Below are 72,089 nucleotides of genomic sequence, written 5' to 3' on the forward strand. Positions count from 1 at the left end.
CCCCTTCCACCACAAAAAAGGGTATATGGTTTAATCTTCCTTTTCTTGTCCTCCTCCTTCTCCATCATATCAACATGCTTATTAGGCTGTCCTCGCTCCTAATGTTTTAGAGAGTCAGCTAAGCAGCAGACCCATAATTTTTTTGATGGTTAGCTCAGCAGCAGGCCCTCAACCATAATTTTTTCCATGGTCAGATCAGCAGCCAGCCCTTTCTTCTAGCTTTTTAGAGAGTCAGCTCACCAGCAGACCTTCAACCATATTTTTTTCGATGGTCAGCTCAGCAGCAGGCCCTCAATCATAATTTTTCGATGGTCAGCTCAGCAGCAGGCACTCGACCCTTTTTAGAGAGTCAGCTCAGCAGCAGACCCTCGCCCATATTTTTTTCATGGTCAGATCAGCAGCAGGCACTCACCCCTAATATTTTAGAGAGTCAGCTCGGCATCAGACCCTCACCCCTAATGTTTTAGATGGTCAGCTCAGCAGCAGGCCCTCGCCCATAATTTTTTCCATGGTCAGATCAGCAGCTGGCCCTCGCCCATAATGTTTTAGATGGTCAGATGAGCAGCAGGCACTCGCCCCTAATATTTTAGAGAGTCAGCGCGGCATCAGACCCTCACCCCTAATGTTTTAGATGGTCTGCTCAGCAGCAGGCACTCGCCCTAATGTTTTAGAGAGTCAGCTCAGCAGCAGACCCTCGCCCATAATTCTTTCCATGGTCAGATCAGCAGCTGGCCCTTGCCCCTAATATTTTAGATGGTCAGATCCGCAGCAGGCACTCGCCCTAATGTTTTAGAGAGTCAGCTCAGCAGCAGACCCTCGCCCATAATGTTTTAGATGGTCAGATCAGCAGTAGGCCCTCACCCCTAATGTTTTAGAGGGTCACCAGCAGGCCCTTGCTCCTAATGTTTTTGAGGGTCACCAGCAGGCCATCAATCATAATTTTTCAAGGGTGTGTATGATGCCCTCCTTTATGTGTAACTAAGGGTGTATTGCAGTGCCGGTTCCTTGTAATTTTCTGGCAGCCCTTTTACTTAGTGCATAGACTTTATGAGTGTAGGAGTCCCACTACCTGAACAATTGTACCACAATGTGAATGAGGCCCTCCTTTATGTGATTTACAGGTTGTATCGGGGTGCCTCTTCCGTGTAATTTTTGGCAGCACTTGCACTTTATATACAAGTAAATATACAGGAAAGAATGTTTCCTAACAATTTTTCCTCTAAAATTGATTTTATCTTCGGTTTTGTGCGTATTATTGTCAGTCTATAAAAGTGGCGTACAACTCGGACAACATCGTTCCCAGCAGCGACCTGGGAGTCCAAGATGCATCCAGACATCCTCCCCATGCTGTTCCCGAACCATTTTGGTGGTTTTTCTATCAATTTATGACCTTTTCTTATAAACCAGACACCCTCCCCTCTTCAGAGCAGGGGGTGCCTGGTTTAATGCTCGGGTTCTCCCATTGACTTCCATTGTGCTTGGGTACTCGGTAGAGCACCTTAGCATCCCGATATGTTCTACTTGAGCACACGAGCTTGAATTGAGCTTAGCCCCGACCAGGTTATTAATATTAGTCGTGACGTCACTGGGCCTGCGGTAAACAGCAAAAAGACCGCGGCACTACTGCCAGCGCCGCTGCCTTCTCAAACAGATGATCGGCAGGGGCCTCAGGTGTCGGACCCCCGCCGATAAGATGCTGATGATCTATGCAGAGGATAGATCAACAGTTTAAAAAACTGTAGAACCCCTTTAATTTATTTATTAATGATATTGAGGATGGGATTAATAGCACCATTTCTATTTTTGCAGTTGACACTGAGCTGTGTAGAACTGTATAGTCTATAGAAGATGTCCATAAACTACAAGCTGACTTGAACACTCTGAGTGATTGGGCATCAACTTGGCAAATGAGGTTCAATGTGGATAAATGTAAAGTTCTGCATCTTGGTAGTAATATTCTCCGTGCTTCATATGTCCTGGGTGATGTAACACTGGGAAAGTCACTTATAGAGAAGGATTTGGGTGTCCTTGTAGATCATATATTAAATTACTGCATACAATGTCAATCAGCTGCTTCTAAGACCACCAGGATAATGTCATGCATTAAATGAGGCATGGACTTGCGGGGCAGGGATGTAATATTACCACTTTACAAAGCGTTGGTGCGGCCTCATCTGGAATATGCAGTTCAGTTCTGGGCACCAGTCAATAGAAAGGACGCCCTGCAGCTGGAAAAAGTACAGAGGAGAGCGACTAAACTGATAAAGGGCATGGAGGGTCTGAGGTATGAAGAAAGATTAAAATAATTGGATTTATTTAGTCTTGAGAAGAGACATCTAAGGGGGGACATGATTAACCTATACAAAAATATAAATGGGCCTTACAAAAAATACGGTGAAAAACTGTTCAATGTAAAATGCCCTAAAAAAAAAGGGGCACTGAATCTGTGGAATAGACATCCTCCGGACATGGTCACAGCAGGAACAGTGGACAGTTTTAAAAAGGGTATAGATGAATTTTTAAAAGTAAACAACATTAATGCTTATGAAAACGCGTAGAAATCTGAGTCTAACTTCCTTCTGGGATTCGCGTCCCCACCGATCCCTTGGTTGAACTTGATGGACGTATATGTTTTTTCAACTGTATTAACTATGTAACTAGGTTCATTGTGCATTAGTTGTGATAGATAGATGATAGATCTATCTATCTATGTAACTATCTCATATCTATCATCTATCTATCTATCTATCTAACATCTATCTATCTATTCCATATCTATCGATCTATCTAATATATATCTATATATCTATCTATCCCATATCTATTTATCTATCTATCTTTTCTTATCTATTATCTGTCAATATTTTTTATCATTGCAGTCACCACCTGAGATTTCATACATTAGGCCTTTATAAGTCTTTAAAACCCCTGTCCCTAATTAGGAAAACCGCTTTCTGAAGACCACCAGTAGTCACAGAAGCAATGAAAGTATTTACGGCCGGGGGGACCTTTTATTTGGAGATGCTTAAAAAATTAACTTTGAAGAAGAATTTACAGGCTTTACAGCTACTGAGTGGAAAATGCATATTTACCACAAGGAAATAATGTTTGCCAAATCTAATGGTTGAGTCCTGACTCATAAATAACAGGTCCCCGGTGACTCGAGTATATGAGCTGCAGAATATTGCCAAATATTTATTACAGAATATAACTAAATCATTAGCCGGGGGCTCTCTTCCAGGAAACCACATCACATTAAGAACAGTCAAGCGCTACTTCCTCACAGAAGAGAGCGGAATAAATATTATAACTTTAATGTAGAGGAAAACTTATGTCACAAATCAAACCTCGTCATATAAGAGTCATAGACATATGAGAAGCTTCCCTGAGCGTTGTATGTGCCACATACTCCGCGTAGTAACTGTTACAATATGTTACCTGGTGTCTCCATACTCCAATAGTTATAGGACTCCTTATGACTTTCATCCTTAGGTTATATCAACTCTCTCTTGAAAACTACACTCCTTTCTGTTCTCTGCATACTTCTTTTCTTGCAGTCCTCCTCTTCCCTCTTATACTCCCCTCCACAGTATCCTCTGCTTCTGTTTTTCCTTCAGTCCTCCTTTTTCTACTTCATTTCTTATATTTTTTTCTTCGAGCCTCATCTGCTAACATAAAAAACCTACAAAAAACCTCTCTGTCTAAACCAGACAGCATTCAAGCCCACCGAAAAAAGAAAATCCAAATGTCATAACAAAAGCAAACGGTGGGACTATATATCAAAAATACAATAGCTTTATTAAATAATACATATATAAGGATCGGGAGAAGAAAAAGGCAAGATGCAAAAAGATACAAAGAAAAGCGAGGGGCAAAACCTCACTGAATAACCATATCCACCATATGTCCCGCAGTATGATATAACAATGCCAGACATATAGCTATATTGAAATCCCCGTATAGATAATGGATGGTACAGAAATATACTAAACCTTTACTGAACAGAGTATAATAAATCCCTACTGAGCAAAATGAATAAACTAGACTGTCAAATAGGGAGTCAAAGTTGATGATTCTTGCAAAAAACAAAGGTAAGCTTGAGGCAAGAAGCAAAGTATACTGACCATACATAAAACAAGGGAATACCATATAGAGTATTTGGAAAATAGAAAACCACCGACCTCAAAGTAAAGCCGAGGTGAATATAGACACTATGGCATACTTAGCTATATCCACAATTAAGTTATACAGTGAACATACTCTGGGACATGGTAACAGTACAGATTTGGATCCCCACGCGCAGAACCTCGACACGCATTTCACCCCGATGGCTTCATCAGGAGGTCCCACCGTTTGTTTTTGTTATGACATTTGGATTTTCTCATCTGCTTACATCTCTTCTTGAGGGCCTCCTCTTCTTATATCTCATTTTGCAGACCTCTTCTTCTTAGATGTCTTCTTGCAGGCCTCTTCTTCTTACATCTCTTCCTTCAGGCCTTATCTTTCTATTCCATTTCCTAATTGTTTTGCAAGCCTCCTCTTCCTCTTATTATTTTTGCTTTTTCAGTCCTTTTGCTCTTGTTCTTACATCTGTTCTTAAAGTCCTCCAATTTTTTCTTTAGTTCTGTTTTTGCAGTCTTCCTTTTCTTATGTCTTTTCTTTCATTCCTTCTCCTCCTCTTCTGACATCTGCTCTTTCAGCTCTTCTCCCCTTCTTACATTATTCTTGTAGTCTTCCACTTTCTCTTCTCTTCTTTCATCCCTTCTTAAATCCTCCTCTTCCTCCACTTGTATCTCATCTTGCAATCCTCCTCTCCTTACATCTCCTTGTCACAGGCCTGCTCTTCTTCTTCTCTTCTCTTTCCTCTCTTCTTGCCATCCTCCTCTTCTTACAACTTTTTGCAGGTGTTCCTGTTTTTGTATCTCTTCTTCAGGCATCTTCATCCTCTTTTTATATATCTTCTTGCAGGCCTCTTCTTCCTGTTTTTACATCTCTCCTTGCTGTCCTCCTCTTCCTCATACATTTCTTTCACTTCTCCTTTTCCCCTCTCACTGCTTTATTATAGTCCACTTATTCCTTATATTCTTGAAGTCTTCCTCTTATGTCTGTTCTTGTAGTCCTCCTTTTGCATCTCATTGCTGTCCTCCTCTTTCTCTTCTTACATCTGTTCGTTTAGTTCTCCCCTTCCTCTTCTTTTCAATTATCAATCAAATTTGAATATCAAAGATAACCTGAGTAAATACAAAAATCAGTTTTTAAATGATTTAATTTATTAAGGGAAAGAAACTATCCCAAACAACCCCGTCCTATGTGAAAAATGAATTGCCCCTTCATGAATTAACTGTGATTAACCACAGTTTTTGGAAAGCTGAGTTAAATTCCACTAGCCACACCCAGGCTTGATTACTGCAAGACCTTTAGAATCAAGAAATCACTTAAATAGAACGTGTCTGACAGTATAAAGTAGGCTAAAAGATCTTAAAAAGCAACACATCATGCCCCAATTTGAAGAAATTCAAGAACAGATGAGAAAGCAAGTTATTAAAAACTATCATTCTGGAAAAGGTTACAAGGGCATTTCTAAGGCTTTGAGACTCCAGCGAACCACATCATACCACACGGTACCACACTATTATCCACAAATGGAGAACAAGGAACAATGGTGAACCATCCTAGGAGTGGTCAGCCTACCAAAATTACTCTAAGAGTGCATTGAAGGTCACAAAAGAACCCAGAACAACATCGAAATTACTACAGGCCTCACTTGCCTCAGGTAAGGTCAATGTTCATGATTCAACAATAAGAAAGAAACTGGGCAAAAATGGCATCCATGGGAGAGTTCCGAGTCAAAAGCCACTTCTGACAAAAACAAAACAAAAAACAAAGGCTTGTCTCACATTTGCCCAAAAACATCTTGATAATCCCCAAGCCTTTTGGGAAAATATTCTGTGGACTGACGAGACAAAAGTGGAGCTTTTTGGAAGGTGTCCGTCACGTTACATCTGGCATAAAATTAACACAGCATTTCAGTAAAACTGCAGAACACTAGGGGCTCTGACTGCTTATACACAGTTTCTGGTTGAACCAGAACCTTCTAGTGGGAGGAATGGAGTAGAGAAACTCAGCACAAACAGATACAATATTACAATTCGGGTCTCTCATAGACTTACATTAGAGCTTCAATGATACTTAATTGCAATGACACAGCAGTTTTTCCAGACATAAAAGTTTTCAGACATAACATCGGAGCTAAACCAGACATTCAAAAGGTCAGACTGTCTAGGTTTGGTGGTAAACAACATCAGTTTTATTTTTTATTTTTACCTCCAAAACATTCTCTTCTTTAACTCTTATGGTAACTGTGAAAAATTACCAGCTTCTCATAATTAGCTAGAAAGTTCCAAAAGTCTCTCAGTATTCATTAACCCTTTCCACCGCTCTGTGCAAATATAGGGGGTCATTTATTAAACAGAAATATGCCTATATTAAGTGTAGATTGTGGATCAAAGGTCCTTTGTATTACAATCTGTGACTTTTCCCTGCTCACGCCAGGTCTAAAACTAAAAAAGTGGGCGTGGTGTGGGTGGGAAAGGGGACGGTCTGGTTTAGGCATAGAAAATGGTCTAAATGTAAGACAGCAAGGAAGCTGTCGAAGTTATGCAAGGCCTGCATCTTTACATAGCTTTGGCAAATCCACCGCCAGCACAGTGTCTTATTAAGACCAGAGTCTAATAATGCCCCATAGTGCAAATGAACAGGATATATATAAATATATATCACAGCAAACATATAAAATGCTGTTACATAGTATTTAACATTATAAATCAGTGCAAGTAAACCCTTTAAAGCCTTTCTGATATTTTGGTCGAGCCACTTACCATTACACATTTTTACAAACCCATTAAAGTGCCTACAACAGAATGCTCCCTTAGTGCCCCCACACAGTAGTTATGCTCCCTTAGTGCCTCTTCACATTATTAATACCCCCCTTTACAGTAAGATTGACCCCTTAATGCCCCCTAACAATAGTGATGCCCCCTTACTGCCCCATAACAATAGTGCTGCTCCCTTAATGCCCCTTTACAAAAGTGTTGCTCCTTTAGTGCCCCTCAGGATGCAGACACAGATAAAATCGTGACATGCCAAAGCCCTCCCAGGACTGCAGGACAGCGGCCAAAATCAAGGACTCTCCTGCTGGATCCATGGATGGTTTTGAGGCATGCATTTGATGACACTCTTAGTACCTGTGAAAAGTACCGCTAGCTAAATGAACCTTCTCCCTCCACTGGCGCCACTGTCAGAGTTAAAGCAAAGTAGAAAAGTTTTACTAAACAATGAGGTATCAAAAATCAAAGCCCGGCCAAGCAGATGTGGGGCCATGGATTCAATTTCAGGTTATAAGGACACTCAAACATCTGTTAATACAGAAACTGGTGCCCTATGAGGATGAACATAAGATTTCACCGCATTCCAAAACTAACTTAATCTAGAGATATGTAACTCTGCCCGGACTGAACTCACAGCTACCCGTCGGTAACTGCTTTAATGTCTGGTGGGGATGTTCCTATGGGAATTAATTAGAGCAATCTCAGCATCGTAGTCAGATTCTTCCACCACCTAGGTTGTTTTCGTGCTACTGTTAGATCCTAGCATGAAAACTTATATTGTTAAGTTGAATCTGGCCTCATTTGCTTCCATAGTCATTTTATGATGTGCAGATTTGTGTCCTGGAGATGAGAAGGTGTTTGAAAAAGGTGTTTGTGCATCACCCAACAGAAGGCATTGGTGGGAATTAGATCTGCATTGATCGGACAGAGGTGGCAAGTCAAAACAATAAGTCACAAACTGTTAATGGTAGGAGAATTTCATTTTCTCCTGAAGGGAGATGTATTAGATGACACATTTGGCACTGTTAAGGTCGAGAACAAAAGAATGCACAAATTTACTCGCAGATCTACGGGACACACATAGAAGTAAATTCCTGAATAGGATGGGAGACTCAGGAATGCTTATTAGTGGAAAACGAGAAGACCTGACCACATTTGTCTGATGTACATGGGTGGCTTATGAATTATTTAAAAAGGTTGTCTCACTAAGATGCCCCCAAGGAGAATCATTTAACTCTTCCCATTCTATGGTATAATAATACATTGTAGCAAGCAGCTAGTTAGCGCAAACTGCCATATTATTACAGGGCAGGGATGGTGCAGGTTCTGGAAATGTGTGGGTGCTGGATCTATCACACCCTGCTCTCCACCAGGACTGGAGATATGTCACCTACCTTAGATGTTGTCCTCAGTGATGACTCTGGCATCTAAATGGTAAGAGACAGGAATGAGGATTCCTTTTTCACCCCACTGCCTCCAAAAATCCGAACATGGGGTTCAGTTAGGCTGCCAGGAGCCTGACACTGATCTCTAGCTACAGAATAATGCAGACATCCTACACGGTAATACAGAAATATAGCTGTTTATTATATGAGTGATCTGAGGATCACAGGTTCAAGCCCCCAAATGGAACCTTAAAATAAGTAAAAATGTAATAAAATATTACAAGTGAAAAAAAATTACAAGTCTCATGTAAAAAAAAAAAAAATGCATTGTTTTAGGAAAAATAAATATCTGGTATTGCCATGACCTCAATGACCCATACAATAAAAATCATCACAATATATCCTACATGGGATTTAAAAAAAATTCTGTTTGGGATTATGCATCCCAAAATTGCAATAAAAAGTGCTCAAAAAGTCACACGTATGTCACCTCTGCAGCAACCCAGAGGGGAGATGCAAGATGAGAGGAATAGTAGTGGCTATGATGGTGGTAGTAGTACAGTTTATAGTGGCAATCCTCACTGTTGCTTTCACTGGGCCATTCACAGTGATTGAAGGGTGTCCCCTTTCTTCCCTTGGGGCACAACTTGGTACTGGGGCTCCTGACTGGTGGTAGTTAGGGTCCTCTTGATCATGGATAGTTGGTAGGGTGCTAGGCAGGAGGGCTGGTGCAATGCTCGGTAGAAGGATAAGGGAGCCAATAATCAGGCCAGTTGGTTTCAATAAATAAAGTCTCTCTTCACTGAAGTAGTAGCACACATAGCAGCAACAGGCATCGTTCCAAAGTATATCACAGTATAATCTCCTCCCAATAGCTGTGTATGGCTCGCAACAATGATGGTAGTACTATTGCTCTCTGACTCACCTTCTAAAGACAATTTGCAGCCTCACAGGCATGCTATTATATTCTTGTTAATCTTTCTGCAATTCCCAGGCAGAGGGTTACAGATCTAGATGGTATTGGGCAGGTGATGAGCAATACCTGGTTTCCTCCAAACATAACGCTGAGAGCTGAGGCCAAAAAGTTGAATCTTGTTTCTCACAGTCTAAGTGCTAAGTCATAGATTGGTAATATGCAAAATAATTGTGGGGCCCCAGTTATGGGTCTTCAACACAGTGAAAGCCAAATATCCCTCAAAGGAAGGAAGGAAAACTAAGCAAAGGGGTGTCCCCATTACAGAGATCACCAAATCCACCATATTAAGTGGCCCCTATGTCAAGATCCCACTCTTTTACAAGCTTTAAGGATGTGACAGGGAAGACCTAAGCCAGCTATCCATCCACAGACAGCTGTTTCGGGTGTTGCTCCTCAACAGTGTGGAGTAGGATTCTGGCTAACCGGGAGCAATGCCTTGGAGACTACTCAAACAAAACAATAGCTGATCTTAGGGAGACCAGCTACAGAAAACACTGTGGAGCCTCATTTAAGAGTCTCAACACAGCAATGCAAAGTGCAAAGCTCCCTGGGAAACAGTAATATGCAAAATAACTGTGGAGCCCCAGTTATGGGTCTTCAATACAGTGAAAGCCAGATATCCCTCAAAGGAAGGAAAACCAAGCAAAGGGGTGTCCCCATTACAGAGATGACCAAATCCACCATATTAAGTGGCCCCTATGTCAAGATCCCACTCTTTTGCAAGCTTTAAGGATGTGACAGGGAAGACCTAAGCCAGTTATCCATCCACAGATAGCTGTTTCAGGGTGTTGCCCCTCATCAGTGTGGAGTAGGATTCTGGCTAACCGGGAGCAATGCCTTGGAGACTACTCCTTAGGACAGCGATACAGATGCCTGTGCTGCGGCAGAGCAGGGGAGGGAGAGGTGGCTTGTCATCATGACGTCATCATCGCGCCGCCTGAGCCGGGCAGCACACAGCTGGGACAGACACAGGCCGGAAGAGGCCTGCATCGCATCGCTGCTGATGGAGGTAAGTATCAGTGTATTTTTTTTTTGTTTGGAGGTGGGGAGCTGGCACTATGGGGGCACTAAAGGGGAGAAGGGCACTATGGGGCATCTGGGGGTACTTTTTTTTTGGGTGGCACTTCTTACTGGCACATTATGGGAGGGGCACCATGGGGGAGAGGAGCACTATGGGGGCTCTAAAGGGGCTTTTTCTTTCTGTGCCGGCAGCAGGGAGCGCACGGCGTCATAGCAACCAATGACGCCGTGCGCTCCTGCTCTCAGGAGGGATCCAGGCCGCGGTTCCACGGCCCGCACACGGCTGTGAAACACGGCCGTGTGCAGGGGGCCTTAGAGAAAGATTATTTGGGGATCCAAATAGCCATTAGACAGCTCTGTCATTCCAGCTTTTTGTTATTGTGCTGAAAGTGTTATGTTGAAAAGCCCTTAGAGGCTTGTATCTTATATCAGTACTACAAGAAAAATATATACACATTTCACTTCTGTAGTTATTTCTGGTGAAAGCATATTGGGGCATATTTCAGTAACAAAAAAAAATATATACGCACTGTAAAAGGAGCGCGCTTCTTCTTGGCGCTAACATCGACCTGTTCAGTTTTGACCCCGTGACTGCCCAAATAAGTGAAGTGTGCAGTGATTGTAAGAGCGACGTCTGTCATCTGCATGTCATACGGACTCACAGTATTGTTTCACTACCACAGCAGACTCCCTATGCGTGTTACTGCAAGGCACAGTGTTCTATACCGCTATAAAGGCTCTCTGCAGGCAGGAAATAGTCGTTTTTAACGTAATTCGCTGAGAATTCCCAAAAAATTTGTCGAACCGGCGAATCGAATTTTTGAAAAATTCGCTCATCTCTAGTCATCAGTAAAAAAAAAAAATCCTGACAAACCCTTTTAAATGTCACAAACATGATTTTATTTGAAGGTATTGTAAGTTTTATAAAGTTTCACTGGATAAGGAAAGAACACTGGTCCGGTCTGTAAATCTCCAGTAACTGGGAATGTTCACAGCTCCAGCCATTGTTACAAAAAGGGAGTTAATGACGTCTCTCTGGGGCACATCAATTCTAAAGGCCTCAAAAAAATAAAATAAAAAATCTCGGGCAATCTGTTTAACAGCCTCTGTAGCCCTGAACGGATTATATATTATTGAAACAAGGAAAAAGAATTGCCTTTTGTCAAAGTCATAAGCCCAGTGGAATCATAGCCGCTGCTTAGCTTCTGGCCATGAGAAGAATAACAGCAAGTAGATGTTGGCTGCCGAATCAAAAGCTAATTCACAGCTCTGCAGCTTCACTGTAACAAAGGTTCATTATTCATGTTCCTGCTCAGGGTGTGAGAGCTCTGAAGAACATTTTACCCAAAGGACACCATACTAATATACTGCTATGCCAACTTCCCAACAACAATTACCATGTAGAGTCAATGTGCAGGATGGCAAACTTAGAGGTGATAGGTCTTGTTTTGCTTCCTAGAAGTCTACTAACATATACTGTATCTATCTAATATCTATCTATCTATACATATCTATCTACATTAAGGGACATTATTGATTTCTAAGGGTGCATTCGGCATTATTACTTTGTATCTAGCACTCAGGGGGCATTTTTACTTTGAAAAGGGACATACCGGGGCATTATTACTGTTTAGGGAAAAAGGGGTGGTATTTCTTACTAAGGGCCATTATTACTTTAAAGAGTACATAAATACTTTGTAAAGGGTATAACAATGGGCATTATAACCTTATGGACACATTGAGAATCACAATTACGGTGTGTGGTTTACAAAAGATGGCACTATTACTATGTAAAGTATTATAATCATATTGACCACTATATGGGACCCTGTGTATCTGGCACTATCATTTTTGGGGCACTATATGCCACTGTTGTACTATTGTCGCATACAGTAGGTACAATAATGGGGCACATAGAATTGGCAGTTTGTTTAGTTTTGGGAAAGGTAGGGTGGATGCTGGAAAAGTGAAGACCCAAAGATGTCTCTGTTACAAACTCTGCAGACCCAAGTTTTTGTTGGAAGTCATCAAGGAGGTCCGGGCCTAATGGAAAAGACAAGAAAAGTGAACGACCAGTCTGAGAACATGTGCGTCAACTGTAAGTCATTGAGGCTTGGGCCACTGTATGGTGGTAATACTGGCCCTTGTGTAATGTGTTTTGTTCATTAATTCTATGGAGGTAATATTATTCAGTCACTAGTTAGTGGTATTGATAATTGTCATGGAGTGGGCTTGCCGGGATGGGGGCCCACCTAGATGTGTTTCCACACCGTGCTGAACCTCTAGCCATGTCATTGTTTCTACCCAAAACAAAAGGTCCACAGGGTCCAATTACAAGAATCACTGTAACTTGCAGGCAAAATGTTTTTTTTTTTATATTTTTGGATACATTATTGCCAGTAATAACAATGTTACTTATTAAACTTCCTATACACTAAATTTAACAGAACTAAAGCCATGCAGCGACCTCAAATGCACAAGTCATCTATGTGATGAGAATAGCTGCCTTGCCTTTACCTTTTTTCTGAGCTATTCTTTTAAAACTTGAAAAACACCCTAATAGCCTAGCCTTAGGATAGGCCATTGTTATGTATTCAGTGTGAGTCCGAACATATCAATAGATTAGAGCTTTAGTACCTGGCATAACCAAATATATGGACAAGCTGCTGAGCCTGTATAAAAATCATAAATGGGGCTGAGGAGCTGAACGATGGGGTTTTCTGGAGTTGTGACCTTCAATCTGTCTACCAAGAAAACTCCTTTAAGGAATTTTATACTAGTCTTAAATATAATTGTAACATCTTTGAACAATTTTAAAGGGTAACTGTCAAGTTTTCATAAAAAAAAAAATCTATTTTAGCATATGTTACTGCTGCAGGAGCATTATACATAAAGCAATCTTTAGTTTCCTCTCATACCACTGTTTTCCTTGAGTTTTTCCCTTAGTTACGGCTGTTTAACCACTTGCCATCCAGGCCATTTGCCCCCTTCCTGACCAGGCCTAATTTTGCAAAACTGACATATCTCACTTTATGTGGTAATAACTTTGGAACGCCTTTACTTATCCAAGTCATTCAGAGATTGTTTTCTCGTGACACATTGTACTTCATGATAGTCATAAATTTGAGTCAATATATTTCACCTTTATTTATGAAAAAATCCCAAATTTACCAAAAATTTTGAAAAATTCTCAATTTTCTAAATTTTAATTTCTCTGCTTTTAAAACAGAAAGTGATACCTCATAAAATATTTATTACTTAACATTCCCCATATGTCTACTTTATGTTGGCATCATTTTGGAAATGTCATTTTATTTTTTTAGGACGTTAGAAGGCTTAGAAGTTTAGAAGCAATTCTTAAAATTTTTAAGAAAATTGCCAAAACCCACTTTTTAAGGACCAGTTCAGGTCTGAAGTCACTTTGTGGGGCCTACATAGTGGATACCCCCATAAATGACCCCATTGTAGAAACTACACCCCTCAAGTTACTTAAAACCGATTTTACAAACTTTGTTAACCCTTTAGGCGTTCCATAAGAATTAAAGGAAAATGGAGATCAAATTTTTTAATTTCACTTTTTTGGCAGATTTTCCATTTTAATCCAATTTTTTCTTTAACACATTGATGGTTAACAGCCAAACAAAACTCAATATTTATTACCCAGATTCTGCGGTTTACAGAAACACCCCACATGTGGTCATAAACTGCTGTATGGGCACACGGCAGGGCGCAGAAAAAAAGGAACTCCACATGGTTTTTAGATGCCATGTCCCATTTGAAGCCCCCTGATGCACCCTTACAGTAGAAACTCCCAAGAAGTGATCCCATTTTGGAAATTAGGGGATAAGGTGCCAGTTTTATTGCTACTATTTTTGGGTACATATGATTTTTTGATCATTCATTATAACACTTTATGGGGCAAAGTGACCAAAAAATGGGTTGTTTTAGCACAGTTTCTATTTATTTATTTTTACAGCGTTCACCTGAGGGGTTCAGTCAAGTGACATTTTTATAGAGCAGATTGTTACGGACTTGGCGATACCTAATATGTATACTTTTTCTTATTTATTAAAGTTTTACACAATAATAGCATTTTTGAAACAAAAAAATTATTTTAATGTGTCCATGTTCTGAGAGCTATAGTTTTTTTATTTTTTGAGAGATTTTCTTATGTAGGGGCTCATTTTTTGCGGGATGAGGTGACTGTTTTATTGGTACCATTTAGTGGGACATACGCATTTTTTATCACTCTGTGTTGCACTTTTTGTGATGTAAGGGGACAAAAATTGCTTGTTTTGACACCGTTTTTTTTTTGTTTTTTTTACGGTGTTCACCCGAGGGGTTAGGTCATGTGATATTTTTATAGAGCTGGTTTTTACAGACACGGCAATACCTAATATGTATTCTTTTTTTTATTTGTTTCACTTTAACACAATAATAAAACCATAAAAATGATGTTTTAGTGTCTCCATGTTCTAAGAGCTATAGTTTTTTAATTTTTTTAGAGATTTTATTATGTAGGGGCTGATTTTTTGCGGGATGAGGTGACGGTTTTATTGGTACCCTTTTGTGGGACATATGCGTTTTTGATCACTTGGTGTTGCACTTTTTGTGATGTAAGGTGACAAAAATTGCTCGTTTTGTTTTTTACGGTGTTCACCCAAGGGGTTAGGTCATGTGACATTTTTATAGAGCTGGTTTTTATTTTTTTCAATTTTTAACATTTTTTTTTTATTCCTTACTTGGGGATTTTTTTTTTTACATGTGAAACCTTTTTTTTTTTTTTTTTTTTTTCAACACTTTATTTTTTTATTTTACACTTTTCGTCCCCCATAAGGTCATACAAAACCTCTGGGGGACATTTACTTCACTTTTTCTTTTTTTTCACTGTTGATTTCTCCTGTAACTGGGGCTGACATAGTAGCCCCAGTTACAGGAGAAATGCACTCTGAAACCTAATGCAGGCATGCAGTGTAAAGGACCGCCCCTCTGTCTTCTGTTTACATTAAGTTGGGAGACAGATAAGCCCTAGCAACGGTCTTTTAAGGGAGCAATGGAAAGGGACAGAGGACATTAATGAATGCTGTTATTATAAGGTAATTACAGATCTTTTGACAATCACTGACAGACTAACTCAGGTATACATGCCTAGCTCTAATAAACTAGCGAATAAAAAAAAAATGACAGTTATCCTTTAAAGAACCATCTTTTAAGATTCTGTTCAATATTTCAAGATTTTGTCTGAGAAAAACAGTTGGTCTGAAAATGTCTATGAAAAACAGCCTAAGTTTGCCAATTTATCTGGAAAAAAGTGATAATGAGGCACATAGGAAGTATGTTGCCCCTGTCAATGATATCAAACCCCCAACAGCTAGGAATTTCAGGCTATAGATGTTATTGCAGTGAGCCCATAGGAGAGATGAGAGCATGGAGGGCGAGAATGGTTGCAAGGTGTTGAGGATAGGAGTTGTAATATTCATGGTGGCAGTCTTTGCCCTTGCACTCCCCGGGCCATGCAGTGATAGGAGGTATACAACCCTTCTTCCCTTGGTCTCCTGCCTAGTGGTGGCTGAGGTGCCCTTGGATGAGCAATAGGGTGTAAGGCAGGTGGGCAAGCGTAGGGGCTGGTGAATGATGGAGAGAATGACCAGGTCTGTTTCATTAGAATAACTAGAGTATCTATTTTACTGAAAAAATTGTAGGAATTTCAGTATAGTTAACCCCAAAAGGCTGGATAAAGAAGATGGAAATGATGGTAGTAGTATTCCCCGAGCCACTCTCTAGATACACTTTGCAATCTTCCAAAAATCACCACAGGCATGCATTCACTCCCAGTTGCAGGGTCTAGGCCAGTCTGTCTCATAGGTATGGTGCGCATCAGAAGCAGTAAACTGAGACCATGGACAATAAAAGATCTTTCCATAAATCTTTGTTTCCCTTACTGTCTCAATGCAGTACAGCCTTAAACCAGTCCTCAACCATCTGTAAATATTCAGTGCTTTCTTCCCTCACAGAATACTCCTTGATTAAGTTGCTTTCTAGCAGTTTTCCACTCTTGGGAATGATGTTTTCCTGGATATGAATCCAATTAGGCCTACTTTTGCAGCAGTAGACACTGCAAACAGGTCTTCACTCTAGCTTTGCTGGCTAACAACTCTCTCTTCTACAAGCTAGGGCCAGCCTGTCATCGGCAAGAAGCTAAGAACTGCGAATTTAATCTTCTTATCTTATCTTTTACTTATCTCCTCCCTATAATATACATTTAGTGCACAGATCATCTCAGTAAACATTTCAATAGCTTTTAAAGTGTGAAACACAGCCTTTAGCCTTTTTGTAGTATTAACCCTTTAACAGTGACAGGTCAGTGCATTATGACTTGTGAGTTCATTGTCCCGAACCTCTGGCATTTCTCTACAACTGTAGGTCGCCCACAGTTTTGGAGCCCATATAAACTCTTAGTTATACCCTCATTTTTGCAGTTGATCCCTTTAATGCACCTCATACAATATCAAATCATTCTTAGAGTTCCCATTATTACTCCAAAATATGAATGAATCAAATCCTGGTGGTTGTTTCTTGACCCAGCATCTGATATTGATTACCACTAGTCTTCTTATGCCATGAAAACTTCTAAAACTACTTCTTGCACCTTCTGACAAACTGTAAAGAAAATCCCCACTTTTCGTTAAATGTCACCAAGGGAAATTTGTGTAGCTCTATCTATTCATATTATTGGAAAGCCATCAGAGATCACTTCAAAATTTCATAAACCGTACAAACAAGACACCAAGGCGTCTTCCCATATTACTTACTTTATGTTCTTTCAGTTTTTTTTTTGTTTTTTTGGGGGAACTGGAGAAACCTATTCATGTAATTACATTTTCCAATGCATTATGCTGCAGGCTAAAGTCTCCAGAGACACAAAACCCGAGCTAGATGTCAACTGATGAAGTGATGATTGTCTGTTTATTGACAAGTGATCTAGCGAACACAACGAGACTTGGTAAGGAGACACCTTTGGCATTGGCCAGTCTACAGAAGCCATGGTATTTGGCCAGGAAACTAATATACAAAAAATAAACATGGTTATAATATAGCAGCAATACTCCTGAACAAACATGATTTCATTTCATAATGTGAATCAATGTTCTACAGAGTTTTAGAAGAACATGAAGCCTGGTCATATTATGATGGCTTACTTCTAGACATAAATCCATGGACAGCTAGATAATATAACAGTATTATATGAATTTTTATTTGGGAGCCAGAACTGATCCAAAGTATGGTCATTTTCATTGTGCAAGGCACATAGGAGATGAGGATCGCTAATTTAATGACAGCTCGTAAACAGATTGTCCATCATGGTCTCCAAATGGTACAATGGGGAACCAGTTTGAACAAGTCATTAACTCATTTTGCTAAGACTGGTTTGTACGTTATGCTGTATGGGTTGATGATTCACAGGTTCCACAGAGTCTACAAAGCTTGTCACATTTGCTATATTTTCAGTTTTGTTCAGTTTTAGAGGGTGGTATATTTTTGTCCCGTGTACCAAAACCAGGGATTGATCCCAGCAAGGAGACCATGGTCAAAGTTTTTGAAAGTTAAAATAATAAGTCTAAGGTGACTTACATTTATTACAGTGTTAACTATAAAAGCAATAAATAAGTTGCTTTCTTCAGTAAGGGAAGTAGAGATATTTACAGTGTGACAGCAGTCCCATCACATTTGTATGGATATAACTGTTAGAGATGGCCTTGCAGTTCGCCCGGCGGTCGTTTTGTGGCAAACTTTACGCGTTTGCGATTCACGGAACATGCAAACATTTGGCGATGTCCGCCGGTGCCATATTCTTTTGCATTGCGCTAAACATTGACCCATGACACATCCATCAGGTGGAACAGGACAGAAAATTGAGACGTTTCAGCACATGGACCCCCCCCATCAAACAACCTGATCTGGCAGCCATTTTACATTCTGTGTTTTGCAAGTGTAGGGATAGGTTGAGGTCCTTTTTTAGGACTGGTATAGGTGTGCTATCGATAGGTGTGATATACTGAGGGGTGTGATATACTTATAATATACTTTCTAAGGCTACTTGCACACTAGCGTTCGATCGGATCCGTTCTGAGCGGATCCGATCATAATAATGCAGACGGAGGCTCCGTTCAGAACGGATCCGTCTGCATTATATTTGCAAAAAAAAGCTGTGTGTGAAATTAGCCTGAGCGGATCCGTCCAGACTTTTACATTGAAAGTCAATGGGGGACGGATCCGCTTGAAGATTGAGCCATATTGTGGCATCTTCAAACGGATCCGTCCCCATTGACTTACATTGTAAGTCTGGACGGATCCGCACGCCTCCGCACGGCCAGGCGGACACCCGAACGCTGCAAGCAGCGTTCAGGTGTCCGCCTGCTGAGCGGAGCGGAGGCTGAACGCCGCCAGACTGATGCAGTCTGAGCGGATCCGCATCCATTCAGACTGCATCAGGGCTGGACGGAAGCGTTCGGGTCCGCTCGTGAGCCCCTTCAAACGGAGCTCACGAGCGGACAGCCGAACGCTAGTGTGAAACTAGCCTAACATAAAAAGTATATTATAGTGCATTTGTATTGTGCAGCAGTTGTGTGCGGTTCTGCAGCGATACCGCAGCTATATAGAGGGACAAGCGCTATTGGAAAAACTATTTGCAACTGGTGTGATATACCTGTTGCCCCCCAAAAAACTAATTGAGGGGTGTGATATATCTTCTTCCACAAAATACTGATTATGGGGTTCGATATACCTGCTTCCACAAAATACTGATTGAGGGGTGCGATATATCTGCTGCCACAAAATACTGATTAAGGGGTTTGATATACCTGCTGTCACTAAATATTGATTAAGGGCTACGATATACCTGCTTCCACTAAATACTGATTGAGGGCTGTGATATAGCTGCTTCTACAAAATACTGATTAAAGGGTTCGATATACCTGTTTTCATCAAATACCGTATTTTTGCCCAATAAGATGCACTTCCCCCCTTCCAAAGTGGGGGAAAAATGCCCCTGCGTCTTATGGGGTGAATACTGTGGAACCATTATGGAAGCGCTACATTAGTACCAGAGGATCGGGAAGCGGTAAAGGCTCTGTACTCACCGCTTCCTGGTCCTTCGCTCAGCTATCGGCTGTGCAGGGCTGTGCACAGTGTGAGGGCACTCTGTGACATCACACTGTGCACCATGATACACAGCCAACAGCAGTATGAAGAGGATCGCGATGGTGAGGAGCGGTGGCGTCCAGAAGCAGGAGAGGTAAGTGAGTTTTTTTATTTTATTTGCACTGGGGGCTGGTGGCTGACATATAGGGGTTGATATATGGGGCTGATGGCTGAATATATGGGGCTGATGGCTGAATATATGGGGCTGCTGGCTGACATATAGAGGCTAATAGCTGACATATGGGGGTTGATGACTGACATATAGGGGCTAATGGCTGACATATGGGGGCTGATGGCTGAGATATGGGGCTGATAGCTGAAAATATGGGGCTGATGGCTGTCATATAGGGGCTAATGGCTGACATATGGGGGCTGATGGCTGACATATAGGGGCTGATGGATGACATATGGAGACTGCTGGCTGACATATGGGGGCTGATGGCTGACATATGGGGGCTAATAGATGGCTGACATATGGGGGCTGATAGATGGCTGAAGGTTGGGGGGTTGATCTCAGGCATTGGGGGTCTGATCTGAGGTCTGATTGACATTGGGGGTCTGATTGAGGCTGTAAGCTGAGGTCTGATTAACTTTGGGGGTCTGATTGCTGGTCTGACCTGAGGTGTAATAGAAAATATAGGGCATCTTATAGGGCGAAAAATACAGTATTGATTGAGGGCTGCGATATACCTGCTTCCACAAAATACTGATCAAGGGGTTCGATATATCTGTTTCCACCAAATATTGATTGAGGCCTGCAATATACCTGCTTCCACAAAATACTGATTAAGGGGTTTGATATACCTGCTTCCACAAAAGGGGTTTGATATACGCTTGATTAAGGGGTTTGATATACCTTCTTCCACAAAATACTGATTATGGGGTTCGATATACCTGCTTCCACAAAATACTGATTGAGGGGTGCGATATATCTGCTGCCACAAAATACTGATTAAGGGGTTTGATATACCTGCTGTCACTAAATATTGATTAAGGGCTACGATATACCTGCTTCCACTAAATACTGATTGAGGGCTGTGATATAGCTGCTTCTACAAAATACTGATTAAAGGGTTCGATATACCTGTTTTCATCAAATACCTTATTTTTGCCCAATAAGATGCACTTCCCCCCTTCCAAAGTGGGGGAAAAATGCCCCTGCGTCTTATGGGGCGAATACTGTGGAACCATTATGGAAGCGCTCCATTAGTACCAGAGGATCGGGAAGCGGTGAAGGCTCTGTACTCACCGCTTCCTGGTCCTTCGCTCAGCTATCGGCTGTGCAGGGCTGTGCACAGTGTGAGGGCACTCTGTGACATCACACTGTGCACCATTATACACAGCCAACAGCAGTATGAAGAGGATCGCGATGGTGAGGAGCGGTGGCGTCCAGAAGCAGGAGAGGTAAGTGAGTTTTTTTTATTTTATTTGCACTGGGGGCTGGTGGCTGACATATAGGAGTTGATATATGGGGCTGATGGCTGAATATATGGGGCTGCTGGCTGACATATAGAGGCTAATAGCTGACATATGGGGGTTGATGACTGACATATAGGGGCTAATGGCTGACATATGGGGGCTGATGGCTGAGATATGGGGCTGATAGCTGAAAATATGGGGCTGATGGCTGTCATATAGGGGCTAATGGCTGACATATGGGGGCTGATGGCTGACATATAGGGGCTGATGGATGACATATGGAGACTGCTGGCTGACATATGGGGGCTGATGGCTGACATATGGGGGCTAATAGATGGCTGACATATGGGGGTTGATAGATGGCTGAAGGTTGGGGGGTTGATCTCAGGCATTGGGGGTCTGATCTGAGGTCTGATTGACATTGGGGGTCTGATTGAGGCTGTAAGCTGAGGTCTGATTAACTTTGGGGGTCTGATTGCTGGTCTGACCTGAGGTGTAATAGAAAATATAGGGCATCTTATAGGGCGAAAAATACAGTATTGATTGAGGGCTGCGATATACCTGCTTCCACAAAATACTGATCAAGGGGTTCGATATATCTATTTCCACCAAATATTGATTGAGGCCTGCATATACCTGCTTCCACAAAATACTGATTAAGGGGTTTGATATACCTGCTTCCACAAAATACCGATTGAGGGCTGTGATATACCTGCTTCCACAAAAGGGGTTTGATATACGCTTGATTAAGGGGTTTGATATACCTGCTTCCACAAAATACTGATTGAGGCCTGCGATATACCTGCTTCCACAAAATACTAATTAAGGGGTTTGATATACCTGCTTCCACAAAATACTGATTGAGGGTGCGATATACCTGCTTCCACAAAATACTGATTAAGGGGTTTGATGTACCTGTTTCCACCAAAAATTTATTGAGGCCTGCGATATACCTCCTTCCACAAAATACTGATTAAGGGATTCGATATACCTTTTTCCACCAAATATTGATTGAGGCCTGCTATATACCTTCTTCCATAAATACTGCTCTTCTCTAGAGACTTAGGCACAGGGTCATTTTGAAAATAACCGGCAGAGGAAGAGGCAGGCCGTTCCGCAGGGGTTGTAGGGGTCAGGCATGTGCACCAGGCAGGAGCCTAAGTGGGAAGTTGGAGAAGGCACGTGCTATTACTTTAAAGGGCGCACCAGAGTTGGTTGAGTGGCTCACTCAGCCTTCCACTTCTGCACCCTCCTCATCCTCTGTATTTGCACCCTCCTCACTCTCTGCTGTGTGCACCCCCAAAGATACCACAACCACCACCACCACCATAGCCCCTCCACTCGAGTCAGAGAAATTATTTTCTCATCTATTCCCAGACCTTATCGATGTACAGCTTTCTTGGCATCAGTTGAGGAAGAGGAGGTAGCAACGGCCGCCAGCCAGCGGTCTGACGACAGTACCCAGATCAGCCCAAGGAGGGTGGTCCCCGCTGTTACTGCCTACTCCGAGATCTCAAATGTCAGTGGTGGTGAAGGTGACGATGATGACGTGTCGATGGATGTCACATGGGTGCCCACAAGAGAGGAAGAGGAGGGGAGTTGAGAGGGAGAGACGGAGCAGCAGAGAGGAAGGAGAAGGAGGAGAAGCAGGCAGAACTCGCAGGGCACAGGATGCAAAAAGCAGACTGCAAATGTATCTGGAGCGAGCCATCCACCATGCACAGTCACTTCTGGCGCTCCCAGGACGCCGGCACATGCCTCCGCAGTGGGGGCTTTTTTTAACGTGTCAGCTGCTGACAATAGTGTTGCCATCTGCAGCCTGTGCGGTCAACGCATAAGTCGCGGTAAGCCCAACACTCACCTAGGGACGACCGCCTTAAGAAGGCACCTGGCCTTCCATCACCGAGCCCAGTGGGAGCAACGCCGTCAGAACCCACAAAGCCACAACCGGCACTCCACGTCCTACCTCTTCTGCTTCTGCTCTCTCCTCCCATTTGTCCTCCACTCCACCTTCCACTGTGCCATCCATTGTGCCCAAATGTTTGAGCATAAAAAGTTGATGAGATCAGATAACCCTATTGACCAACGGCTGACCGCTGGCTTGTCGGAACTGCTAGCCCGCCAACTACTGCCATATAAACTGGTGAACTCGTAGGCCTTTAGAAAATTTGTGGCCATTGGCCCACTGCAATGGAAGGTCCCCAGAAGAAAATATTTCTCCCAGAAGGGCATCCTAGAGCTATCTGGCCACATTTAGCAGCAAGTGAATATATCTCTGGCACACAGTGTCGATGCCAAGATACATCTGACCACAGACACGTGGTTTAGCAAACACGGGCAGGGAAGGTACATAACTTTTACTGCCCACTGGGTGAACCTTCTGACGGCTCCTGTGTGGATTTGGTGTTACTGCCAAGGATTGCATGCAGGCCTGCCTCTTCTTTTCCTCCTACTTCATCCTCCGTCTCCTTCTCAGCTGACTCCTCCTTTTCCACTGCTACCACCTCTTCCGCTGCGCCACCAAACTCCCCAGAACCTATTCGACGTCCCAGGTGAGACGTTGCCATGCTGTGCTTCGGCTGTTGTGCCGGGAAGCCAAGAGCCACACCGGTCCTGCACTGCTTCCAGCTCTGCGGTCACAGGCCGATCAGTGGCTAACCCCGCTCAATTTGACAGTTGGTAAAGTGGTGTGCGACAACGGTGCCAATCTGCTGAGCATGCTGAAACAGGGCAAAATGACACACGTGCCATGCATGGCACACGTCCTGACCTTAGTCGTGCAGCAATTCGTTGCCAAATACCCAGGGGTCCAGGACATCTTGCGGCAGGCCAGGAAAATCTCTGGCCATTTTAGAAGATCTTACACAGCCTTGGCTCGGGAAAGTGGTGTCGTTCAGCGGCGACACCACTTTCCCGTCAGACGTCTGATTTGTGACAGCCCGATGCGCTGGACCTCCACCTTGTATATGCTTCATAGGCTGCTCCAGCAGAAACGTGCCGTTAACAAACTCTGCAGCAGGACATGTTCTGGGGAGTTTGGTTTCTTTTCACTGAGCCAGTGGCTGCTCTTGCATGACGCATGCAGACTTCTGTGGCCATTTGATGAGATCACCAAACTGGTCAGTCACAGCCAGTGCGCCATCAGTGACATTGTACCTTACGCCTTCTTTCTGGAGCATGCATTGTGTCATGTCATTGATCAAGCCGTCGAGTAGCAGGAGCAGGAAGATGAGGAATTTGCAATGCTGAATGAATTCCCAGAGGGGGCTACTCCATCTGAGACAAGTCAGCAGGAGTCTGAAGAGGAGTCAGAGGAGGATAGTGGCTGGGTGGAGGAGGAGGAGAAAGAAGAGCAGGCTTTGAGGAGGACTTTAAACTTTTCGGGGATCCCTAGTGTTGTCCGTGGCTGGGGGGAGGAGACCGAGGACGACATTCTCCTGGGCGATGAGCAGGAGGCAGCGCGCTCCACCACTTCTAATTTAGTGCAAATGGGGGCCTTCATGCTCCAGTGTTTGAAGAGGGACCCCCGTATAAAAGCATAAAGGACAAGGACTAGTACTGGGTGGCAACGTACTTAGACCCCTGGTACAAACACAAAATGGCGGACATGTTACCAGCATCACAGAGCGCTGGCAGAATGCAACATTTCCAGGCCTTGCTACAAGAGATGCTGCATTCTGCTGTTGCGGGCGCTGGCAGAGGAATTTCCACCCACAGTGAAACAGGTGCGGGTACCAATCCTACCGCGCCTGCAAGAAGAGCGCAGTTTGAAGATGTGTTGGTCACTTCGGATATGAGATCATTCTTTCAGACAACCAATTGACAGCCGCCCTCTGGATCCAGGCTCAGGGAACGCCTAGACCGACAGGTGTCGAACTACATCGGGTTAACAGCCGATGTGGACGCTCTGAGAAGCGAGGAACCCCCTGGACTACTGGGTGTGCAGGTTTGACCTGTGGCCAGAACTGGCACAATTTGCCATGGAACTCTTGGCTTGCCCCTCGTCGAGTGTCCTGTTTGAAAGGACATTCAGTGTAGCAGCAGGGGGGATCTTGACCAATAAGCGCACTCACCTAGCTCACGACAGTGTGGACTACCTCACATTTCTAAAAATGAATGAGGCATTGATCTCGGAAGAATTCAACACCTGTGACGACCACATGTAATAGAATTTCCTCATGACAGCCCACACATATCCGCCACCACCCAGAACAAAGAATGGTCCTTGTCTTATGTATATACAGCTGCATAAAAGGCCTTTTCTGTCAGATGAATGACTTATTTTTGGGGCCTGTACTCCAGTGGCCTACAGTAAAATTGTTATTCAGTGACTGCCTAATGTTCCTCCAGCCACATCATCACAAGCTCTTTTCTGTCAGGTGAATGTCTAATTTTTGGGGCCTGTGCAGGCCTACAGTAAAATTTTTAGCCAGTGACCATCTAATGTACCTCCAGCCACATCATCACAAGTTTTTTTCTGCCAGGTGAATGCCTAATCTTTGGGGCCTGTACTCCCGTGGCCTAAAATAAAAAAATTTATGCTCCAGCAGGGCACATTTTTGAGAGTTTCCCTTTAAGACGCATAAAAATGGCTCCTGATTAAAATACATATTTTCTGGGAATTGTTGCCATTGATCCCCCTCTAGTATGTCACTGTCCATGTTGTGGGACTATTTGTGCACTTCTAGTAAGTATTTGGTTACTGCAAATATGACCTAAAGGTTTTTCAGGTTCGTCTGCCATTAAATTCAATGGGGCCCGCAGCGAACATTTTAACCGTCCCAGCCGATGTTCGTCCATATTTTTGTGAGTTTTTCTTTACCAGCCATGGCTTTGCCTTTCTTCAATACAACAGCCAGCATTTTTTGACCAGAGAATCTTCTATCTACTGCAGAGAAGTCTTGGGTCTCTTGGTGGCTTCTCTCACAATTATTGTCCTGGAACAGTTCCCAAGGTTTTTTTATAACTGCTTTATCACAGAAGGACACATGTTTTTGGAAGAAGGCAGCCATGTTTTTTCTAATCTTGAACAACCTCTTTAAATCTAAAAATGATTTTCGATGATTGAATTTTCTTCACATATCTCCTAATGGGAATTTTCTAATATCTTTCTAAAGACTCGTCTGAACTATTCTTTTTGAGTGTAGAAGGTGACCTGAGTTCCTGGAGGTAACCTAAAAAACATGGGGAGAAACTCCTTTCAGATGTTGCCGTTGGTTGGATCCTAACCCAAGACTGCAAGGCAACCATACTAACCACAATTCAGCTTATCATTACTTGATTTCTTAAACCAGTTGGCTTTTATAATGGTGATTGGGACGGATGGGCCAAAGTAAGGGTGAGTAAGTAGACATCCAGTTATTTTGGATTCAGTGATGTTTTCCTAAAATATATGTATTGATATCCTCTACTTCAGATAGGCCTTTAAAGTGTGATTGGTTAGGGTCTCAAAACTTAGGTCCTCACTGATCAGCAGAATAAAAGTTGTCCCAGTATCTTAATTGCAGCACCAACATGGTAGCACATATCCATGCCAATATGTCTGGTATAGTATGTCAACGGCCATTTACTTGAATAGGCTGCTCAGCAGTACTAGACACAACTGCATGCATCTGGACGTCACTGTGATGGATATTGCAGTGAATTGGACATGGTACTCAAGTGAGGCCATTACTGAAAATTTCTAGTGGCCAAAAAACACAATAAAACACAAAAAGTCATAGTAAGACATCTATATATTATAATAATGCTGAATTTTAAATTTATTGACCATAAAGCCAACATTAATCAGTTGTTTCAGTGCAAATGAAATATGATTGTAGATGTCTTGAGGGAAAAGCAGTAGCCGATGTTTCTCTTGGCTGCACTTTCCATAGAACGTCTCGTATCTCTATAGGTGGTCCCAACACAAGTCTCCACTTTGGTGGCACCAGAATATCAGCCACATGTTCATGTTACAAGGCAAGATCAGGATAATAGCTCATCCTATAATAAAACCGGGGGATGTAGGGAGAAGGCTGCTGGCGCCTGTTCCGGATCACCTGGACCACATTAAAGAGAGGCAGATGATTGTCTTCATGGAAGGTACATCTTAAACGTTTTAAATCGAAGAATGTTATGCATTAAATGATTAAAATAGCACACATTAAGACCATCTGTTTTTCCCATATCTTCCTCATGTCACTACTCCTTTTATGCTCAATAAAGTCAAGGTCAAGAGCTTCACAGTGCTACATTCTCAGTAATGTACTGTATTGGTGCCTCTACCACAGGCACCTGCTTCATAGATATCTTATGATAGTGACAGGGGTTCTTTGGGGCTTTGACTGAATGATAGCTTTCAGAGAACCCGTAGAAGGAAGATCGTTTCACCACTACTTACCATTCCATCGGGGCTGAGGATTTCGCAATCTGGCTTTACCCACGTGACTGCCACGTACATTATGCAGCTGAACAGGAAGACACAGAATCAGATCCAATGAAGACATCAAGAGCCCATAGCCACATGAACACAGCTCAGACTGCAGAATCAGCGGTATGATGTAATGGTAAGTAGTGGTAAAACAATCCTGCTTCCATGGGTTGTCTGAAATCCAGAATTTAGACAAAGCCCCAGAAAACCCCTTTAAGGGGCTTGATTAACGGTTTTGCATTGGAACCCAGATTTCTTAAATTAAGCTTCTGAGATAGAAAATAAGGGAAGGTGACTCACCTTTAGCCCAAATTAAAAGGGAATTTATCACCAGATACTCATCAATGTTATTTTTTATAACATTTTTTTATCCTTTGATGGTAGTTTTTTTTGGTCTGCTTTTTGTAAGGTACATGATCATGGAGGCAGTTTTATTTAAACAGGTCCATAAGAACCTGCAGAATAGAGATGACTCATTGAGTTTGCTTTTAGAGAGTATTGTGGGCATGCTACGTGATCTGTGTAGATTTCATTGTGCAGGGAGGGGAATGATGTGAGCTGTCTTATCACCTATTGTGAACGGTGGATCCAGTGTTATCTTTATATAGGTGTTAACTGTTATTGTAATCCAGCCTTCTATGATTATGTGATGACTACTGATCAGACTATTATGAGGCTCAGTGGATATTTTGGTTTATGTTTTAATTAGACAGTGACGTGGAGAATTAAAAACAAATCCCCCAAAAATTCTTTAAAAACATGTTTAAAGCATGCTTTTGGGGGGTTGGTCAGACCCCTCTCCTGGCCAGACGTGCAAAGAGGACCTTACCCCACTGCTGGATGACAGCTTTTTTGCTGCCCAGCTGCCAAGACCTCGTTCAGGTGCCCCGCTCTTAACATCTGCTTTGACACCTCTGCAGCCAATGACTGGCCACAGTGGTGATCTGGCCCCCTTGCGTCACAGGAGTAATTGACATAACATGTTATGGTCAATGATTGGCTGCAGTGGCAACAAAGGGAATGCTGACTGGGGGGCACTCGAGCGAAGCTGTGGAAGCTAAGCAGTGACGCAGCCAGGACCCAGTGGTAAAGAGCCGGTAGGTGTGCTTCCCTTTGCTCATTAGGCCATGGAAAGGTATCTGTCTAAACCCGACCAAAAGTTGTTGGTATTTTCTCTGGCATTTCCTTTTCATTTAAAAAAATCAGGTACCCATCAGGCATGATGGCTGGACTAAGTCCAGATCAACATACAAGCGTGATAATTCATGGTCAGACGTGGAATCAGGTGTTAGAGTTTCATGTAAATGGACTGAATTAGATATGGCAGTTTTCACCTTGGGTATGGGCTTTGTGCGGGGAATCTCCTGGAGTGGTCCTCAATAGCAACCGTGGAAATCCAGTTGGGGGTATTTACCATCCACCATTCAAGTAAGTGGGATCTGAGCTGCAGTATACAGGCACTGGAAACTATACGGTGTATGGAGCCTTTTACTTCCCGCTAGTACACTTCGGCACTGCCACAACTTGAAACAGCTGATCTTGGTACCAGGTGTATAGTTCATCAATATCTATAGCCCGGGAAACCTTTTTAAGTTGGCACACACTCTCCTACAGGGAAATCAGTGTAGTAGCTGCGTAGCAACAGGGTAGTTCAGCGTTCAGGAGCTCATTTTGTTATGCAGTGTAGTGTGTGCCAGAAGCAGCACCAGAGCTTCTGTAGAACATTTCACCCTGAGAGTACCCTACTTTGGGAATATAGAGGACCACGTAAGACCCATCCAGTGTAGAGACTTTATAAATTGCGGAAATTGGAGCTGCCACTGCACTTGGCAAGGGTCTAATGGTCGCCATAGCTTCAGTTCATAATGGAAGTGAAGCAGTCAGTAAGCTGGAAAAAAACATATTGCCACCTAGAGCTAGGCCAGACAGCTACAAACAAGGTCTTGAGACAGGGAAGGACCCACTGTCTGACTGTTGATTGTTACAACCCCTAGCAAGGAGAAAAGGAACCTCTGTGTGAACCTCTGATATACTGCATCTCAGTAAATAAGTAAGCTGCACCACACCATAATAACACAATTCAGCCAAAGCAGTAGTACAAGGTGAAGAACCACCATCTTAATTTTTATGTGGCAGTGCTCTCAGTAGGAGGAACTTGCATCCAGCAACGGTAAACGGGTGTCTACTGATCACAGCACCTCTGTCCTCCAGGTCCCGCTTACCACACAACTATTGACGGATTACAAAAAGTATTTCTGAACCAAGGTGCCAGAATCAACAAACAGAAGCTTGGTCTGAGTATAGAACAGATCAGGGCAGGTAGATATCCCAAAGCAGAGCAAGGAAATAGCTTGGATACCATCCAAAATAGCAAGAAAACACCTTCACAAATGAACAAGAACTAAAGAACCTTGTTGCTGTGGAACATATCATTTTTTTGTGAAGGACAGCTCATCCAGGTTGTAATCATCTTCCCACATCTCCAGGTGCATGGAGCAAATGCAGGACTAGCTGCCTGCTGAAGTCCAGAAAATAAAGCGCAGGGTTCCAGCACCAGTCCAGCAGAAAACTTCCTTTATTAAACCATGGAGGATGACAGAAATAAAAACATAAGCAAGACCTACACATTTCGAGTGGACACCTCACTCTCCTGTATAACGTTTCCGCATCCCAAATATCAGTGACATTGACTGTAATTTTTTCTTAGCCGCTGTTGACAGCAGCGCCATTACCTGTGGTAACTCTCCTGTATAACGTTTCCGCATCCCAAATATCTGTGACATTAAATTTAATTTATTAGCGCATACAGTACTTGCAAGCATATATACCATTTAAGATGATAAAGGCAAGCAATAAGGGACTGGGAAGTGGCCATGCTGCTGATGGAGAGCGCAGAGGCCACGGCCCTGGGGGCAGTGAAACTGTGCCTGCTGGCAGTGCACAAGAAATACACTCATTCATGATACCTAGCTTCATGTCCCAGTTTGCAGGGCAAACAGGACACCACTCTTGAAGTCAGACCAGTGCAAGCAGGTGGTCGGTTGGATTGCAGAAGATAATGCTTCCAGTCGGTTAAACACCACCCTGTCTTCCACAAAGTCCAGTCTCAGTAGCCCAGAGTCTGGTCAACAGAATCCTCACCCTGATCCTCCTTCCTCCCACCATGGAGAGTCTTTGCAAACAAGTGATCCTACACTCGGATATTCCGAGGAGGTCTTTTCATCGCCATTCCTTAATTTGGGCCTCATGAGGAGATCTTATGCCCTGATTCCCAAACTCTTGAGCATCCACAGTCAGAAGAAGATGGCGGTGGGGAACGGCAATGAGTGTTTCACGAGGTGGATGATGATGAGACACAGTTGCCAATAAGTCAACGGCAATTAGTGTCTCAAGGGGTTGATGATGAGGATGAGAAACAGTTGTCAATAAGTGAGGTTGTTGTTAGGGCAACAAGTCAGGAGGATGACCAGAGTGAGGAAGTGGAAGAGATGGTGGTGGACAGTGAAATCACTGACCCAACCTGGGAAGGTGGCTAGCTGAGCGAGGACAGCAGTACAGAGGGTGAAGGATCTGCAGCACTGCAACAGGCTGGAAGAGACAGTGGGGTGGCAAAAGGGAGAAGGCGGGCCACACCAAACAGGCCCGCAACTGTGCCCCGGAGCACCCCCTTGCACAAATCTCCCTTGCCAAGGGGTAGGTGTTCCGCAGTCTGGCCCTTTTTTGATGAAAGTGGGGACGATAAAAGAATTGTCATTTGCAACCTGTGCCATACCAAAATGAGCAGGGGCGTGAACACTAGAAAACTCACCACCACCAGCATGATCCGCCACATGGCATCAAAGCACCCTAATAGGTGGGCTGATTTTAACTTCTGTTTTGTGCGTATTATTGTCAGTCTGTAAAAGTGCCGTACTACTCAGACAACATTGTTCCCAGCAGCGACTTGGGAATGCAAGATGCATCCAGACATCCTCCCCATGCTGTTCCCGAACCATTTCAGTGGTGTTTTCACCAATTTCTGACCTTTTCCTATGAACCAGAGACCCTACCCTCTTCAGAGCAGGGGGTGCCTGGTTTAATTCTCCGGTTCTCCCATTGACTTCCATTGTGCTTGGGTGCTCGGTAGATCACCCGAGCATCCGAGGTGTTCGACTCGAGTGCTCAATCAACACTAAAGGCATGATTTTTATTTATTTTTTTGTACAACATTTTAGGGAAAATTGATTTGTTACCACGAAGTACAAGGAAATTCGGGATTGTGGCAAATGAATTTTTCCCTGAATTTAGATTGAAGTCTACTTCAGATACTTTAATTCATTCAACACTAATTAAAACGTGGTGTTAACAACTGAAAAACTGACAATCCTGTTACTTTTTCCACTATCTTCTCTAGAGTATAATGAGATCGACAGTATAATCCAAAAATATTTGCTCACATTAAATCAGGACGAAATTATGAGACAGCTGTTACAGTACATTTAGGATACATAGCATAAAAAGGATTATCCCTGGGAAGCGTTGTAGGGCCATCTCATTACATCTTCCATCCTGACCAATGAGATCTGGCTCAGTCTTGCAGGTTTTTCCAGGTGCGGAACACTGAGGTGCAAAACTTTCCAATATGTAGCTAAAGGCAAACAGGTTTTGGCCACCAGCACCAATCAGACCAAAACATTACAAACCTTTATAAACTTTTTTTTACTAAAAACATAAATAGTCCTGATATTGTCTGCAACAATTTATTCTGTTGTATAATTGTATTATGTTTGGTAGTGTTGATTAAATCAAAGCTAAACAAATTGACTTCGATCTGAAGGAAAAACTTAATTGACTGAGAAGTCAAATTTCCTCATGCTTCGTGGTAATGAATCCATTCTTCCTGAAATAGTGGTAAAATAAAACACTCTCCTCTTCAATTTGCTCATGAAGAAGCCGTCGCAGCCATCTTGATTGAGGATCCCCCACAAAATCTTGTGCTGGGTGACATGTGAAGTCACCATGCCAGCCCACTTGCAGGTTGCGATTTCACGCAGTGTCTTCAATCAAGAAGGCAGTGATGGCCTCTCCATGAGCAAATGGATAAGGTGAGAAAGAGACGGGTAAAAAAAGTTATAGATCTTTTATGATGAAATACACTAACATTTAGATTTTTCTATGAGGCCACCTCTGATTTCACCACTGAAATCGAATTACCCCATGTTAATTGTGACTCTAGCATCAGTGTAAAAATAGTGGACCTTACTTTCACAGGTGCAACATTAGTTCTCTTTTGCAATTTACTTGTTGTTTTGTACCATAAGGAAGGAAAATTTGATGAAAATATTGGGGTGATGGTGATCCTTGGATATTGGTGGACTGGGTATGGCCCCTCCCTTTGCTCCTGCTCAGCTGTTAAGGGGAGAAATAACTAAATGTACAAGAGCATCTCCAGATGTTTGAATGCTACCCTCGTTGCTTCTTTATTCTCACTGCTAGGAATTATGTTGTCTTTTTTTTATAGGCGCACTTCACATGAAATGTCAAAGTAATCTGGTCCCCATATGTGATAATCGGAAATACATAAAAAATGTTCCAGTGCCTTAAATTCCAATAAAACTGACTAAACACAACATGTGTAAATAGGTGACACCAGAATGTGACTTGTCATTTGTGAAAAGAAGGTGATGTTAAGGTAAAAAAAAATCCTAATATTCTCTATGTATGTTATAGACATATACCCTCGCATGCATTATACCACAAGACTTGGGGTTCGTGACTTCTGTAGAACATGGTGATAAAACACTTTTGTAATATAAAGATTTCAAATATTTTGGTCACATGACCACGAAAGGTTTAGCTTATAAAGGTAGGTTTCCTTTCTCATATCTTCTCTTCTACGTGGAGTTTTTTAGACTGTCAGAGTATTTGACATGGTCAACCTAGATAGAAACTGTAGTATAAAGTAGGTATTGACATTGCAACTCTTCTAAGTTATTTTAAATTTATTCTTTCTATAACACCCTCTAGATATTGCCTTAATTTGATACCAGGTTGGACCAACACTGAACTTAAGATGGCAGTGACTCCATTCATAAGCATACAGGCTAGGTTTGGTTGAGAGTGCATGCTTTTTGCCAAGAGAATATGCTAAACCATTACATGGGGTTTAATCTGGCAGTGGCATATCTCAAGTCCAACATGCCCAATCCTACTTTACCCATGCTGTTGGAAGAGGGTTGAAGAAACCACTAGAAGCTGGTCATGATGAAATTGGTGGCTTTACCGTGCAGGAATATACTATTCCTTGTTGAGTCTACTTGGACCTGGAATATTCATAACTCTTCCTTCTTTAGGAATGATGGCTCATCCTGGGGTCAGGTGAAGCTCCAGAGAAGTAATAATATTGATTTTCTAACCATGTTGGTCCAATATACTGCACTTCAATGCAACTTTTCTTGTGCAATTTCAAATGTCCTAGATTTAACTCCAAGATGAAAGAAATATATCAATGTATATGACAGTGTAAAACTGTCTGCTCGAGAGGTCCAGTAAAATGCAGGAGAGGATATTGTCTGAATAGTTCACCTGTTCTAGAACAAAGAGGCAGAAGATGGGTTGATTTGAGAGACAATCAGTGACATCTGTGCTCTTAATAAATTTTGTTGTGGGACTGCTGAGCGCCAGTTATTATATTTTTAACCTGGTTCTTGTTTGTACTAGATTGTTCTTTGTATTTTGTGAGTATTCTGGTGTTTTGCTCCAGCTTCTCTACCTGAATACTCTTTTCCTGCCCCTTGCTTGCTACTGTGTTTGACCATGAAATATTTAGCGACCATTCTCCTGCCTTAGTTTATCTGTATCTTTATCTCTTTTGGTTCTGACTTGGCTTGTGATATGTAGCAAGTCTGGACCCACAGATTTGGCTTGGGAATACTCCCAAGGGCGCTATCAAGATGGTCTCCTAGTATTCGCCCTTTAACCTCTATACAGAAATCTGGGCTTCACTGCAGGGCAACCACCAGGCTGCTACCTCTTGGAGTTGTTCAAGTGACTGCTGACTCACGAGGGTCAAGACAATCCAATGAACAGGACAGGAAGGGAAAGGTCAGTACAGCGATCAGGCAGAGGTCAGGGCAGGCAGCAAAGGGTCAATTCTGGGAAATAGGTAGAAGTTGGTACACAGGCAGACAAATGTATAACAACACACCTTTGCAGGACATTAGCAGACTAGAACATATTGCTCAGGCATTCTCCCACAGGGGAAGGTGCCTTAATTATTCCTAGTATTGGATATGAAAGATTACCGTTCATGCACGCTGATCCTTTAAAAGCCAGAGGCCCTATGGGAAGTTATAGGCAATGTCAGCAGAAAACAGGCCACAGTCTGCACAAGGGGGAAGGAAGTTACTCTAGTAGCCAGGCCCACAGAGAAGGGGAACAAGCTTGGAAGGTCTGGGCTGCTGGAATGCAGGTGTAGGAAAGGGGAGTATTGCGGGGCCCATGCTCACCAAGAAGAGTAGGACAAGGGCATACATAGTCCGGCAAACATGGGATCACTTTTAACCTCTTAGTATAGCATATGATACAGTAAGCTTCTTAATTCATACTCACGAACCGTGGGTAGTTCACCTTCATCTTTCTTTGTGCATCTCAGCGTTCCTCATGGTGTATACATTTATTGAACATGTTGCAATTTTAAATACTCAATAAAAGACAGATGAAGGGGAACTACCTGCGGTTCGTGAGTATGAATTAAGAATCTCACTGTATCGTATGTTATACCAAGAGGTTGAAAGCGATCCCATGTTTGCTTATTGAACTTTTTCTGTGGTTTTTGTTGGAGTGGTGAAGCTCCCTATGCAGACTGGGTGATTATACAGATGGTGATTTTTGATTGAATTTGGCCACATAGTCCGGCGTCATTGCAGTTAGTTTCTGTTATTGGTATTAGGCACTGTTTTGGATTTGACGTTTGAATTCTCTGTTCTTGACCCTGACTAGTACAAGTACTAACAAGTTAGGATCCTGAACAGGATCGCCATTATGAGGGTGGCTATTCTGCTGTAGGCAGGGCACCTGTAGTTATAGGGTGGTTCCAGGGCAATTGTGCCAGCTCTTGTGAACGCAGGTAGCTGGCATCAAGTCTGGCAGTGGCTGTTCAGTTTTCTGGACTGTTTACATGTAGCTAATCAGTTCCATCACACAAAGTTAGAGTGGATAGTTAGTTACAAGGAACTGTCACCTTTCCAGATATTTGGAGTAGCTCTCAGATGGACCTATACTTCAGACTGCAGTCATAAGAATAGATGCTCCAGAATTGTAATTACATGCGGAATGCAAGTAGTTACTAAAACAGACATGTTAGGAGAGGTTGCTGTCTTATTTTTAAAGGGTTGTTACTTTTTCACATTAGTCTTATGGGCTCTTAATAGGCCAGTGCCTGTATGTCTTGGTCTTACTCTTCATCAGTCAATGGTTGGCCACCCCGGGGTACTTGAGACACATTCCCCTAGGAAAGGGTGCCTGATCAATATGTATCCTAGTGTGCTAGTCCCTGCTAAGGTGTTCAGTTCTGTTTGTCTACCTATGTACTGACCTCTACCCGATTTCTGACTCTGAACCTCCATTGCTTCACCTGACCTGTGCCTGATTAACGCATTGACTCTTTGCTGCCTGCCCTGACCTCGGACATGTTTTACACATCCGAAAACTTTTCCTGCCCTGACCCGGCCTGTTACTATGAGTTTTGACTGATTGCACGGTTCCTCACATCAGTGTTTCTGACCCTGTGGATCAGCTGTCAACCACACTTGAACTATTCCAGGAAGAAGCAGCCTGGTGGCCTCTTGCAGTGAAGTCCCCATCACTGTATAGATATCTGTAAAGAATAAATCAAGGCAACTGGACTTACTGTAGATTCCTTGAAAACGTTTCTTCCAATGAGCTTTCTCAATTAAGAAATCTACAGTACGTCCAGCTGCCTTGATTTATGCTTTACAGATATACCATGACCTGGATAAATGGGAACCTTCACAGACATCCCTGTATAGAGGTTAAAGAGTTAATAACAGAGGACTGCCAGGATAACTCCCTTAGATTTAGCCCAAGGATAAACCAGTTGACTGAGACAGTAGTTTCAGACATACTGATCGAAACAATCTCAAAGTAAACATTGACTAAATTCAAAATAGTGGACCCACTTCTAGCAAATCGATAATTCTAACCAAAGGACCAATACATCGCCCACTTTTTGTGAAAGCTGCAAAAAAATGTGAACATCTAAACTTTGCAACATATTTGAAAGAGAGAAGCAATAAAAAAAGGTTACCAGATAAAAATGAGATAAAACTAACACAAAGGCAATAGTAAAAGTCAGAATCTATAATGTGACTGCAGGATTTCAGACAGTAATCTCATTATATGCATTCCATATGTTTTCATTAGACTTTAGTATTCCGCCTTCGAACTTCAACGAGGCAAGAAAATTACATCTACAAGCAAGAGCAGATGTAAATATTCCTTTATCCATAAATTTATTAATACACTCAATGTTCTACTTGTTATTCCAATAGAAATACATGGGGCCGGCTTATACGGTTGGATAAAGTCAAACAAACCTCATTAACCTTCAATTTTCTTACACCACTTTAAAATGTAATTGCTTCATAGCCTTAAATCCCAATTTCCTTTCGATTTTTTCATAAGTACCTGTTAATTGCCAGACTCCATCTAGGTTTTGGCAACAAATCTAAAAAATATTTTTTTCCAATTCTCAATTTTTTTTCTTATTCTTCATTTTTTTTTTATAGCGCCTGGGAACAGAGCACAGTTGGAGAAGGGGTATATTTTTCCAAGCATGGGATTACAACTTTTACAAACTCCCCATACATAAAGAGCTGAAAAGGACACAATCTGTTCTCAAAATACTCGCTCCGGCCAGAATGTACGCCCTTCTGATTCCAAGGGTGTTATTTCTAATTAAGAATTTTAATAGTTAAGGTGTTTTTGGAACAAATGTAGTCAGTTCTAGGTAATTTTTTATAGCCAGGATACAGAATATTTGAAAATTTAATTTTAAGTACCGGTTTGATATTCCAAGGTTGGGGTAAAGCAGAGCAGGAAACGGTCAATAAAGCAGAGAATGAAAAAAGAAACAAAACTGAAGGCTGAGATACAGTGGCCAAAAAAATTTCTGGCAATTTCTCCCGGATGAAAATTCTGGAGCCATTTAAAAGTTGAAATATGATTTTTCACTCTTTTTTTTTTTTTGCAAGTGGTCTAATTGAATCATTATATTATTCTCAGGGGGTTAATTCGGTATATATTCTACAGCCTGTGGAATTAAGTTGAAAAAACAAAAAAGTGAACATTTCGAGCAATGATTTCCAAAAAGTTTAATGCCAGTTGATTTGTACGTTGAGAAAAGACTTCCAAATGCCAATATTTTTTTCTTTCGTTAAGTATGGAGAATCTTGGCGACCACTGAAGCCTCAATATGCATGGATAATTAATCCAAAAGTAATTCCATTGAGTGATATCCATATAGAGATTGATGGAACACATTCGTTTTCTGCCATGAACTGTTAACCATTGACTTAAAAGTAAAACGCACGGCTGAATTTTTATTCAGTTTAAATTGGTAAACGCTACATTGTGTTTAGAGATATGGTTCATGCTTTTCTACAAAGCTATTAATTGCACAGTAGCAGAATAGCAAAATATAACAGCATAATATATTACTCTAATTAGCTCTATTGCATAGGTTACATAAAAAAGTTGTTACTTACACTTGTCTTCAGTTCTTCACAATTTACTCACCAACACAATGCGACGTTTCAACCAGTATGGTCTTTCTCAAGCAACAGACAGTGTAAACATAACAAGATATATATACCCTCCCAGAGGGTTGAATGTCCTAATCACATATGCTAATTGCAAATCAAATACATTCCATTCCATTACTCAATCCAAAATTACAAATCACCTTGTATTTAGTGTCTTTCTTGATAAAATATAAAAACCAAAAACTAGTGCTTGCTGAATCTATCTCGATGGAAACCTGGTGGGCGTATCTCAAAAGGAGTCATGCGGATCTCTTCTGTGTAATCGGAAAACGCGCTCATCCCGGCGTCCTCCTGCATGTAGTGCGCAGGCGCGCAGGGTGTACCTCCGCATGTAATGCGCAGGTGCGCCGGACCTATGTATAAACTTAGTATGGCATTCCTCTGATTCCATTGCGCCTGTGCCACTAGTTCTCTGTGTGCGCCATGGGAACCACATAAGCATTCTATCCCCACACATCGCATCCAGTCACTCCTGCACATGCCCTGTACCTATGTCTGTGCTATCGCTATCTCTATTCCATTGTGACAACAGTATCATATCAACAAAAGAGTTCATGACAATCTATATTCCATTGTGTAATAATTAAATGTCCATTCTACACTTAGCGAATATGTATCTCTCCAGTATCCAGTAGTGTTGTTCACGAATATTAAAATTGCAAATTTTTATTGCGAGTATCGGCACTTAGAGAATTTGCGAATATTTAGAATAAAGTGATATATATTTGTAATTTTCAATATTCAAGATTTTTTTTTAAAATCAGTACACATGATCCCTCCCTGCTTCTAACTTGTGGGCCAATGAGAAGGCTGCAATATCTTTGACATTAGGAGAAGTGTTAATTGCGAATTTTCGTAAAGCGAATTTTCGTAATGTGAATTTTCGTAATGAGAATCAAAGAGATCGTGAAAACTTAGATCCAATGGTACTGTATATTCTTAACCCCAGGCGTTCCCATGGTGACGGGGAAGCTTGTCGGGGAGGAGTATGCCAAAGTGGAACAACTGTACAGATAAAAAAAGACGAATATTCTAAAAAATTCAAATATTCATTTTTTTTGAATATTTGTAATATTCGAAAACAAGAATATATACTAATATAGCGAATATTCGAGAAAAAAAAACAAATGTAGAACAATTTAGCTAATATAGTTTTTTTTAATAGTTATCATTATTTTCCAATCTGAACTTGATGAGAAAAAAATTACGACTATTAGACAAAGAAGATTATAGCACTATATTAGCTAAATTGCTCTATATTAGTTTTTTTTTCGAATATTCGCTATATTGCTATATATTTGTTTTTTAGAATATTCATAATATTCTAAAACAAGAATATATAGAAATATAGCAAATATTCAAGATTTTTTTAAATCAGTACACATGATTCCTCCCTGCTTCTAGCTTGTGGGCCAATGAGAAGGCTGCAATATTGTTGACTTAAGGAATAGTGTTGATTGCGAATTTTCGTAATGCGAATTTTCGTAATATAATGATTCGCTATATTGCTATATATTCTTGCTTTAGAATATTACGAATATTAATATATAGCAATATAGCGAATATTCGAAAAAAATGAAATATATAGCACTATATCAAATATATTAGTTTTTTTCGAATATTCGTAATATTCTAAAACAAGAATATATAGCAATGTAGCGAATACATTTCAGTAATCGTCTTGTTAACTCAGGTGAGAATGTTGACGAGCACAAGGCTGGAGATCATTATGTCAGGCTGATTGGGTTAAAATGGCAGACTTGACCTGTTAAAAGGAGGGTGATGCTTGAAATCATTGTTCTTCTATTGTTAACCATGGTGACCTGCAAAGAAACGCGTGCAGCCATCATTGCGTTGCATAAAAATGGCTTCACAGGCAAGGATATTGTGGCTACTAAGATTGCACCTCAATCAACAATTTATAGGATCATCAAGAACTTCAAGGAAAGAGGTTCAATTCTTGTTAAGAAGGCTTCAGGGCGTCTAAGAAAGTCCAGTAAGCTCCAGGATCGTCTCCTAAAGAGGATTCAGCTGCGGGATCGGAGTGCCACCAGTGCAGAGCTTGCTCAGGAATGGCAGCAGGCAGGTGTGAGCGCATCTGCACGCACAGTGAGGCGAAGACTTTTGGAAGATGGCCTGGTGTCAAGAAGGGCAGCAAAGAAGCCATTTCACTCCAATAAAAACATTTAGGGACAGATTGATCTTCTGCAGAAAATATGGTGAATGGACTGCTGAGGACTGGGGCAAAGTCATATTCTCAGATGAAGCCTCTTTCCGATTGTTTGGGGCATCAGGAAAAAGACTTGTCCGGAGAAGAAAAGGTGAGCGCTACCATCAGTCCTGTGTCATGCCAACAGTAAAGCATCCTGAGACCATTCATGTGTGGGGTTGCTTCTCATCCAAGGGAGTGGGCTCACTCACAATTCTGCCCCAAAACACAGCCATGAATAAAGAATGATACCAAAACACCCTCCAACAGCAACTTCTTCCAACAATCCAACAACAGTTTGGTGAAGAACAATGCATTTTCCAGCACGATGGAGCACCGTGCCATAAGGCAAAAGTGATAACTAAGTGGCTCGGGGACCAAAACATTGACATTTTGGGTCCATGGCCTGGAAACTCCCCAGATCTTAATCCCATTGAGAACTTGTGGTCAATCCTCAAGAGGCGGGTGGACAAACAAAAACCCACTAATTCTGACAAACTCCAAGAAGTGATTATGAAAGAATGGGTTGCTATCAGTCAGGAATTGGCCCAGAAGTTGATTCAGAGCATGCCCAGTCGAATTGCAGAGGTCCTGAAAAAGAAGGCCCAACACTGCAAATACTGACTCTGCATAAATGTCATGTAATTGTCGATAAAAGCCTTTGAAACGTATGAAGTGCGAGTAATTATATTTCACTACATCACAGAAACAACTGAAACAAAGATCTAAAAGCAGTTTAGCAGCAAACTTTGTGAAAACTAATATTTGTGTCATTCTCAAAACTTTTGGCCACGACTGTACATCACATTACTTATCATGTACTGATTCTGAGTTACATCTTGTATTATACACTAGAGCTGCACTCATTATTCTGCTGGTGGAGTCACTGTGTACATACATTACTTATCCTGTACTGATCCTGAGTTACACCCTGTATTAAACTCCAGAGCTGCACTCACTATTCTGCTGGTGGAGTCACTGTGTACATACATTACTTATCCTGTACTGATCCTGAGTTACATCCTGTATTATACTCCAGAGCTGCACTCACTATTCTGCTGGTGCAGTCACTGTGTACATACATACATTACTTATCCTGTACTGATCCTGAGTTACATCCTGTATTATACTCCAGAGCTGCACTCACTATTCTGCTTGGCAAGTCACTGTGTACATACATTACTTATCCTGTACTGATCCTGAGTTACATCCTGTATTATACTCCAGAGCTGCACTCACTATTCTGCTGGTGCAGTCACTGTGTACATACATTACTTATCCTGTACTGATCCTGAGTTACATCCTGTATTATACTCCAGAGCTGCACTCACTATTCTGCTGGTGCAGTCACTGTGTACATACATTACTTATCCTGTACTGATCCTGAGTTACATCCTGTATTATACTCCAGAGCTGCACTCACTATTCTGCTGGTGCAGTCACTGTGTACATACATTACTTATCCTGTACTGATCCTGAGTTAAATCCTGTATTATACTCCAGAGCTGCACTCACTATTCTGCTGTTGCAGTCACTGTGTACATACATTAAATTACTTATCCTGTACTGATCCTGAGTTACATCCTGTATTATACTCCAGAGCTCTACTCGCTATTCTGCTGGTGCAGTCACTGTGTACATACATTACTCATCCTGTACTGATCCTGAGTTACATCCTGTATTATACTGCAGAGCTGTACTCACTATTCTGCTAGTGCAGTCACTGTGTACATATATTACTTATCCTGTACTGATCCTGAGTTACATCCTGTATAATACTCCAGAGCTGCACTCACAATTCTGCTAGTGCAGTCACTGTGTACATACATTACTTATCCTGTACTGATCCTGAGTTACATCCTGTATTATACTCCAGAGCAGCACTCACTATTTTGCTGGTGCAGTCACTGTGTACATACATTACTTATCCTGTACTGATCCTGAGTTACATCCTGTATTATACTCCAGAGCTGCACTCACTATTCTGCTGGTGCAGTCACTGACTTATCCTGTACTGATCCTGAGTTTTACAGCAAGACACGGAGGCTTCGTATTGCTTTCTCCTTCTTTACTGTCCACCAATAGCAGCAAAGAGCAAAAAATGTACATACAGGAAACCATAGCAACCAAGGTCCCTCCCTTATGGCCCCTATAATAGGCCGCTCTTCCTCTGGACCTTCCTCTTTCTTTGCTGCTGCCAACAGATAAGTACACTTGTGAAATTTCTTTATCAATGTTTTTGTGTATTTGCGCTTTTAACCCAGGGTGACTAACCCTGTTTGCTAGCAGCGCTACCTTTTACTTTGTCTGCCCGTTTTTTGCCTCTTCTGTATTCATTGGGGCCTCTGCGCTTATTCCCTGCACTTTATTTTGCTTCATTTGCGCTTCACTGCGCCCCCCCTTTACTACTGGCAGCCGCTCACTGCGGCTATCCGGCTCGCTGGTGCGGCGCTCCCCCCTTTACTCACCGGAGCAGTCTCCTCTCCCAGGCTTCAGTGGCACCTCTCCTGAGCAATATAACAAAATAGCAAAAGACAGGTGCACTCTGTGGTATTACTAAATCCTCAAACTGGTTTTAAAATTGAGAGATTAGTCAACATGTCCTACGGAGTAGGACATGTCTAAGCCCGGGCACCGCGACAAGGTTTCTCAAGTAGCCCGGGACCTAACACTCTCCTACCTGTGCCAGTGGGCAAATACCAGGAGCCAGTGGGCAAATTACAGGAGCATAAGGCCGACTCACAAACAACTCACCAGTTACCTCCAGCATGTAACCATGCTTGCAATGGGAGGAGGGAGGAGTCTGCAAGTCCCACTCAAGACTGTCTGGTATGGCCCAGGCCTCACAGGTGCACCTAAATGTGGCCTGTAGATGGAAAACAGGCACATTTAAATTGGAGTTTATATACCTCCAGGAATCTCTATATATACAAACTGAATGGAATGACGTGGTATAGCAGGAGGTGCTCAAACCCACATGCAGTCGTGCATATATATAGGGGAGCAAATCCTGCACTTGTGGCCCGTTGCTAATGGCAATCCCCAGCAAACATGCATACGGTGGAGGATGCCCGCAGCGAACCACAAGTACCACAATAGACATCCTACACAAGGTAACAATTGTGTGGATGTGATAATCAATATAACAATATAACAAAATAGCAAAAAGCCTTCGGTAGTCAGTCCGGTGTTACACCGCAGCCTACCTTTACTGACCACAATCACCTGAGATGTCTGACTCAGATAGAGCATCAGACGAGGAGGCTAACGCGGACTTTGATTATGGGTCAGAGGAGGATGTCGTTCCCCCAGTTCAGGGTCCCCCTATATCCGCTACTGCGGCCTCCTCTGCCAAAGATGTGGCATCCTCATCTAACGTTAATCGTTCAGAGGCTTTGCTAGATGCATCAGGCGAACCGATGTTTGACCCTGAGACTCTGCATCACCCGCGCTCGGCTGATTGGCTTCCCACTGACCATGTGGGGTCCTATCTAGAACATTGGGTACGTCACCCCCTTAGCCGTGAGACACGTAACAAGCTTAGGGCCGAGTGCCCCAGACCATTAGTGCCCAACAAAGTTTGTGACACCCCCGTAGTGGACCCCAAGATGTCAAAAATTTTAGCCAAAACTGGCTGGAACCCTAAGAAGGGCCTGGATTCAGCTCTCCGCAGCTGCCAGGACAAGGTCTTGGATATCCTTGGCCCGCTGGCAAAGATTTTTGAATTAGCTGAGGCAGCTAGAAATGAGGCCTCCCCAATAGACCCCGAGGAACTACGGGGTTGGACCCAGAGGGCAATTTGCATTGCCGGTAACGCCAATACCTCCTTGGCAATCGAGAGGCGCAAAGCCATTTTGTTCAAAATCGACCCCAAGTTGGCCAATTTGGCTCTCACTGAGGCGGGTAAGGACGCCCAGGGTCTCCTCTTTGGGGATTCTTTTATTAAAGATATGAGCCGATTTGTGGGTACCTTTACTGTGCTTGACAAGGCCCAGGCCTCCATGCGCAGGGTATTCCAGGGACGGGTCTCTCATCGGGCCGGCAGTAGTAGGGGCTGTCTGGCCGTGCAAACTTTCAGGCCCGTGGCGCGAGCAGAGGTTCCGGTGGACAACGACCTCCCTTCCCAGACCAGCGCAACCCGTCACCTTTCTTCTCTACCAGAGGGAACCAATGGCGATCTCGCTCCTTCAGAGGCAATCCAAGTTATCGCAGACCCTTGGGTAAGTTCTCCCCAGATTGGGGATTCTATGGTACCTTGTGTAGGGGGCAGACTCCATCTTTTTTCGCATGCTTGGAGTCTCACCACATCAGATCCGTGGGTACTTACCACGGTCAGGGGATTTCACATAGAACTCATGGGTTCTCCCTCCCTAATCCCCTCCCCTCCACCCATACCTTTGTCGCGCCCAGATTGCGCTCTGGTGGACGCGGAACTGATCTCTCTCAGGCAAAAACAAGCTATAGAGCGAGCACCCCCTTATGGGGGGGGGGGGGGGTCAGCAACATCTTCCTCGTCCAGAAAAAAGGGGGACAGATGAGACCTGTCATCAACCTTCGCGCTCTGAATTCGGTAGTACACTACCGGCATTTCAAGATGGAAGGGATCCACCTCCTTCGGGACTTGTTAGTTCCCGGGGACTGGATGGTAAAGCTGGATCTGAAGGATGCTTACCTGACGGTCCCAGTGGCCATTCATTCCAGGGATCTACTCCGATTCCGGTGGAGAGGAGAGATCTGGAGGTTCACCTGTCTACCATTCGGACTGTCTTCAGCCCCTTGGTGTTTCACCAAGTTGCTGCGTCCGGTCGTGTAATGGTTGAGGACGCGGGGCGTGGCCTCATCATCTACCTGGACGACATCTTGCTGATGCACGAGTCCAGGGCGGGACTACTGGAACATGTTCAGTGGACAGAGAACCTACTGTCGGATCTCGGTTTCCTCCTCAACAAGGAGAAGTCTTCCCTCATCCCTTCCCAGAGGGTGGAGTTCCTAGGATTCATGGTGGATTCGCTCTCAGAGTCCCTCAGTCTGCCGGCGGCGAAGTTGCGGGTGATCCGCAAGGAGTTGAGGCATGCTCTTCTCATTCCCCACCTCTCATTATGTCACCTAGCTCGCATCATCGGTTTGTTGGCCTCATCGATTCAGGCTGTGTTTCCGGCCCCTTTGCACTACCGGGCTCTACAGCGGCTGAAGATCGCCTATCTTCGGACCAGTGCCTCCTTTGCGGACGCGGTGGTTCTGGACTTGGAGGCCCGAGAGGAGTTGAGTTGGTGGATCGCCAATCTGGAGGCGTGGAACGGCAGAGCGATCTTCGGATTTCTGCCGGAATTGACCATCGAATCGGATGCGAGCCTCCAGGGCTGGGGCGCCCATTGCAATGGGGTCTCCACGGGGGAGCCTGGTCGGCGGAGGAGTCCCTCCTCCATATCAATGCCTTGGAACTACTAGCCGGTTCATTTGCAGTGAGGAGTTTCTCCAACGGGATCGCCAATGTGTGCATCAGGCTACGGATGGACAATATATCGGCGGTCCGGTATGTCAACCGTTTGGGAGGTACTCACTCGGCAACCTTGGCTCGGTTAGCCAAGGATTTTTGGTAGTTTTGCCTGTCCAGGGACATCATGGTACAGGCGGAATACTTACCGGGGCTGAGCAACGTTCGCGCGGACTGGAACTCACGCTACCTATCGGATGGCAGCGATTGGCAGTTGGATCCACAGGTCTTCTCAGCAATCTCGGAGATATGGGGTCCGATGTCTGTCGATCTCTTTGCTTCTCGGCTCAACAGGCAACTCGTCCGGTTTTTCAGCTGGCGTCCAGATCCGGAAGCAGTGGCGGTGGATGCGTTTCTCCAAGATTGGTCGGTATCCCGCCTTTACGCTTTTCCTCCTTTCTCGATGATTCCGAGGACTCTCCTCCAGGTCCAACGTCACCTGGCGGATTTGGTGTTGGTGGTTCCGTTCTGGGGGTCTTAAGTCTGGTTCCCTTCGTTGATGAGGATCCTAGTGGAGGTACCTCTTCTCCTCCCAAACCGACCGGATCTCCTGCGCAACCCTCAGGGTCTACACCATCCACTTCTCCTCGACAGATCCCTACGGCTATTGGCGTGCCGGATCTCCGGACACCTGGAGCTGTCGAGGGCATTTCGGCAGCGACTCGACAGTTACTGGATAACGCATGGGCTCCCGGTACCAGGAAGTCTTACCGGGCAGCCTGGAGAACTTGGGCTAACTGGTGCGTGGAACGGGACTTGGATCCCGTTTCGGCACCTGTAACCCACCTGCTGGAGTTTCTCACCTCTCTCTTCGAGGCGGGGAAGGCGTATCGGACCATCAACCTTTTCAGGTCCGCTATTTCTTCTTCCCATGATGGGTACGAGGGTGTCCCGGCTGGTCGACATCCTTCTGTGTCTCGCCTTTTGCGTGGATCACGGTTGACTCGCCCCCCTCGGCCTCGTTTTTCCACCACATGGGACGTCTCCCTGGTCCTTTCCTTTTTATCCTCTTGGCCCGAGAATTCAGCCCTTACGCTTAGGCAATTGTCCGCTAAATTGTTGGCATTGTTTTGCCTTGTTTCATGCAAGAGAGTTTCGGATGTGAGGGCCCTTGACTACGACGCTCGTTCTTTTACCCCGGATGGGGTCACCTTTAACATTTCGCGTCGAACCAAGACTAACATCCGGTCTGTCTCCTATCCCAGTTTTCCTTCCTCTCCTATTTTGTGTCCTGTGGCGTGCCTTAAGGAGTACGAATCCAGAACTTTGGCACATCGGTCTTCCGCCGTTTCTCAGCTGTTCCTTTCGATCCGACATCCTTTTGGTCCAGTTTCTAGCCCTACGCTGGCACGATGGCTTAAATGGGTTATGTCTCTAGCAGGTATTGACACTTCTATCTTCACGGCCCATTCTGCGCGTGCTGCCTCTGCCACCGTCTTGGCGGTTTCGGGGGCCAGATTGGAGGATGTCATGCGTTTGGCTGATTGGTCGAATGTTACAACGTTCAGAGAATTCTATTTTCGCCCTCCGTCTGATTTGTTTGCTTCTATTATAGACAGGCTTTGAACTTGCAATACGAAGCCTCCGTGTCTTGCTGTAAAACTAAATGATTTTCCTATTTCATGACTTAAAGTCATAGTTTTATTAAAGACACGGAGGCGAGTATTGCCCGCCCTGTTCCCTCCCTTGGGTATCCTCGCGTTTTTTTGTTACAGGGGTCATTTAGTATTACCTCAATGTATTATTAACATTTTTAGTTGTTTTATTTTAGGTATTTATTGTACTAATGTTTGTTTTATTGCCATTATATTTCATGTTATTTATTGCAATTTAGATTGTTCTTTAGTCACTTGACACCTTTTGAGTCAGTTGAGTAGATGGCTTCCGGACATTCTGTCCTGACATGATTGTTTCAACTAGGCCTATGGTCTGTTTTCTTTTTCAGGATGAAACTCTTTCCATTCTAAGATGCCGTGTTCCCGGTTGAGATCTCTTACAGTTTAGCCAGGTTGGCTAGTTGGATGCGCTTCGCTGGCGTTGGACTTTCCGTTCCAGTTCCAGTTCGGAGTTATCGTTGGGATGTTCGTGATGTCAGCGCCAGATTTTCAAAGAAAGAGGAAGGTCCAGAGGAAGAGCGGCCTATTATAGGGGCCATAAGGGAGGGACCTTGGTTGCTATGGTTTCCTGTATGTACATTTTTTGCTCTTTGCTACTATTGGTGGACAGTAAAGAGGGAGATAGCAATACTCGCCTCCGTGTCTTTAATAAAACTATGACTTTACGTCATGAAATAGGAAAATCATTTAGTTACATCCTGTATTATACTCCAGAGCTGCACTCACTACTCTGCTGGTGCAGTCACTGTGTACACACATTACTTATCCTGTACTGATCCTGAGTTACATCCTGTATTATACTCCAGAGCTGCACTCACTATTCTGCTGGTGCAGTCACTGTGTACATACATTACTTATCCTGTACTGAACCTGAGTTACATCCTGTATTATACTCCAGAGCTGCACTCACTATTCTGCTGGTGCAGTCACTGTGTACATACATTACTCATCCTATACTGATCCTGAGTTACATCCTGTATTACACCCCAGAGCTGCACTCACTATTCTGCTGGTGCAGTCACTGTGTAAATACATTACTTATCCTGTACTGACCCTGAGTTACAGCCTGTATTATATTCCAGAGCTGCACTCACTATTCTGCTGGTGCAGTCACTGTGTACATACATTACTTATCCTGTACTGATCCTGAGTTACATCCTGTATTATACTCCAGAGCTGCACTCACTATTCTGCTGGTGCAGTAACTGTGTACATACATTACTTATCCTGTACTGATCCTGAGTTACATCCTGTATTATACTCCAGAGCTGCACTCACTATTCTGCTGGTGCAGTAACTGTGTACTACATTACATTACTTATCCTGTACTGATGCTTAGCTACATCCTAAATTATACCCCAAAGCTGCACTCACTATTCTGCTGGTGGAATTAGTGTACATACATTACATTACTTATCCTGCACTGATCCTGAGTTACATCCTGTATAATACTCCAGAGCTGCACTCACTATTCTGCTGGTGCAGACACTGTGCACATACATTACTTATCCTGAACTGACCCTGAGTTACATCCTGTATTATACTCCAGAGCTGCACTCACTATTCTGCTGGTGCAGTCACTGTGTACATACATTACTTATCCTGTACTGATCCTGAGTTACATCCTGTATTACACTCCAGAGCTGCACTCACTATTCTGCTGGTGAAGTCACTGTGTACATACATTACTAATCCTGTACTGATCCTGAGTTACATCCTGTATTATACTCCAGAGCCGCACTCACTATTCTGCTAGTGCAGTCACTGTGTACATACATTACTTATCCTGTACTGATCCCGAGTTACATCCTGTATTATACTCCAGAGCTGCACTCACTATTCTGCTGGTGCAGTAACTGTGTACTACATTACATTACTTATCCTGTACTGATCCTGAGTTACATCCTGTATTATACTCCAGAGCTGCACTCACTATTCTGCTGGTGGAGTCACTGTGTACATACATTACTATTCCTGTACTGATCCTGAGTTACATCCTGTATTATACTCCAGAGCTGCACTCACTATTCTGCTGGTGCAGTCACTGTGTACATACATTACTTATCCTGTACTGATCCTGAGTTACATCCTGTATTATACTCCAGAGCTGCAATCACTATTCTGCTGGTGCAGTTACTGTGTACATACATTACTTATCCTGTACTGATCCTGAGTTACATCCTGTATTATACTCCAGAGCTGCACTCACTATTCTGCTGGTGAAGTCACTGTGTACATACATTACTTATCCTGCACTGATCCTGAGTTACATTCTGTATTATACCCCAGAGCTGCACTCACTATTCTGCTGGTGCAGTCACTGTGTACATACATTACTTATCCTGTACTGATCCTGAGTTACATCCTGTATTATACTCCAGAGCTGCACTCACTATTCTGCTGGTGCAGTCACTGTGTACATACATTACTTATCCTGTACTGATCCTGAGTTACATCCTGTATTATACTCCAGAGCTGCACTCACTATTCTGCTGGTGCAGTCACTGTGTACATACATTACATTACTTATCCTGTACTGATCCTGAGTTACATCCTGTATTATACTCCAGAGCTGCACTCACTATTCTGCTGGTCATTACTGAAAACAATCAACAACATTGCTGACAGACACACAAGTGTACAGTTGTTACTAAGAAAAAGGAGGACTTGGTTTCTTAAGTGCAGCATGGATTTTCTAAAAACTAGTCATGCGTAGTCACCGACATTCTTCTACAAAGTGCATAGTATGTGTGCATCTGGATGTTGGTTATGTGGATGGATTCTGCAAAACCATTTGATTCAGTGTCACAGAAGAGCCTTGTACTGAAGCTACAGATGAGGGACTAGGGGACTATATTTGCATTTGGGTAAAGAATTGGTTAAGGGACAGAAAACAGTCATTGTAAATGGTACATACAGAAAATAGGATGAAGTAGCTCCAGGTACCACAAGGATCTTGCAGATCCAGTTCTCTGGAATTAAACTGGGGACAACAGAACAAGAAAAGGACTGAGTAAGCTGAGCAGCACTCAATGTCAGGCAGCAGCTCCACAGCAAATTGTATAACAGAGAGATAAAAACTCATTGTAATAATAGCACTTTATATATCTCCATCTTGAACTCAAGTTTGGGCTCCACATTCCAAAAAGCATTTAAACGTTTAAATATACGTCTGGTCAATGCAAACAACTGACTCAGGATTTATTCTATCCAATGACTTGTTAAAAGACCAAGGGGCATTTGACTGCAGAATACGGGTTCTCTCTACCCAGGGCTTACAGTTCTCAAGCTAATGGTTGGTTGCCTGCTGAGTGAAAAGGACACCCAAGACCTGAAAAAGAGGGCTGACTACTGGAACCAAAAGAAAACCACCAGTACCAGCACAACCAGCATAATACTTGTGATGATGGATGGAGGTATACGTATAGAAGACTATTAGCCTGATTAAGTTGAAGTGATCCCTGACTGATCTCCGATTCCCCTACTTTCCCTATTTCACGCTCCCCTCACCCTTCCCTTCCTTCCTTGTTTTGTCTACCTTTTTACTTTTTGTTATTATTTGCATATATGCCACATCATGTATAGGATTTCATGATGTTTTTATCACAACCTTATTTTTCGATCACTTTGAGTGCTGTAGCTCCACTAGATTTTGATTGATGATGCTACTGACTGCTTGCATATACTTAAAATAAACAGAATTTACAAGAAGACTAGACCATGTAGTTGGTATCATCTCATCTATTTGCAATTCTCATCTGTATCAAGGGGATTTCCCCCACTTTGTTAGCAGCTACTAAATTATTTGTTTTTAATTGACGTTTATCATGTAAAATAAAGATATAAAAGTTTTATTATTTGGTTTTGCTTATAGAAAAGTGGACTTACATATTTATGAGCATATTTAGGGGATATTACTTCCGGCTTTCATTAGCTTTCTGCTGTGTTTGCTAACCAATCCCAGCATGCTTTGCTTTGTAATGTTTCTCAAGGCTTACTCTTCCTGCCAAACGGTAACATCACCACCATTCTCCATGTTAGTTAGGTTGACTAGCGAACCCAGCATCTTCCACTGAGCAAGAGTCAGGAGGCCCATGTATAATCTAGCGGCCCAATCCTTTCATCCTTCACTGTAGAAAGTCAGGAGGACCAGTTGAAAACCAACTGCTTGATCCTTATCTACCCCATCTTCCATTGAGGAAGAGTTAGAAGGCTCAGCCAAAATCCAGCTGCCCAGTTCTTAACTTTCCCTACATCTTACACTTGGGAGAGTAAGGTGGACCAGTCAAAATCCAACTATCTGATCATTTTCTACCCTGACATCTTCCATTAGTAGACATTCAGGAGGCCCAGCCTAAATGCAACTGTCCAATCATTAACTTTCTCAACATCTTCAATTGGGGAGAGTGAGGAGGTCCAGCCGCAATCCAACTACCAGATCCTTATCTCCCCCAACATGTTCCATTGGGGGGCAGTCAGAAGGACCAACCAAACCTTGGCTTCAACCTTCATCTACCTAACGTGTATGCTTTAGGCACCATACATTTTCAGCCTACTTTACAATCTTTCGGAATACATCTTCATTCCAGTTAGTTTGTCCTTGCTGCGTGTATTTTATGGTGTCTTAGAAATAAATAAATCCCGTTACGGCCAAGCACGCGTGATAAATGAATGACATTACCCGGAACATGCCTGTGGAGCTCAGGAAACAAACATACAAAGCAATGATAACAAATAGAGATAATGATGAGGAATTCAGAGGAGGACAACGTCGCTATCGGCCGCTCGGTTGTGTCGCCTGTAAACGCCTGCACAAATAAACAGAGGCAAACACAGCTAGAAAGTGATAGGTCTGCTGGCCTCTCCAGCAGTACAGGACTTATGTCTTTCAAGTCTACATCTGGTGGTTTATATGTGGCAGGAATAATCCTCTCACACGCGGATAGGGATTTGATTCAAAACTGAACCTGTTTAAACAAATATAGTGCGAGGAAGGAGCCAGCCAGCGCTTAAAACTTTATCACAGTCTCTTTCCTCCCATCTGGGAACCAGAGACCTGCATGATGGATGGTGCTGGAGCTCTATTCGAATTACACTACATCATTTACCACACTTAAGAAACGGGCAAAGTGCCATAAATGACAGCGCTTGTCATGCGAGGCCGTAAACTGTTGTAAAAAGGATTTTTTTGCTTTTTTTTTCAAGGCGGAGCTCTTTTAAGTTCAAACGTAGTTCACAAGTTCAGATTCAGACAGAGCTAATGATATTAACTGGTGTCAGGAGGGAAGAGCAGCGTGGAACGTTGCACTCTCGTTTTACTCTTTGAGGGGAACTTTTGCTTTGATTGGCCAAAGGAAGCTGAGGCTCGTCTGTTATTTAACTTTAGCACAGGCTGATTTGTTAGTCTTTTTTTTTCTAGATGAGAGAGAGGTAATTTGCGAGCAAAGCCCCCTAGAACCCTATTTACAAGTCCTTCACACACAGGGAAGAGAGGGGGCCCATGAGAGGGACCAAAATGGTTCCCCTGGATGATTCGTTCAGTTATGCTTCACCATCTTGGATGATGATGGCCTGAAAGTTTCTTCCTCTCTATTCTTATTCGATCCAAGTAGGTTCACATAACCCATAGCCATGAGCAATGAATTGGGTTTAGATCATGAGAGCTATAGCAGCTGCAAGGGTTGCCTCTATGGCTCATGTGGCCATGGTGGTTTTCCTTTGTGACCATCGCGATCTCTGTGATATCTTACAGTTGAATCATCTAATGGTGACTACGCTCATTTTCTTGCTTTATGCAAATGTAATGTAGGTCTTCTTTGGTTTGGAAAGGATCTAGCCCAAGCTATAACCTGCTATGAGAGGAGGACCGCTGTTCCATATATATGTAGACACACATAGGTAGCCTTCTTTTCTGCCTACTTTTTGTCAGGGAGAATTGCCTGAAGAAAAATCTCCATATGCCGCAGTCACTCCAGTGCAAACTAGTATGTGTTATGATGTCCTTCCCATACCCAACACTGCAGGAGATGGCTGCTACCTGGTTTAGCCACTCCCCGCTGCCGCTCTTTAGTGGTTTGGAACTGACAGTATCCCTCCTTATGTATGCAGGCTGAGGCTGGCTCTCCGACATGCCCTTAGGTCACTTGCACTTCCCTTGACTCTTAAAGGGCCAGCACACTGTGACCTGAATTTTTGCCAGCCAATGGATGGCTACTCTAGAGTACTTCTTCCCCTGTGGGAAGGTGCCTGAGCAATAGGTTCAAGTCCGCTAGTAACCTGCAAGGTGTGCTAATTCTATTTGTACTGTAGCTCGTGTACCAACTTCTGCATGTTTTCCTGGAGTTTGACCTCTAGCAAATTTCTGTTCTGAGCTCTTAACTGAAAAAGCATGAACAGGGAGTAGACTTCAGAAGCTGAATCTGCTTTATTATCCCTCAAGTATGTCTTATCTTCAATATCAATTCTCTACAACCCAGATGTCTCCAAATAGTTCTTTTTGAAGGTGGATGCATTCTCTGGGACCTGGTGCTATCCTCACCCAAAATGTATCCTCATCAAAATTGTTGACCAGTGTTTTTTTTCTCCAATTTCTTCTTTCCTGCAAAGCAGAATTACTTCATTGAAGGACATAGAGCTGCTAGCTTTCATGTTGGTCCAGGAGAGGTTGCATCACCTTCTGGAGGGTGCCTGTTGTCCTATCATTATTTACACTGCATGTAACCTAACATCTTCAGTCGGGCCAGCGTCTTAACCCTTGTCAGGCTTGAGGTTCGCTTTTTTTTGTACCACTCCACCAGCAGCATCTTTCTCAGCCAATTGCTAGCTACTTGTTGAAACTAGGGACCTTCCCAAGTGGAAAAGAGTTTGAACTATAGGTTCTAGTTCTCTAATATCCTGCAAGGGGTACTGATTATGTTTGTTGCCGAATACCAACTTGGCCTGTTTCCCAGATTTGACCCTTTGTGGCCTGACCTGACCTCTGCCTGATTTCCGTTCTGACCATGAACCGCATTCCCTGACTTCGTATTGTTTATCGGATTGCACACACTATGCCTACCCTGACCTCCGCCTGTCCATGACTATGGTTTTGCCTGACTCCTCGATGCTTGCACCATTGACTTTTGACCTCCATGGGTCAGTTGTTAATCAAACAGAGGCGACCTTGACGTGGTGAGTGGCTTATTACGCTTTGGCCAAAATGTACACCAATGCCTTATTCAACATCCAGCATAAAGGCAGGGCAGAGTGCTGGTTGCAGAGTGCGATTGCATTTCGTGTTTTTGCGTTTGTATCTGTATTTCGCCATAGCAATCTGCACCTGCATAGGGTTGTGTGGGCTGAATCCCCCATATTTTTTCGTTAATCAAACAGAGACTACTGCAGGTAGTTGTCTAGTGAGTGGTTCCCCTGCAATAAAGTCCAGATCCCTGTACATGGGTTAAAGGGTGAATACCAGGGGACTGCCAGGACAACACCCTTAGTTGTAGCCCAAAGTCAAATCTGTTTACTCGACAAAGTGGTTCCACACCCACTGCTTTAACAGCATGCCCTATGAACGGTATCAAAGACATCTCATCCAGCAAACTGGTACCTTGCTCTGTACTGCTCAGTGGAAAGAACCCAGCTGTCTACAGATGGATTTTTATGGTTTGGCAGGTATAAGTTAATTTTGCTTGCTTTTTTTAATACAGTTTTCTCTTGAAGCACTGGCTGAAGAATAAGGCTTCATATACTATATACTTCAGTGAGAACCAGTACCTCCCACTTAGCTGCATCTTAGGCATCTAACTAGCATCCTGGTCTCTGTACTGGTGAAGGACAATCATCCACACAGGAGCCATCCCCCAATGCATAAAGCTGCTCCCTGTGATGTAGACATTGTGAAGTGCTGTGCATGTCCCACCAAGTGGTCTTATATATCTATAAAGGAATAGAAACTATACAGTATGACAATGTTCATATAATCAATAAAGATCATGTTGTCAGAATTTGTATCCGACTTATCCAAAACATACAGTATCTTCCGAGTCATGATACTAACGAGGTATAAGGAATAAAGAGCAAAATGAAAATACAACATCAGACGAGTGCACGATAAAAGAGAAGGACGAACTACAAAGAACATCAACAAACAGATGGATAACAAGTGGAAGGGACCTGTAAGTCTATGTAGACTTCAGTAATGGTGGAATAAGCTTCTGAGTTACCTTGTATCAATGGACTATTCACCTTTCTCGACTGAGCACATACAGACACTTGCCCTTCTGAGTGTATGAGAAGTTGAGAAGAATAAATGACAGCTGAAGAAGAATTCTGCTGACAACTAAGATTCTGGCCAGACCTAGAAACCATTGTAAGACTAGTGGACCATCAAATATGTTTGTGAGGGTTCTGACTCTCCCATGATGCAATTGTTGGCGAAAGAAGGCTGTCAGGTTTTGAAATACCAATTATTTGCTCTAATGGGAGGTAAGCTGCTGACAGAGGCTTATTCCCCTATCCCTGTTTGAGGACACATGGAAGCTTGACCAAGCCAAGTGAATGTATACGGAGAGGTAAGTAGGAATAGCTGTAGGCCGAACAAGCCATTTAAGGCATATGGACAACTTTAGATATTCTTTCAGCATCTCACACATGCGAAGGTCAATTTTCTAAGTCAAGTCAGTTATCCTTTTTTTGTTATTATGTGTTGGAGGAGAATGCAATACCAAGAGGAAACTCAGACCAGCACTGTGATTACAAGCTTTATGCCTCAGGTTGAATCAAATCTAGGCAATGCAGCAGTGCCAACCAATGAGCCATTGTTAAGTGTTTCTTCAGAATGCCATATTTTCGATATTCATCTTGGGATTTTTCAGCTCTGTGTACCTCTATCTTCCTCATAATCTTCCTCTGTTTGGAAGGTTCTGCTTGATCAATGATTCTTTTTTTCTTGATGTCCATGAGGTTCGCAAAGGTCTTTACTAGGGTTGAGCGGTTTTACAGTTCGGGTTCGTACCGAACTTTAGGATTTTTGGACCCCGAACCTGAACTTTTTAGTAAAAGTTTGGGCTCTAATTCGGTGTTTGGCGATTTAATGGAGCTTTTTGAAAGGCTGCAGAGCAGCCAATCAACAAGCGTTTAACTCTTGTGCCCTTAAAAGCCATCACAGCCATGCCTACTAATGGCATGGCTGTGATTGGCCAGTGCAGCATGTGACCGAGCCTCTATATAAGCTGGAGTCACGTAGCGCTGCACGTCACTCTGCTGCTACTAGTGTAGGGATAGGATGCTGCTGCTGTGAGGGAGAGAATAGGAAAGAAATAGAATCTATCTGTTATCAGAACTTGTTAACTCTGCGATCTACAGTGATTTTTTGTGTGGGTGCAGTGCAATTTCTTTTTACCCTGCCCCGAGCCCAGTGACACAGAAAAATAAGTTGTATCCGTTTGTTAGTTAGGTGGGCATCGGCGGCCATTTTTTTACAGTTCAGTGCACCAGCACAGCATATGTGCCAGGGACAATAATTTAACCCTGTTCTTTTAGTTCAGTGGGTAACATATACCCATGTTTTAAGTGCACCTGCACTGCATATGTGCCAGGGGAAGGGAAAATAATATAGGGAATCATTCTGTGAGTTCAGGGACACAGGGGGTGACATATTCACATTTTTTTCTGTTAAGTACAATCCAAGTAAATCCATCTGTTAGATTCTGTGGGGACAAAGTTTTTTATTTTTTGGTAAAAAGTACATTTGCGCCCTGCACTGCATTTGTAACTGTCCAATACAAGCGTTAAATACCGCTGTTAGATTCTGGTTTGACTGGTATTGACTGGTCTAATACAACCAGTCAATACTGCTGTTACATTGTGGGTTGACAAATTAAAAAAATTTGGGACCATGAAGTAATTGTATTAAATTCACCTGACACACTGTTGTGTGACCTCAAGAAATGTTTCCTCTTTATGACACCGGCACTGCTTTACTCTCAGTAAACTTGGCGGTTACATTGTCGCCTGACATAAATCATCTGTTAGTTTGGTGGGTGAACGCAAAGAATGAGGAGGGCATCAAATAAGGGACGTGGCCCAGGTCGTGGTGCTGCTGGTGGAGCTCCTGTTGCAGTGAGAGGACGTGGTCGATCTGTGCCAGCTACACGCACAAGTGAAACCCCTTCCTCAGGTGCAAGTGGGCGACAGAACCTTCAGTGTTATTTGGTCGGCCGAATGCGGCTCTACGAATGGTGAGGCCAGAACAAGTACAGGCGATAGTAGATTGGGTTGCTGACAGTGCCTCCAGTTCCTTCACATTGTCTCCCACCCAGTCTCCTGGTGAAAGATCAGAGTTGGCACCTGCAGCCGATGTCCATCAGTCTTTCACCTCACCCCCTTGCAAATCAGCCAAGCAGTCTGAGCCCCAAGTCATGCAGCAGTCTCTTATGCTTTTTGATGACTCTGTTAGCAGGGTTTCCTTGGGCCATCCACCTATCCCTGCCCCAGAAGTGGAAGAGATTGAGTGCATTGATGCCCAACCACTTATGTTTCAGGATGAGGACATGGAAGGACCACCGCAGCACGTCTCTAAAGATGATGAAACACAGCTGCCAAGTGCTGCGGCTTTCTGCAGTCTGCAGACCGACAAGGAGGGCAGTGGTGAAAACTGGGTGGAAGATGATGTGGAGGACGATAAGGTCCTCGACCACACATGGAATCAAGGTCATGCGTATGACCTGTGTAGTTTGGAGGAAGAGGCGGTGGTCGCACAGAGCCACCAGCACAGCAAAAGATGGAGCAGGGTGCAAAAGCGTCTGTTACATTTTTGGGTGACATTTTACCATTTTTGCCGCATACAAACCCCTGCTCTGCATAGGTGACAGGGAACCAATTTTTGTAAAATCGTCTGTTCAATTGGTGGGTCACATGAACCTAGTTTTGCTGATGAAAAACCCCTGCTCTGCATAGGTGACAGAGACTTAAATTTAAAAAATTTGTCTTTAATTGACGCGCGCCCCCTCCTTTCATTCGATTCTTCCGCTTTAACAACTTTTCCCACATTTCCGCTCAATCACATTTCAGCCATTGACCTCCCTTGGATGTGGTATCCCTTTCTCAGGCTCCCTCTCCGGCGTGGAACCCTGATTCCCCATTACCCGTGATCACCATGGTAGGCGCTTAAAAGAAAGTTGATACGGAAGATAATCAAGGCCGTCACGGGGACGTGTGACATGGTGGAGCAGTATGTGTGAACACACCTACACGTACTGACTGATGGGTCTGCACCCTTCAACTTCTGGGTCTCCAAATTGGGCACATGGCCTGAGCCTGCCCTTTACGCCTTGGAGGTGCTGGCCTGCCCTGCAGTCAGTGTATTGTCTGAACGTGTGTTTAGCACGGCAGGGGGCGTCATCACAGACAAGCGCTGCCGCCTGTCCACAGCCAATGTGGACAAGCTCACGTTCATTACAATGAACCAGGCATGGATCCAACAGGAATTGTCCATACCTTGTGCAGAATAGACATGTATACCAGCACTAACCAGCCATTGTTATACTACAGAGCACTTTCTCTTTGCTTTATTTTTTATATTTCCCAATGTTTTGGGGTTTACCAAAATTTTAACAAAATAAACAAAGTTAATAAAATAAAATAAAAAACAAAACCAAAAAACTGTGCAGACTACCTCCTCCTCCTCCACTGCCGCTTCCACCTACACCGCCACATCCACCGCCTCCTCAACCTCCTACTCCATATGGACCTCCTCCTCCTAGATCAAGATTATTATTTTTACGTATTTTATGTTATTTTAAGTCATTTCCCTATCCATATTTTTTACAGAGCACTTGTCATGCTCTTAACCACATTTTGATGCCGTTTTCGGCCCTCTAGCCCTTTCCATGACTTTTTTAGAGGCATTTTAGTGCTTCAAAGTTCAGGTCCCCATTGACTTCAATGGGGTTCGGGGTTGGGGTCAAGTTCGGGTCAAGTCCGGGTCCCGAACTCGAACTTTTTTGTGAAGTTCGGCCGAACACGACGAACCCGAACATCCAGGTGTCTGCTCAACTGTAGTCTTTACCATCACCAAGTTTAAAGAGATTTCTTCTTGTTCTTCTTCTTAACTGTCCAGCTTTAACATTGATAAAGGGTCTTAGAAACACCGGACATTTCTGATCTACGTTTTCAAAGAGATGTAATTACTTTAGAACAGAGGTCCTTAACGGGTCATACACTTTCCAATGCGTAGTTGGAATGGATTTCTCTCAATAGATTTTAAGTATTAATGGCATATAAAGAGTAATTAGGTAAAAGGCATCTTCACAATGGAATTTACTTATAACTATAGGCCTCGTACATGGAGAAGAATTTGTTTTCAGAAGACTCACCTGCAGACCAGATGTGATCATGTTTACAAAAAAGCAATGTGGGCTATAATACACATTGTGACATAATTAACATCAATTATCAAATTGTAGCTGACATTCCTCACTAGTGTAAACACCATTCTGAGTTTTCATTGCACAAGTTCAAAGACCAGGATCACAATTACGGCTGTTCGAGGTGATAACCGATTCGGCGCCTGGTGGCCCCACAGATCTGACAATCCATCTAAATTGCATCATTGGTTAATAATAACAATTTTGTTTAGACCATAGTCAACAATTGTTCTCATTTTGGGTGATACTTCAAGCTAATGACCACCAGCGCCATGCAACAAGTCACAAACATTTGAAGGGGTCATCTCGGAAATTAAAACTTTCTTCAGCCTGGAAGTGTTAATGTCTTTTAATTTAATTTGTTGAAATTTTATTTATTAAGTAGATAGGGCCAAGAATTGTCTTTTTTTTCTGTGTATTAGATTAGAATTTCACTTAAAAAAATGTTTTATATATTTAATGCCCAAAAAATATAAATAACTTACTTAGCTTTGCTGTTTTTGTTCTCTTTTGAGTAATCTAATGTGTTTTTCTCAATTCAATACGTAGGAGATTTCCAAATTATGACACTTACCCATGGAGCCAGACTGGAGTTTAGTTCCGCATTTCACCATAGAGTAACAGGAAATTGGCCTAGCTGGGTATGCATGTGATCTAATTGGGGGGAGGGGCGAGAGCCGTTCTCAGGAGACACCTTATCTCCCGTAGAATGAAAGGTTCAGGTACGTTCTCAACCTACGCACATGTTCCCAGCAGATTGGGCTCAACCAAAGTGACTGTAGGCTACCTAGTCTGCCCTACAATGCTACTGTGTGTTTTTGAGGGGCCGTTCACTACTGTAGCCTGCTCTGCCTATATGTCACTTGTAGTGCTCCAGGCTGTTTGAAATGGTCTGTGTTGCACCTCTTTAGGTCTTTGTGGCTGTTATGCTACTATCTTTCACAAATCCTGACCTCGCATGAACATGCACCCATGTACCCAATGAGGAATTTACTGTTTTAGTCCAAGCCCCCACAGTTGAGAGCACCTTTTCTTTGAGGATCACATGGCATTCGCTTACAATATAAGAAGAAGGTCATAAGAATAATTTTTAGATGCAGAACATTTAATCTTCCACACAGCTTGAATCTCAACAACCATCAAGCTAACTTTGCACTCAGCAGTCCACTCACTTTGAGGGTCTCCACAGGAGGGTAGCCTTATAGTCATCCTCAGGATGGATTTTCTCCCTGTTCAGTCCAAGAGTCTTCCCTAAGCTCCCAAGACAGTTGTACTCTCTGTCTGATCACCTCAGCTCAATGGTCTCTCTCTTGCTCTCCAACTCATCTCGTTAGAGTCAGTATAGCCCTCTGCTGTTACCAAACTTGCAGCAAGTCCCTCTGTCTGCACATGTGGTCAAAGTCAATGACATACTCTCCATACTTCCTTCTAACTCCTTCCTATTGTATGCGAGTATCACAGCACAGGACTTAGTGCCACAAAGCTTCTGGAGCATCAGTGTCAAACTGAAGTCGGGTCCTCCCAAATTCAAGCCAGAAATTGTTTCCTGACAATCAGTAATGCTAGAAGTGTTTGATGGAGACCCCTTTGACCATGGCCCACCGAACGCATAAGAATAATTATGCTGAGTTATGTGACTTAGAGTTTGTTCATATCTGTGTTGAAGTTTAGGAGCCTCCGCCACAAATTCTGTGCAGTTGGGTGACAGATCGGCACAGTGCTGTAGTTTCTGTAATAAACAGTGAACAGTCTTACAGGTTGGACACACCTTTTCATTCCATGATTTTTGTTTTTCTACATTTTAGATTTATATTGAGGACTTGAAAACAATAAAGGAACCCATATGGAATTAAGTAGCAAACCAAAAGTATTAAACAAACTAGAATATGTTTTTTTTATTTTAGATTATTAAAACTAGCCTGATTTAGCTTTCAAGAAAGCTTTGCACACTCTTGGCATTCAGCTTCATGAGGTACCCACCTGGAATGGTTTTCCAACATGCTTGAAGGAGTTCCCAGAGTTGCTGAGCACTTATGTTATGGACAATGGTTGTGGAACCACTGTGCTACCCCTAAAGGTCTATTTGGACAAATTAATTTTGCTGCAGATTGTTGGGGAGTTCCTTCCTGGCAATTGCCTGCTCCTAAGTAGAGGAGACCACCATATTTACATGCAGCAATCTCCTCCACAGTATGGGGATGAGCGATCGCCAATGCCATCGCTTGCCCCTATTCAGACTCATTGTGGGCCGGCAGCAAAACGTGATTAGAGGGCACGATCTGCTGCGTGCAAACAACGATTTTCATGACTGCATTAATAATGCAGTTACACTGTAATGGACCATTTCACTTGATCGGAGAGTTGGCAATACTAGAAAATCATCAACGACCATTCATAGGAATGCTTGTTAGTGTTTATCTGGTGGATTCTTGACCTATATAAAGGTCCCTTAAGAGCATTATTCTGGTGCCTCCCGAGAATTTACCATTTAACCCCTGTACAGCAACTAGATGTCTACCTCCTGGAATAGTACCAGTGTAAGTGGCAGCTAACATACACGGGTCAGAGATACAAGTGCAAAGCACCAGAGGCATAGGCATGGGAGTGATACAGAACCAGGCAGAGCACAAACTAATACAAGGGAAACACAAAGTACAGGCAAGAAATAAGACAGGGAGCACTAGTAAATGGACAGATATGGGAGCCCTTACATTCGGACTTCAGTAATGGATAGTGTTGAGCAAATATGTTTGGCCGAATACCGCATGTGCTCGAGCGCGATGCTTGAGTCTTCTCCCGGCACGTTTGTTGGCTGCTACGTAGCCAATAAACGTGCAGGTAAGTGCTGCCACTCACTGCAATGCTGTAGCCATGTTGGTTACTGGCATGACAGTGATTGGCTGGCCGAAACGTGTCATCGGGTGCTATAAAGCACCCGATGACACGTGGTTCGACTCAGTCTTAGTCAGGGAGAGCTGTGCTGTAGAAGGGACAGATAGTGTAGGGAATTGAATTGAATTTTTTGGTTCGGCAGGGTTGGTGTTAGAGACTAGGGATGAGCGAACCCGAACTGTATAGTAAAAGTCCGGGTTCGGTGTTCGTCGCTTTCTTGGCGCTTTTTGAAAGGCTGCAAAGCAGCCAATCAACAAGCGTCATACTACTTGCCCCAAGAGGCCATCACAGCCATGCCTACTATTGGCATGGCTGTGATTGGCCAGAGCACCATGTGACCCAGCCTCTATTTAAGCTGGAGTCACATAGCGCCGCCCGTCACTCTGCTCTGATTAGCGTAGGGAGAGGTTGCGGCTGCGACAGAAGGGCGAGATTAGGCTGATTAACTCCTCCAAAAGACTCCATCCATTGATCGATCTGCAGCTGTGGATGATTGAACTGCTGCTATTGAATTGCTCACTGTTTTTAGGCTGCCCAGAGCGTTTTTCAGTCACTTTTTTCTGGGGTGATCGGCGGCCATTTTGTGTCTTGTGTTGCGCCAGCACAAGCTGCCACCAAGTGCATTTAACCCTCAATGGTGTGGTTGTTTTTGGGCTAAATCCTACATCAGGGTCAAGCTGTCACACCAAGTGCATTTAACCATCAATAGTGTGGTTATTTTTGGGCCATATCCCAGTCTAATTCTGTCAGTAAACGTATACCTGTCACCCAGCGCCTAAATGCTAGGCCTCAAGTTTATATCCAGCTAAATCTCTCGTTACCGCTGTCCTGTTGTGGCTGGGAAAGTTATTTAGTGTCCGTCAAAGCACATTTTTTGTTCTGGGTTGAAATACAATTCCCAATTTAGCAATTTCCTAATTTAGTGGTTTCTGCTGTATCAGGCCTACTATAAATACATCCCTAATAGGGTATATCAGAATCAAGGTGCCGATAGGGTCATTCTCAATAACTTCACACACACGCTACTGTGCATATCCCAGTCTAATTCTGTCCGTAAAACGTATACCTGTCACCCAGCGCCTAAATACTAGGCCTCAAATTCATAGTCAGCTACATCTGTGGTTACTGCTGTGCCTGTATTAGTGTAATACGGTACCTAAATAGATAGCCAGATAGTGTTAGGTGTCTGTAAAAAAAGGCCTGAATTTGAATACAATACATTGGGCCAAATAATATTTTTGTTGTTGTGGTGAACCATAACAATGAGGAAAACATCTAGTAAGGGACGCGGACGTGGACATGGTCGTGGTGGTGTTAGTGGACCCTCTGGTGCTGGGAGAGGACGTGGCCGTTCTGCCACATCCACACGTCCTAGTGTACCAACTACCTCAGGTCCCAGTAGCCGCCAGAATTTACAGCGATATATGGTGGGGCCCAATGCTGTTCTAAGGATGGTAAGGCCTGAGCAGGTACAGGCATTAGTCAATTGGGTGGCCGACAGTGGATCCAGCACGTTCGCATTATCTCCCACCCAGTCTTCTGCAGAAAGCGCACAGATGGCGCCTGAAAACCAACCCCATCAGTCTGTCACATCACCCCCATGCATACCAGGGAAACTGTCTGAGCCTCAAGTTATGCAGCAGTCTCTTATGCTGTTTGAAGACTCCGCTGGCAGGGTTTTCCAAGGGCATCCACCCAGCCCTTCCCCAGCGGTGGAAGACATAGACTGCACTGACGCACAACCACTTATGTTTCCTGATGATGAGGACATGGGAATACCACCTCAGCATGTCTCTGATGATGACGAAACACAGGTGCCAACTGCTGCGTCTTTCTGCAGTGTGCAGACTGAACAGGAGGTCAGGGATCAAGACTGGGTGGAAGACGATGCAGGGGACGATGAGGTCCTAGACCCCACATCGAATGAAGGTCGTGCCACTGACTTTCACAGTTCGGAGGAAGAGGCAGTGGTGAGACCGAGCCAACAGCGTAGCAAAAGAGGGAGCAGTGGGCAAAAGCAGAACACCCGCCGCCAAGAGACTCCGCCTGCTACTGACCGCCGCCATCTGGGACCGAGCACCCCAAAGGCAGCTTCAAGGAGTTCCCTGGCATGGCACTTCTTCAAACAATGTGCTGACGACAAGACCCGAGTGGTTTGCACGCTGTGCCATCAGAGCCTGAAGCGAGGCATTAACGTTCTGAACCTGAGCACAACCTGCATGACCAGGCACCTGCATGCAAAGCATGAACTGCAGTGGAGTAAACACCTTAAAATCAAGGAAGTCACTCAGGCTCCCCCTGCTACCTCTTCTGCTGCTGCCGCCTCGGCCTCTTCTGCTGCTGCCGCCTCGGCCTCTTCCTCCGCCTCTGGAGGAACGTTGGCACCTGCCGCCCAGCAAACAGGGGATGTACCACCAACACCACCAACTACCGTTGTCACCACCAACTACCAAGCATCTCAACCATGTCACACGGCAGCGTTCAGCTCTCCATCTCACAAACATTTGAGAGAAAGCGTAAATTCCCACCTAGCCACCCTCGATCCCTGGCCCTGAATGCCAGCATTTCTAAACTACTGGCCTATGAAATGCTGTCATTCAGGCTGGTGGACACAGACAGCTTCAAACAGCTCATGTCGCTTGCTGTCCCACAGTATGTTGTTCCCAGCCGCCACTACTTCTCCAAGAGAGCCGTGCCTTCCCTGCACAACCAAGTATCCGATAAAATCAAGTGTGCACTGCGCAACGCCATCTGTAGCAAGGTCCACCTAACCACAGATACGTGGACCAGTAAGCACAGCCAGGGACGCTATATCTCCCTAACTGCACACTGGGTAAATGTAGTGGCAGCTGGTGTCACGGCTGAGGATGGGGGAAACCCTCAGCCGTGAGATGCCAGGTGTTATAGTGGCTACTCGGCCATGAGGCCACAGGATAGGGAGCAGGTCACCTCCTACAGCATCCCTACCCTGACCCTAACTCCTAACCTGCATGGGCCGACCTTTAGGGTAGGAGGGCCCATGCGCAGGAACCTCGGAGCCCTATCTTACCCTCCGCAGATCCCTGCGCTAGGAGCTGGGTAAGGCAACCTACTCCTCCTTGACACGGAGGAGCAGGAGCCTCAATGGCCAAGCTGTTGGGAAAAGGGGGACAGAAACAGCAACACGGAAATGGCAGGCGAACAGAAGTTCACCAACCTGCCACAGCCCTGCTGACTGGATCCCTAAACAGACAGGGATCCAGAACCGTATGCTGCACAAACACATGTGAAAATCCCAACAGACAACATCCACCAACAACACACACATAAAGACATAGGCATACATAAATCTTAACTTAAATCATGTGACCACAGTGGTGGCTCTCACAGGCAGATGGAAAAGCACAGGAGGCTGCTCCAGCTAGCAAGGCTGCAGCAACCTACTGAGCCCTGCCACAGAGAGAACTTATATAGGCCCAAAGGCCACACCCACCGGTCAACCACACCCAGTGACATCAGACACACTGGGAAGGAAGTTAACCCTTCCAGTACACAGAAGGGAAAACACACATATAAGGGGAAGTGCACACAAAACATAATACACCGTGCACACAACACACACACCTAACAAAAGGAAGTCAGGTGAGACCGCATGCTACTGCAGCACGCTGCCTAGCCACGCTGAGACTGCTGCTGCACATACACATGAGAACCGGGTTGCCCGCGGCAACCACAAGTTAGGCCACAAGCCAGCGGCCCTCACCTGTGGTTTTAACCGACACGAAACCGCAGGCAACCGCATGCGGTCAAGGAGTCACGGTCATGGGCATGGCCGTGACAGCTGGGCCCCAGGCGGAGAGCTGTTTGGCGCACGTCCTTCCTCCGCCAAGGATCGCAGGGCAACATTCTTTGCCTCCTGTTGCCACCTCCTCCTTCTCGGCTTCCTCCTCCTCTTCTTCCACCTGCTCATCCAGTCAGCCACACACCTTCACCACCAACTTCAGCACAGCCCGGGGTAAACGTCAGCAGGCCATTCTGAAACTCATATGTTTGGGGGACAGGCCCCACACCGCACAGGAGTTGTGGCGTGGTATAGAACAACAGACCGACGAGTGGTTGCTGCCGGTGAGCCTCAAGCCCGGCCTGGTGGTGTGCGATAATGGGCTTGCAGCTCTGGGACTAGCCGGTTTGACGCACATCCCTTGCCTGGCGCATGTGCTGAATTTGGTGGTGCAGAAGTTCATTCACAACTACCCCGACATGTCAGAGCTGCTGCATAAAGTGCGGGCCGTCTGTTCGCGCTTCCGGCGTTCACATCCTGCCGCTGCTCGCCTGTCTGCGCTACAGCGTAACTTCGGCCTTCCCGCTCACCGCCTCATATGCGACGTGCCCACCAGGTGGAACTCCACCTTGCACATGCTGGACAGACTGTGCGAGCAGCAGCAGGCCATAGTGGAGTTTCAGCTGCAGCACGCACGGGTCAGTCGCACTTCGGAACAGCACCACTTCACCACCAATGACTAGGCCTCCATGCGAGACCTGTGTGCCCTGTTGCGCTGTTTCGAGTACTCCACCAACATGGCCAGTGGCGATGACGCCGTTATCAGCGTTACAATACCACTTCTATGTCTCCTTGAGAAAACACTTAGGGCGATGATGGAAGAGGAGGTGGCCCAGGAGGAGGAGGAGGAGGAGGAGGAAGAGGGGTCATTTTTAGCACTTTCAGGCCAGTCTCTTCGAAGTGACTCAGAGGGAAGTTTTTTGCAACAGCAGAGGCCAGGTACAAATGTGGCCAGACAGGGCCCACTACTGGAGGACGAGGAGGACGAGGATGAGGAGGAGGATGAGGATGAAGCATGGTCACAGCGGGGTGGCACCCAACGCAGCTCGGGCCCATCACTGGTGCGTGGCTGGGGGGAAAGGCAGGAAGATGACGATACGCCTCCCACAGAGGACAGCTTGTCCTTACCCCTGGGCAGCCTGGCACACATGAGCGACTACATGCTGCAGTGCCTGCGCAACGACAGCAGAGTTGCCCACATTTTAACCTGTGCGGACTACTGGGTTGCCACCCTGCTGGATCCACGGTACAAAGACAATGTGCCCACCTTACTTCCTGCACTGGAGCGTGATAGGAAGATGCGCGAGCACAAGCGCACGTTGGTAGACGCGCTACTGAGAGCATTCCCAAATGTCACAGGGGAACAAGTGGAAGCCCAAGGCCAAGGCAGAGGAGGAGCAAGAGGTCGCCAAGGCAGCTGTGTCACAGCCAGCTCCTCTGAGGGCAGGGTTAGCATGGCAGAGATGTGGAAAACTTTTGTCAACACGCCACAGCTAACTGCACCACCACCTGATACGCAACGTGTTAGCAGGAGGCAACATTTCACTAACATGGTGGAACAGTACGTGTGCACACCCCTCCACGTACTGACTGATGGTTCGGCCCCATTCAACTTCTGGGTCTCTAAATTGTCCACGTGGCCAGAGCTAGCCTTTTATGCCTTGGAGGTGCTGGCCTGCCCGGCGGCCAGCGTTTTGTCTGAACGTGTATTCAGCACGGCAGGGGGCGTCATTACAGACAAACGCAGCCGCCTGTCTACAGCCAATGTGGACAAGCTGACGTTCATAAAAATGAACCAGGCATGGATCCCACAGGACCTGTCCATCCCTTGTGCAGATTAGACATTAACTACCTCCCCTTAACCATATATTATTGTACTCCAGGGCACTTCCTCATTCAATCCTATTTTTATTTTCATTTTACCATTATATTGCGAGGCTACCCAAAGTTGAATGAACCTCTCCTCTGTCTGGGTGCCGGGGCCTAAATATATGCCAATGGACTGTTCCAATGTTGGGTGACGTGAAGCCTGATTCTCTGCTATGACATGCAGACTGATTCTCTGCTGACATGAAGCCAGATTCTCTGTTACGGGACCTCTCTCCTCTGCCTGGGTGCCGGGGCCTAAATATATGCCAATGGACTGTTGCAGTGGTGGGTGACGTGAAGCCAGATTCTCTGCTATGGGACCTCTCTCCAATTGATATTGGTTAATTTTTATTTATTTTATTTTTATTTTTATTCATTTCCCTATCCACATTTGTTTGCAGGGGATTTACCTACATGTTGCTGCCTTTTGCAGCCCTCTAGCCCTTTCCTGGGCTGTTTTACAGCCTTTTTAGTGCCGAAAAGTTCGGATTCCCATTGACTTCAATGGGGTTCGGGTTCGAGACGAAGTTCGGATCGGGTTCGGATCCCAAACCCGAACATTTCCGGGAAGTTCGGCCGAACTTCTCGAACCCGAACATCCAGGTGTCCGCTCAACTCTATTAGAGACCCAAAAGTCCTTTTAAGTATTATTGTTGTATCTGGCAGCAATATATACTATTAGTGCAACCTGCGCTAAATTGCGTGCAATTGTTTGAGACTCAAAAGTCCTTTAGCTTGCTATTGTTTGGCCGCTGCAGACAGCGACATTTTCTGCGCCACATCTCCTGTCTAACGTGTGCGTACCCTAAAAATATCTGTGACATCCAGTGTACTTTTTCCGTAGACGCTGCGGACAGCGGCATTATCTGTGATACACATCTCCTGTATAACGTTTGCGCATCCTAAAAATATCTGTGACATCCAGTGCACTTTTTCCGTAGGCACTGCGGACAGTGACATTACCTGTGGTACCTCTCCTGTATAACGATTGTGCATCCTAAAAATATCTGTAACATCCAGTGTACTTTTTCCGTAGATAGTGTCTGCTGTGGACAGTGACATTACCTGCTCTACATCTCCTGTATAACGTTTGCGCATCCTAAAAATATCTGTGACATCCAGTGTACTTTTTCCGTAGACGCTGCAGACAGTGACATTACCTGCGCTACATCTCCTGTATAACGCTTCCTCATCCCAAATATCTGTGACATTGAATGTAATTTTTTCTTAGCTGGTGTTCACACCACTGCCTCCTCTTCCACTGTGTTACGTGCTGGCCAATCCCCTGTCAAGACGCAGGCCCGGATGCCTCCCACCCTGCACCTTTACTTTTGCAAGCACCATCTGCGACCACATCCACTTCTGTGTCCCAGCGCAGCGTACAGATGTCCATACTCCAGGCCTTTGAACGAAAGCTCAAATACCCAGCCACCCACCCACAGGCCATAGCACTAAATGAGCACCTTTCCAAATTGCTGGCCCTGGAAATGTTGCCATTTAGGCTTGTGGACACTGAGGCTTTCCGCAGCCTGATGGCGGCGGCCGTTCTCGTTACTCAATCCCCAGCCGCCACTATTTTGCCTGGTGTGCCATCCCCGCCTCACACCAGCATGTGTCCCGTAACGTCACCCGTGCCCTGACCAACGCAGTTATTGGGAAAGTCCACTTAACATCTGACACAAGGACATGTGGCCAGGGATGCTACATTTCCCTAACAGAACACTGGGTGAATGTTCAGGAGGCCGGGAGTGAATCGCACCCTGGGATGGCACAGGTGCTACCGACGCCAAGGATTGCGGGCCCTACTTCCTTCAGGATTTCCTCCACCACCTACATTAGTGGCTGCAACCCCCCCTTCTCCTCCTCCGCCTCCTCCTCCACTTCCACCTCTGAATTATCATCTTGCAGCACCAGTCAGCCATCAGTCAGTAGCTGGAAGCAGTGTAGCACTGCAGTGGGGTAGCGGCAACAGGCCGTGCTTAAACTGATCTGCTTAGGTGACAAACAGCACACCGCCGCAGAGCTGTGGCAGTGGATAAGAGACCAGACTGAGCTGTGGCTCTCGCCACTCAACCTAGAACCAGGCATGGTTGTGTCTGATAATGGCCGTAACTTGGTGGCGGCTTTGGAGCTCGTCAAGCTCAGACACTTCCCATGCCTAGCCCACGTCTTCAACTTAGTGGTTCAGTGGTTTCTCAAAATCTACCCTAATTTGCCTGAGCTACTGGTGAAGGTGCGCCGCGTGTGTGCCCATTTCTGAAAGTCATCTACAGCTGCCGCTGGTCTGGTACCACTGCAGTAGCGCTTGCAATTGCCAGCTCACCGACTGCTGTGCGACGTGAGCACGCGCTGGAACTCCACGTTCCACATGTTGACCAGGCTTTGTGAGCAGCAGAGGGCAGTAGTGGAATACCAGCTGCAACATGGTCGTCGGTTTTCCAGTCAGCTTCCGCTATCGCAAGCGATGAGTGGGCATTGATGTCTGACCTCTGTGAGGTTTTAATCAGCTTTGAGGAATCAACACAGATGGTGAGGTGCGATGCCGCTATTACCAGCGTAACCATCCCACTTCTGTGTCTACTGAAACGCTCGCTGCTCACAATAAAGGCAGACGCTTGCATGTGGAAGAGGTGCAAATGGGGGAAGACAGTACGAAGGATGATAGCCAAACTACCCTCAGTTCGTCTTCTCAGCGCAAATTGGATGATGAGAAGGAGGAGCAGGAGACAGTTGCCTCCGCTACAGAGGGTAGTTCTCATAGCAGGTTTATTCCATCTGTTCAGCGTGGATGGGCCCAAGAGGAGGAAGAAGAGATTGAGAGTCATCCTTATGATGAGGACAGCGTAGTCTTGTCTGTTGGGACTCAGGTCACAAGGAGGGAAAATTTTTGGAAGATGGTGAAGGAGTACGTAGCAGACCATGTCAGTGTCCTCAGTTATCCCTCTGTGCCTTACAACTATTGGGTGTCCATGCTGGACATGTGGCACGAACTCTACGCCTTGGAGGTGCTGGCCTGCCCTGCCGCCAGCGTTTTGTCTGAGTGGGTATTTGGTGCTGCTCGGGGTATAATAACTGATAAGCGCATCTGACTGTCAACTGAAAATGCTGACCGGTTGACTCTTATAAAAATGAAGAAGGCCTGGATTGCCCCTGACTTCTCTACTCCACCAGAGGAAAGCGGCCGAACATAAAGGCACTCTAAATGTGGCTTTTATGGTGTATTGAATACACTGTATTCCCATGCACCCCTTCCACCACTAAAAAGGGTATATGGTTCAATGTTCCTTTTCTCCTCCTCCTCCATCATATCAACATGCTTAATAGGCTGCCCTCGCTCCTAATGTTTTAGAGCAGTGGTCCCTAACCACCGGTCCGCTGCTCAGGACCGGGCCCCTGGATGATTGTTTGCCGGGCCGCAGCAATACGGACAAGGAGAAATGCAGGAGCCGGCAATCTCCTTACCAGTATGACAATCCCTCAGGCAGCTGCTCCCAGCCAATCCCAGTGCTTCTTTCATGTACACCTGATGTGGGAGCAGTTATAACAGGCCGCTGATTGGTTAGTGGTAAGGCAAATGCTGATTGGCTATAAATGGATTGGGGGCGGGGATTAGGGCAGTCGGAAGTGTAGTGCTTTCAGGTTAGTGTGGCTTGCTG

This window comes from Bufo gargarizans, chromosome 2 (genome assembly GCF_014858855.1).
Source record: "Bufo gargarizans isolate SCDJY-AF-19 chromosome 2, ASM1485885v1, whole genome shotgun sequence".
NCBI classification, from domain to species: domain Eukaryota; kingdom Metazoa; phylum Chordata; class Amphibia; order Anura; family Bufonidae; genus Bufo; species Bufo gargarizans.